Source organism: Pinus tabuliformis, chromosome J, assembly GCF_031772625.1.
Source record: "Pinus tabuliformis cultivar Carrire ecotype Pingquan chromosome J, CPIR1, whole genome shotgun sequence".
Lineage (NCBI taxonomy): Eukaryota > Viridiplantae > Streptophyta > Pinopsida > Pinales > Pinaceae > Pinus > Pinus tabuliformis.
In genome coordinates this window covers 649,502,672-649,574,760 of record NC_142295.1, presented here as the reverse complement: position 1 = coordinate 649,574,760, position 72,089 = coordinate 649,502,672, and the positions used below count along the sequence as shown (strand labels likewise).

General features: G+C 44.1%; 2 pseudogenes; both read left to right on the top strand.

Moving 5' to 3' along the window:
* The first annotated feature begins 20,206 nt into the window (after nt 1–20,206).
* LOC149228590 (nuclear pore complex protein NUP107 pseudogene) lies at nt 20,207–30,962 on the top strand (annotated as a pseudogene).
* Nucleotides 30,963–31,439: 477 nt separating this feature from the next.
* Nucleotides 31,440–56,780, top strand: LOC149228589 (protein CHROMATIN REMODELING 5-like; annotated as a pseudogene).
* The last annotated feature ends 15,309 nt before the right edge of the window (nt 56,781–72,089 follow it).

Genomic DNA, 72,089 nt, shown 5'->3' with positions numbered 1-72,089 from the left:
GGGTTTATTTACAACGTTACGGGGTCACTATCTCCAGTGAGCTCCATGCTCTAGCGAGAACTCTCTCCATTGCAGCGAGCTCTATGCTCCTCCACTCCAGCAGTAACTCTCTGTCTATCTTCAGCGAGTTATTTCTCCAACGGGTAGCTTAGCAGGTTCAGGTCAGGCTTCCATGAGGTCCTATGGTTTCTATGGATAGTTAAGTTATCTAGAACGAGGTGGTTCGGCAAGGTCTCTAGCATCTTCTCGTGATCCAGGTGATCGTAAGTAAAGCAAGTTAGACAGTAAACCAGGCATGTCTGTTCTGTTCATTAGACCTACCCTCCTCATTGTCGGCTTATAGAACCCTTCCCCCACTGGTAAACCTTCCCTTCCACATCTAGAGAGAAGATACCCTTTCAGTTCTTTTTCCACCCTTAGCCAAAAAGACTCGGCCAGCAAGAGAGATAGGTCAATCACAACTTCCTCCATATATATTACTGTTCCAATTGTCGCTACCATGGGTTTTCTACCATGCCTGAACTGTCGTATTCGTGTGCTGGAACCACATACTCTTATAGGTTTCTATCCAATGCCATATTCTCCTGTATATATCTTTACGCCGTTACCATTAGCAGAGATATTCCCTAATCAATGGAGCTGCAAAACCATTACTTACTCATAAGTCAACTCGGCGATGCCCAAAGGATCATGTACTTTTCCCCTAGTCAAGAACCTCGGTGATAAGCCACTTTTACCCTACTAATTCACTGTTCCATTCCTTGAACCTCCCTCTTGCTGTCTCATGGGCAAGTTCAGACTCAGAAAGAGAAAAAACAACCTAGCTTAATAAACCTAGCTTAAAAGGCAGTAAATCCATCGTGCACCATGACAAATTAGCCCAGCTACTATTTTCATTTCTATAACACTTGTGTACACATCTTTACCAATCATTCGTTTGGTGGACACTTATCCAAGCGAACCAGATACAATAGGATGCCCAAGGGGGTGCCCAACACTCAAGGCATGTGGCTTTCTTTATTTTTGTAGTCCCAGGAGACAATATAAAGGTTTAGGTTCCATCATTTCCTTACAAACATAAACAGACTCATTAACCTAATTACAACTCGAAGGTGCGAAGCCACTTGTTACCTTCGGGGGGCAAGGAATTTCATCATAGACTTTACCATTGCCTCATGAACCAAATTACACACCTATCTTTTCTCCTATTTTTTCTATATCAAGGTAAACCCAACTGTGCTAATAAGGTAAGGAAGTCGATTGAACCCTAGCTATAAGGTCAGGGGATTTGATTTCACTGTTCCACGAAGCTAGGGAAGGTAAGCCCAAAAGGATATTAACCAAATACTGTCTCGTAGCTATCATTTCACTAACAATTTGTATAACTAAATATTGACTAAGGTCAGGGGATTTCATTCAAGCACAAGGTCCCATTCAATATCCAATAGAAATCATATACTTTATAGCTCCATCGCATAAACCACCATCGTAAACTATAAATCCCATGATGGTTAGTCCACCTGCTCCATGAGTTTTCCCCCTCCGTTCTCCATGACTGGTTGTCCCCCTGCTCCATTGGTCTGTCTCCCTGCACATGAACAACAAAATAGAGGTTGGTCCCCATCCCAATGGTCCACCAAGAATGAAATCTCTTATTCGTATGATCTAAAGAAAAGAAAGGGTCTGGGTGTAAGTTGTTGGATATATATATGTTTCTCTAAAGACCCTTGTAGTGAGAGCTGAGTTAGACTTTCTGGTATATAAACCTATTGCATGAAAAGAAGGCGAAGGATCGAGCTCACATCATGTTTTGGAAACTACTTCAATGGCCAAAATCAAAACCTGAGTTTGAACTTCTTAGGTGTGTTATGTCCTAAAACGTGTTTACTCGAGCGACAATAACCTGCGTTTGAACACGTTCTCTGCCAATTTCTTTGTTCACTTAATACCTTGCCTAGACAAGCGACTACGTTCCTCTCCCTCTTGGTCGAGCGACTACGTTCCTCAAATCCTTAGCTCTGTGAGTTTGAAGGGTTTACCTTTCAGGACCTTGAGCATAGCAAAAAGCTCATTCAAATGGTGGGTACGGGTTATTTGTTCCAAGAGCTAGGCAGTACCATACTTACCGGACCAAATTTGTGGGGGCAAGAGTTCATGATTCTAGCTTATCCGGCCCACCTAACATCCCTTAAGCACAAATGATAAGGTCCAACAAGGGAGGGTTTTCCGGTGAACGATCCATCGATAAGATATGATAATATTGATTACCCGTGTATATCTGTTTACATCTCTTTTTCTTACTTATATGCTTCGACAAAGAGGCTATCATCGGGTCCTGGCCTTCCTGGATACGTAAAAGGTATAGGGTTGTGTGGGTGTTTCATGAAGTGGGGGACAACGTTATCTATTATTTAAGGCAGGGTTCTGGCATAATAATACCACCAATACCTATGTTAGCCTGCTGCCTCGCAATCACCTTGCGAACTTCCTCGAGGTAGGTAGGAAGGGCTGATCTGTCTCCTCTCCTCTCTACGCGTTTGTGAAAGATGAGCCCCTTATCCCCTCGTAGTGCTAAGCTCGCGGCATAATGACATATATAATTCTATATCTGTTTGTATACGATATTCTTCGAACATGTTGCGGAAGTTAGTGAAACACTAGACAACTCATCAACTACTACCCTTCTACCCTTCTACCCATACAGCCCAGCTAGCCCATCCATCAAACTCAGACTCTTGACCCTTATACTTCTTAGACTCACTCTATATACTTATAGCTATAGACCCTTCCTACATCTACCTATCTGCCTAACCCAACTAACCTATACACCTGCTACATATCTAACCTATATTACCTACCTGCCTAGCCTACCTTTCTTACATACCTATCTTACCTACACACCTAACCCACCTAACCAGATGGAAGCGGTATCTCTCTTCCGCTCCAGACCATAGGATCTTACTTGGCGGAGCTTTTTGAACTTTTAGCTCCTATTTTTCCATTTTCAGGATGCGCAAGCAGGCTCGACCGCTAGGGAGAGGAGGAGGAGGTTTTCACTTCTTTTCCAATGAATGATAGATTGAAGCTGAGCGAACCAGAGTGGAGTCGTGATAGAGGCACCATAAACAAGAACCTGGTAGAGACAGCAGGACCTACCCTTAATAAAGAAATTGCCTACCCTCTAACAAATATTGTCGGAGCTTATTCATCACATGGTCTCATGGATGGCTTTCACTCAAAGGCTTAAGGTTGTTTATAGTCCATACATAGTGCATGGGACTAAGATTTTGGTTTGTAAGAAGAAGGCTAATTTGCCATGGAACTGACTCTATGGCCTTGAATCCAATGGGATAAATAAACAAGGGGAATAAGAATCCAAATACGATACCGCATCTCTACGTTTCACCTTTTTGTCAAAAGATTATGCGAAATAGATGATAATGGCATATATAAGTTTCACTTTGCCAAAGACTAAAGCTTGTTGTTTCTAAAGGCTTCTTGCCATGGAGCAGCTTAAGGCAGTCTCTAGGGCTTGAACTACTAATGCACTAAAAAGGAGCTAATTATATAGTCGTTGTCAATACCCGGTTGGTATTGCTGAGAGTTTCCTGGCATAGTTCCCTAGTCAAAGTACCCAGTCATATTGATGATTCAATAGACATAGCCATAAGCCATAGCCATAAGCAATAGTCAGTGCCCGATACCCTGTAACCAATACCCACCTGGGAGACTGTTATAGTCAATACCTACGGTAAACTCTAATCTGCTATAATCCATAGAGGTGAAGTCTACATGACTATTTGGAGCACTGCGGGAACATACCCCTCCTTATAGAGGATACTCCGCTAATTGGGAATAATCCACCTACTCTCATTCGCTATAAATCCCCTAGGCTACTAATGTTAATACAACAATGGTAAGAGATAGGGTAAGCTATAGATGTAATTATTCTCCATATTTCCATAATAGAGATAGAATAGATATTGATTCCTTAGCTGTAGTGTAAGAACTACACTACTAGTTGTTTCCTTTGGGAAGGGAATAAGAATGGGACTAATCTCCAAGGTTGACTCCTACTAGGATACTTGCATATCTACGTTTACCTTTTCCCATATCTATATTTACCTACCTTTTTTCCATTGTAATTTGTCACTCCGAAAGTGTCCGTTAAGGCTAGTTTCCATGGAACCTACAGCTAAGATAAGACGACAAGCAAGTAGTCTAAGGCAAGAAGTGCAAGTACTTACTCTGTAGGTAGTATTCCCAGCCAAGAGTAGTAGTGTAGTATTCAATATTGATTTCCACCAATAGTAAGTGCCCAGGAGGTACCACATTGCTAGCCGATCAGCCAACTGCTATAAATCCCCTAGGTTACTAATGCTAATACAATACATTGGAAAGAGATAGAGTAAGTTATAGATGTAATTATCCTCCTCCATATTTCCACAATAGATAAGAGCAATAGATAAGAAATAGAATAGATATTTATCCCATCCCCCAGTAGTGTCAGCATCCCCTGTAGTGTAAGAAATAACTACTATATGTTTTCGTAAGCTCTACTACTTGCCTTTAAGTCCAACTACTAGCCTTATATAAAAGTTCCATGGCAGCCTTAGACTAGACTCCTATAGTCCGTGCATTAATAAGTTTTTCACTAGACTACTACTTTATTTATTACGTTAACCACACCAGAAAATATAGTTTTCTCAATGGCCTTAGGTTCCAGTCGGGGTAGGCACACAAATAAGTGTGGTTGGACAATATGCCAACTTTGTCTAATATGGGGAATCAACAGGTGGGGAATAAGAATCCAAATAATTTGATATCGCATCGGGACGTTGACCTTGTCCATTGTAACAAATAAATAATTACTTGAACCTAGAACTAGATCCACTGCCCTCGAAATCCACCTAGACCCTTGAGACCTACCCTACAGGGAACAACTCCATCACCTACCGAACAAGAAACGTTTGATTGCTAATTACCTTACTTACTATGACAGGAGGTTTGTTAGTTCTGGTTCATTCCACCATCCCAGGAAGGTAATTGCCACTCATCAATTGTAATAGCCAGTCATATAGCTGATAGCTAGTTGTAATAGCCATGCGGTAATACAATAAGGGCTAAAATGGCTCTACCCATGAACCTTTGACAGGAGGTTTAAGAGCTCATTGCCTTTAGCCGCTAGTACAACATGCCACTGGGACTAATGGGGAATAATAAACAACAAGGGGAATAATCCCAATATATGTGCGCATCTCTATTCTTAGGGATGAGTTGAGCCTATCTTTGTGCCTTGGCTTGATCTCCGTGAAAATGATGTTCTTTGTCCAGAAGTCTATGAATCGTAGAGCCTGGTTGTTGAGATGGGTGTGCGATGGAGATAGGTCTCGGGTGTGAAGTGAGCAGGTATAATTTGCTACTAGATTTCGGAACAATAGGAACAAAAGTATGGAATAAAAGAAGGCATCAAGGGACGGAGTCACTCACTATTCATATGGTGAGGGATCACCCTCCGCAGATCATCTTGGAAATATGTTAACCAAAATCCGGGGCCCAGCTTCACTAGCTTACGACATCGTATTGGTGTTGGAGATATACCATTAAGGGGGGAGTGTAAATCTTGTGATGTAATGCTTTATCTCTGTGGCCCCTGTGAAACTTAAGGGAGGGTGTAAGAATTCTGGGTGTAATCTTCACATGTGGTGACGACACACTCATACGTATAATTAATGTATTTGTAATCATGGCTAAGGCCATCCATTGATCATTTATTCTAATTTATTGTAATGCTAGGGAATGGTTAAGGTTTACTTAAGAAAACTTGTACACATAGGCTCATTAACCCCTCTTGGGGGCAGCGCCCTACTTGAGTTTTGTATAAATACATTACAACTCTCATTTTACATTATCATATTTTTATCTTCTGGATCTATCCTATAAAATGTTTTCTGCCTCAGGGCATCTACATCTTTGGCATTCTCTTGTGATTGGCATTTCTTTCTTTTATGTGCACTTGTGCATCTCTTGTGTAGCACACTTGTGGTTGGGCATTTTTGCCTCTCTCTAGCGCACTTTTTCTCCCGGGTTGGAGCTACCTAACAGGCACTACACTTTTTCTTTCTTAAACATAATTACGCATATAAATAATGACCAGCGGATATGGCGTCCGGAGAGGGTTTTCACGTTTTGTTTAGTGGTTTGGCCCCAAAATGAAAAGTTTTGAAATGCCCTTGATCTCCCTCTTACTGTACGATATATTTCAGGAATAATTCCTAAGTCATTTATCCTTTAACGGGACATAAAGAGAAGATATCAGGCGCCTTTCACGAACGAGAACGTATTTGCCCTAAAAAGAAATAAGGAGATAGAGAAGGTCCTTAATTTAGCCGTAAATCCATCCCTATATCTTGACTATTGTTTGTATAAAAGGGTCAAAGCTTATTGGGAAGAATTCAAGTGAGTGCTTCCCCTCAAGGAAATACTTATTTAGGGAAGGACCGGGCTTGAAAGAAAGGTAAAACTAACCGATAGCCCAATAGGGTGGAGAGTTCAAGTAAGTTCTATATGTAATTATTGATTCCAGAACCAGTTATGGAGCTTTCTTTTGATGGTTGTAATTACTACGGTTATGGGTAAATAGAACATATATAAAGAATATTTTATTAGCAAAAAAGAAAGTCTTTACAACTCAATTGACGGGGCTAAAAATAGCAGTATAATATAAGGATATATCTAAATGAAAAGATCACACCAAATCGACTTAGGGCGGAGTGCTCAACCAAAGCCCCACTCCAATAGATAGTCCACCCCATGGAGTGCTCGACCAACGTCACGTCACTCTTTTGTGGTAATTAGCATAAATAAGTCAGTGCATAAATAACACTGTTTCACTGCTATTTTTACCCACTCATTTCATCAAGTCAACAATGCGCTAAATTACCTATATAAAGAACCGGATGACCAGCAACATTGTCGATCTATAGCCCTTCGAAAGTCGATCAAGAACTGGGAAAGAGAGAGATAGCTCACTCACCTCACTTTGTTTGTGTCATAATAGAAAGAAAGTTCACATTTAACCGAAGAAAGAAAGCAGGTCGTGAATTTCATAACGATGGATGCGTGTTGGCTCGACTTCTTGAGTGAGTGCTTCTGATGGAAAAGACTCGCCATGCCATAAATAATGAATAAAGAAAGGGTGATTCTCTCTGTATATAATTCTACCTACATCAGCAAGGGAGTGAAAAGCGTCACACCCCTTATAAAGGGAGGATTTCATACCAAAGATCGCATGGATACCGCTATATAGGAGAACGCACTAGATCGGAGAGGAATTAGAAATTGGCTTCGGATCGACTTTCAAATGGTTATGGCCCACCTATGTGAATGGTGCAAATGGACTTTCTTTTTAGTTCATTCATGAAAACGTTTCCTAAATAAAGAAAGAAGTGAATATCACATTCAATGGAGTGCGAAGCGAGAATAAGCCCCGCTAATTACACTGAAAAGACCCTCACCATATGAATAGTGAGTGACTCCGTCCCTTGCTCTCTCTTTGGTCGAGCAAGCAGCTTCACACCTTGTCCAATGCGGACAAGTGACTTCGTACCAATATTCATTAATAAAAAAATTCATTTTAGTATCCCCGTGGAATATTGCCTTGGCCTTATAAAATAAGATATTTGAATAGGTGAAACCTGCGAATTAGAATGTGTTTTGGATTTGTTCCAACAAGACTTAGTGCCTTTTCCAAACCTGGTGGGTGGTGCTTTAGATGTTATATAAGCGTATCTATTCAATTTCGTATCTCTTCAATTAAGGTTCCCTTATAGTTGCGGTAAATATTATTACATCTGGATAATCTCCATTTTCTTTTTTACCGCATTCCTTATCGGGAATAACTCTATCTGTTGGCTATTGTTCGCTCGGTGGACCACCCCTTTTGTAGATGGCAGTTGTCCTCCGGACCACCCTGCGTAGATGTGGGCTTTGTCAATATCTCTTGTCTCTATGGATTGAATCAGTCCCATATGGATTTCACGGGATAAGGATAAAGGCGCTAGCAATCAATCATCCGAATTATCTACCTAACAAGGATCACCTCTTAAAATGGACAGGTTCAATTATATATGCGAGTCTCCCAGCATAAGCCATTCACTGAAACGATTAATTAAAGCCGTTCCATGTCAACCACTGCTCCCTACGTAAATTGAATTAAATTGCATTCTTATAAAGAATGGAGAAGGATAAAGAATAGTAGTAATCCCCCAGCTTATTCACTTATGCTCAGTGATGTAAGGTTCCCTATTTATATAAAATAATAAGGGAATGAATATATCCCCATTTTCTTATTCGCTGACGCTCTGGGGCATAGATAGCAGCTTCGTTTGCGCTCTGCTTTATAAGTGCCTCTCCATTTCTAATAATAAAAAATATGGAGTACACAGGATATGGATTGAACGTTTATTGTGTGATGTGCACCTATATAGATGCATGGGGATTTCTAGAAGATATATGAGGTTTTCTATTATTTGATAGAAAGAGAGTGAAAGCCGAAAGCCTTACGGGTTGTCTACATCCAGGACTTTGAGTTCAAGCCATAAGAAGGTAAACTAACTAGCCATAGGGACTTCTGGTATTAGAACTTTAGACACTTGCCTTGCTTAGTCACATGTACTAAGTTCCATGGAGCAAGGCCTCTTAGAGACTGCCTTAAAGTCCATACAGTAATTGGTAACGTGGATTGATGTTTCCTATCATTAAACCCTGGCTCCTTACTCCCAAGGTGCAAGTAGTATATAAAGCACTCAACTTGGACATCAACTTGTATTTCTACTCGGCGACCTCCTTATTAGCGACCAGCTCTTGTAAATCCACTTCCTGGGAATGAGATTGGGTATGGACCTCCTGGCGCAACCTCCTTACTATTGTTGACCACTGGCTCTCGGCACTGACCGGTTGGCAGGGTATCAGCAACAGGGTATCGGCAACAGGGTATCGGGACCTCCCGGTACGGATCTCCTATTGGCTGACTGGCATGGAGTACAAGCCATAGAGTCAAAGCCATTGAGTCCCAGCATTGACTCTTGAGTACCGGCATTGACTCCTGGGATCAACTCCTGGTCCTGTAATTATCTACCAGCTATCATCAATGACAACCATTATAAGCTATGACTTCTGACTATTGACTGGCTGGTTGTGACCACTCTCGGGAATGACTTGAAGGTAAGGACTATTATGATTGGCAGCACAAAAAGTTGAGATCCCGACAATTTGGTGTTGAAGTTCCGAAAAAGCCCAACTTTCTCAAAAGAATTGTGTTCTATTGCCTTTTTTGGATCACATGGGCTTATTTTATTATACCAAACTGGCATTTCCTGATGCCCTCCTCTAAAACAGATATAGCCTTGGGTGGTAGAGGTGTGGGACCCGAGTAACCAAGAGACAAGTACGCTTCCTGCTGCCGGTTCATCTTGCCACTAACAGCACCAGGCCATGTTGCATTATATAAGTGAATATGAAACAATGAGAGAAGAAACTACCAGCATGTAGTACCGGCATCTCCTCTTGGATTACACTAATTGACACGAACTAGAGCTTCATGCACTGACTAAAGCTTCCCTAACTATACTTCCTTTTCATGCACTGACAGGAGCTTCGTTGTATCTGAGCCAAGTATTCCAACCGATGATCCCAGCTGATGATCCCCCATGAGCGTAGTATTCCAGGAGCCCAGGGAAGCAAATCCCGATAGCTAAGCTGATTAGCTTGTAATAAAATAGATTTCTATGCCCCGATAAAAAAAAAAGAATATCTGACCCGATCACAAATTGTTTTTATTGGACAAACATGGCGAATAGAGTGAAAGCCTATTGAACTAGACTAGCTTCAGTGCATTAAGCTGCATGGACTGCCTATGAACTATAGAGACTGAAAGAGAGAGTGAAGGCCATACAATAAATCCTACTAGAGAGAATCTAGCTTTAGTCTTAGTAACTTGCCCTAAGGTATTAGAGAGAGACTACCTTAATTAAGGTCTTGTTTACGATAATAGCTCTACAGTACGGTAAATAGACTTAAGGTCTTGCCTCCGCTTCCGTATTAAGCTCTAAAGACTTTCAAAGGTCCACTTTAGAATGCCTTAAGCCTATGCCCAGGTCACTTAGCCCGTAGATACTTGCCAGAGACTTACCATAGCCTCCTCAGTCCCCTCTGGCCGCACCTTCCCGGCCAGCCAACTCAGAAGACTAACCAACATTGCTCAATCATTCACTATTAAGTATCAGTTCCTTGCGTAGCGTCCTACCCCTGAAGATGTTTTGTTAGTTGTGTCTATTGTAGTAGCGCCCCACATCGAAAGTGCAATCAATTTTCTCACAATCAATGCCTTTCGCGTCAACATGTCTGTTGTTTAGCCAGCTTAGAGAAATGAAATATTTCTTTATATATGTTGCGGTAGTTTGAAATGAGATGTAGAATTTCAGGATGAAATAACTAGAATTGGTAACTAGAGATATTGTAAATCAATCTCATTATATATGTAATTACGCCGACGCATCGAACGTACTCCCATAGTACTGCTACCTCCGCTGCTTGATCATTCATTGGCTCTGGATTAGAGACATGACCAATCAAATAAAATGCAACTGATGTTCAATCTCGATCAATTGGTTCCTCAGCTAAAACCACCGGAGCTCCCGGCTCTGCCACCTAAGTATATGCTTGCTTTGATGCTTAAATTCCAATGAGGTGATGCTTATGATTTGATAGCTCATATAGGTGTCATTATAAATAGTAAGGCCTTTATGGTTTCTAGTAGCGGGCAGAGTAGCCTTTCCTTGCTGCTGATTAAGAATATAGTGAATCAACTGCTTCGGGATCAACAAATGGATTTGGGACTTATGAATTTATATATGAATTTTGTGCAGTAAGGAGCCTTTGCCTTCCCTATTGCCTATGCCTTTCCCACTTATCCTGTTCCCATCTTTTTATCTACCTTTTCTTCTGGCATTGTAACAGGCTCTAGCTCTCGAATCAAAACATCTGCCTCCATCCCTGCTGCGGGTAATTACCCTTAAACTATTGGCTCTCAATCTGGCTGCCCTTAAATTATTGGCGCCTCCGTTGGCTTCTTTGCTTATTTCCCCACCACCTCCGGCCACAAGGGATCGTCTTCTAGATTTTTGGAGTTGATGTTGTTCATTCGCAGCTTCCTTATAAGGTTAGTAGAGGTTTTAGTCCTCTCCCTGGTCAGTTGAGTGACTATATATGTAGGATGTGCATCTAGCTCGGGTTCCATGGATCCAATGGAGGTTTGGTTTGTAAACCTGAGAGCTATCCTAGGAGTCCTCACTACGGGTATTTAGAGGTACGCTGAGCTATATACATTTTTTCTAGTAGGTCCGGTCCATAGTCTGACAGCATTAGGCTTTCTAGTCCAGCAGCGGGGTCTTATGCACTGGGTTTGGCTGTATTGGGTATTCTCGCTTCACTTCTGGCTGGAGCTGGGTTGGTGGAAGCTGCCTCGGTTAGACTTAATGTTTCAAGGTAAGTGGTCTTTACGTTACGTAAGTGAATCCCCCACCTAGCATTAGAAGCAAAGGAACCACCAGCATCTGAGCTAATTGACCGAATCCCAGCTTCCCCATAAGCAGTTCGAGAGCCAGAAACACTTTACTATCTTGCCCCAGCCTTAAGGGGAAGGATAAGCACTCTTCCGAAAGATAAGGGAGGGAGAATAGCTCCAAAAAGCCTTTAGGGGGCAGTGGAGTCACTATCCTTCCAAAAACCTTAAGGGAGAGAGATAATAAATCAAAGCGTAACTACATATATAATATATACACAGGCTCGCTTGGGAGGTCCCCGAGCAAGACTGAGATAGGAGGACCTTTAAGACGGTTACCCCTATCCCTTTTCCGGTATCAACAACCCCTTCCCTTTTCTATACCTTACCTTCTGTGTTTCCTAAATACCTACCCACCTTCCGACTTCCTTCGACCTTTTCTGCTTCGCTCGACTAATCCGACCCACCTTACCTGATTGGGGGGGCCAGCCAGCCAACTAACCTACCTATTTAGGAACCACCTTCCCACTTAGAACTTTCATGTAATCTTTAGTTCTTTATCATCCATTCATAGTTCTGTACCAATAATCATCAAACTACCATGCTTTCGCTAGTAACATATTAGTACATGCACTGATATGGCACAAGATGATTAGTTCTATCATTCATTATAGGATGATAAATAGAAATCAATTTCATTAGTAACCTAACATCATGATAGGCAAATCCACTAACTAACTAATATGATTATCATTCGGATTTAGTAACCTCAGTCCATAATGACAGGACCTCAATCCAATCAGTTCCATCGTGCATGATAAACAGGAAGCTCAGCTAATTAGACAGGCAGGGTTCGTTCCGTTCCATCATTACAGGCAAAGGAGAATCTATCTCATCTATGATATAGCAGAGATAAGGTTTGGGCTCAGTTTGTTAGTTCCATTTAGTCTTTTATATCAGTTAGTTCCGTTTAGTCCATCTCTATCCTCCTTTCTGCATTAACATTTCTCTATTTTGCCCGCCCATTTCTAAACACAGATTCAATTTACCTTTTTTAAGTAACATAGGCATAGGCACATTCACCCATTTCATTAGTTGATCCAGCAGCATACGCAACATAAGAAGTCAAGGTGGTGGAACCTCGCTCAATTACATACCTTACGACATCTCTTCATGTTTGAGAACCAATACCTCGCCCAGATGAAGCAGATTGAGTTCCAGTTTGAGTTAAGGAAGGGGTGTGCCTCCATCTCTCTCGCTACATGACTTGCCTAGAGCAGTCGAAGCCTAGAGCAGAACTTGCCTCATGAAAGGATGTGAGTGCGTATAACTACTTGCCTTATGAAATTCTCTTTTTTCAGGAAGGCGTAGCCCATACCATACCATTGCATATCACTCCTACATCAACATAGCACAACTTAGGGCTTGTTTCCTATCCAACCCTAGAGCAATACTATAGAACTGGATGCCATTCTATCTCTTTAACCATTAGGTGCTTAGCCCCCTGCATGGTCACTCTGGAGTCTATTTTAGGCCTTCCTATCATTTATTACCCGATGTGTATATTCAGGCATCCGGCAAATCCATGCATGAGTTACTAATTAGGTTTTTCTCTCTCTCTCTCTCTCTCTTTTTTTATTTTTATTTTATTTTTCAGGAAGGCGTAGCCCATCGCATCGCTATAACTACATAGCACTGCTAATAGCACCACTATAGGGTATGATTCCCTCACACCCTAGAGAAATGCTATAGCACTGCTCTGGCAACATCGCTTTCAATACAGTTATCTATCCCAGCGTAGCCTCTCCATAACTACTCTAGAAGTGCCCCAACCTAATAGCAGTAATTCGGGATTTACACGTACACATGAGGTCTCCACTTGCCTATTAATAAGAAAAAGGAAACCAAGTTCACCCAAAGGTCTGGATTCAGTTTGTGTTCGACTAGTGAATTTGAAAAAAGAAATCCAATCTCAATCCGCGGGTCTTAATTCGCCTAGTCTTTTCAACCCGCCATGAATTCCTCTATTTGACCAAGGATCTCTATCTAGCGTTTCTCCTAGGCTGCTTTTTCCACTACTCTACCTGGCCTGGAAAACGACCTCGATACAGTTTCTTTCTTGGATAGAAGAAAGGATAGGGTGAGGGTGAGCCTGTCGAACTCTCGACCTATGGGAGAGGTAACGTGCGAGGAGAGGCCCAGTAGGGTGAGCCTGCTTGCACATCATGACTGGAAGAAATGCATAATGACATATGCCCATAACAACATTTTTGCTAAAGTGTAATGACATATATAATGAATGTCACTATCTCTGGTCTCGAAGTCACCTCTAAGTCATGAAATATCAGGTTGGAAAAACCACAATGACATATCTAATTCATGACTGGATTCGAGAGCGTAATTACTGCTATAATATATGCATTGTCGATCGAGCTATCAAAAGACCATAATGACATATATAATAGCAGCTATAATGAATGAATGGAAGGCATGGCAGAGGTTCGCGAGATCGATCTAATTGCTTGCGAAATGACATATATCGAGTCATGAATGGCTGCATTTTCGGCATTCGAAAGGTGCGAAGCCGCTTGTTCTTCCGAGAACAAGGGCCCTTACTTCTTAGGGGTCACTCACTATTCATATGGTGAGGGTGAGGTAACGAACGCTCGACCCCCAGGCCGCCATCGTTTTAACGCTCACTCATCATATGGGTGAGGGTGCGTTAGCACACTCGACTGTCAAGGCCGCCATCGCCCCTACTTTTTCATGGGGTCACTCACTATTCATATGGTGAGGGTGAGGTAACGAACGCTCGACCCCCGGGAGAGGGCCCTTACTTCTTCATAGGGACGGAGTCACTCACTATTCATATGGTGAGGACCGGAGGGGCTCGACTGTCAAGGCCGCCATCGGTCACTCACTATTCATATGGTGAGGGTGCGTAAGCACGCTCGACTGTCCAGGAGAGGGCATTTGATGCTCAAAATAGATCATACTCAAAAACAAGAGTTTGGTCCTGGCTCAGAACGAACGATAGCGGGGTAGAGTAATTGGTCGACTCGTCAGGCCCATGACCTGAAGACTGCAGGTTCGAACCCTGCCCCCGCCTCCCCAAAAAACGATATCGAGCAGCAGGGTCAGTAGCTTACCTTGAACCAATTGATCCCATTTCATTATAACCACCAAATATGAGGGCAACAGAGCAAGCGCCAGAACCATCAGTGTCCATTGAATCTGACCAGGGAATAGAATAAGATTGAACCTGCGCCGAAAAAGGTTGAAAGGATAATGGCTCCTACGCTTGCCGATGATGTGCTTGCAACAAGTGGAGTGCCTTTTCTTTCACTTGCAGAATCTCTTTCTCGTTTTCCTAGTTAGGTTCGGGCTAACGATATCGGGGTCCGGTTCCAGGGCGAGTAGTTTCAAGGTCTTCGAAACTATGAATCAGGCTCTTCGCACGGAGGGTATGCTACTCATGGGTATGTCGGGTATACCTCTAAAGGGTGCACTTACTAAGATGCTTCCCAGGGCGCTACTAAATACTAAGTACTGACTCTACTACGGATGCTTATGGTGCTGGTGAGTATACTATATACCCTAGTTATCCATCTTACCCAACCATCTGTTACCCTTGCTTTTGCAGGATCAACCGAATCCACTGCTGCTCCTGCTACCCTTGCTCTAGCCACTTTCTATACCTACGTGGGTGGGCGCCTTTGCCCTAGCTACGGGTGGTGCTAGTGCTAATGAATCGACAGAATAAAGAGCATCTAGTTCAAGAGCCCGAAGCATCCTTGCTAGTTACAGCTTTCCTTCGTCCGGTTCTACCCCTATCACTAAATTATTCATCCCTATCACGATCTCGAAACTTTAGACCGCTGAATGTTAGGCAGTCAGAAATCCCATCTATCCTTCAATTTTGTGGTCCCCATTCCGAACTGGTATGAACTGGCCGGGCGGGCCTGAAGGTCCCCCGGCCCCACACAGGTTTTCTGGATTCAGTTGTTCACAGTCGCATTGTTTTTCATTGGACCGGATGTTGGAGTTCATATCGGCGGATCTAGATGCTGCTCATTTCCCTTGAATTCTCCCGGCCATACCCTACCCTTGTTGATACTCAGCTTTAGGATTGAACAGCCAATCAATGTATGTGGGAAACAAACACTATATAACTTCGGTTAGTAGGTTTCTCGGTGGCTATAGTAGGTTTCGTAAATGAGTACATATCTATCTCCACCCTCCTTCAACTGATGCGACGGAAGGATCCCGGGTTCGAAAGGATACAGGAAGTCAAACAAACCCTGGGAAATCGAAGATACAGGAAATCAAACAAACCCTGGGAAATCGAATATCATATAAAATAGATTCAGCCACTCATGCATATATATTTCTACATATATAAGGCCACAATGGGTCTGATGTTATCTGTACAAGTTTAGCCGCCTATCACCTGACGATAGGAAGGGGGTGGGGGAGGATCGTAGCATATATTGATTGGAGCGTAGCTTATTGACTTGACTGACTGACCTTCCCAAATATATGCCTTACTTCCTTCTTCATGTAGCTGATCACCCATATATAAATAAATATATATATCTATTTCTATTTATATCCGTATCCGGTGAGAGGTGTAGCCACATATATCCGTGTAGCCACTCACCTGATGAAGGCTCCGTAGGAGTGTGAGGGTGCTGGGTTGCTTTAGTAGACATCTGAATGGAGTGAAGGTGAGGGGTTGATTGAATATGCGAAGCGAAGTGAGACCACGTAGGGTAGCTGCTACCTTCTCTGGGGTTCCGGGGTGCTTGCACCAGCTTGCTTGGGGGCTCAGACCTAGGACCTAGCGATGGGAGGGAGGTATGCTTGCCTGCCCCCCTACTCAATAGAATAGGAGCTACTAGCCGGGGGTTGGTTTCCACTCAATAGACTAGAACAATAGAATAGGAGCTAGCGGGGGGCTGGTTTGCGGGGTCTGCCGTTTGTGCGGTTGAAATAGAATACATAGTAGCATATGAAAAAAATATTTGATTCTTGGAAATCAAGATCAATATGGAAATCAAGATGGGGATGGCCGGTGGTGCTTCCCGAGTTTCACCTACCCGATTTCAGTAAGCCTTCCTTCTTATGCACGGTTTCCAGGCCAGGGTTGGTCGTTGAACCGATGATATTTATGTATTTCGTATCTATCTATCTATTGAGGTATTTCTTACCTGTATTTGCAGTAGGGAATAGACAACTCACCCCACCCGTTATGATACTTCTGATATGAAAACATCTGATGCCTATCTACATCTACATTGTGTCATGTGATACCCGATTACTGATACCAAAACCCATTGGCCTGTTTCCGTGAGAAGGTAGAGGCCAGGTAGGTAGCTATTCCCTTTCATTCCAGTAGAGGCCAGGTAGGAGGTAGCTATTCCCTTTCCACTTTTTCCCCATTCCATCTTTTGATCAACCGACTTTTGAGGCGACTGATGCTGTAACTCTGCTGTCGATTTATCGCTCACCCGACTGTAAGGAGGGTGAGGGCCAGGACCTTACGCAGAGCAGCCTTCCCTGAGCGATATGTTAGTGAAACGGAGTTGTCTCACTGTGCACTTCAACGAGGGAAGGAGCGGGAGAACAAAAAAGAATGAGTTTTGGCGATTCAACCACTAGATATAGAGGACGGAGGGATGGAAAAACCTATAGCTCTCACTGTCCAGTTCAACCCTATGGTCACAGACCCTCCTTCTATGGCCCCTACTCTGGCACTAGAAAGGATGCGCGCTCAGGTGTCGGCTCGGATGCTTTAGGTGCTGCTTAAACTGAAATAGGTTCATCGACTATTAAGCGACCTTGAACTGATAGCTTCGCATCAACATCTGCTCCTGTAACTCGGTGAAATGGGACTGTATATGCTCCTGCCCCTAGCGGAGATGCTGCTGGTCCATATAGTGATGAAACTGCAGCTCTCTTTGTTTCCATCTCTGTCACTTTGACTAATGCAACTGCTGGATCCACTCTACCCGCGCACTCTTCCCGGTCAAAAACCAAGACTTAATATAATAATGGCAAAGTACTATTATTATGCTGTATCTTGATCTGCGGCCTTTGCCTATGACGCCTATACCCTAGTTCTTGGCTCTGTCTCTCTAGGTGCCTCCACCTTTGCTCCTGCTGGTGAGACTTTATTATACGCTGCGCTGGGTCTACTTATTGACCTAAAGAGCGCTGGGTCTTTGTCTGCATCTGATTCGGGCTCTATAATGAATGGATATAGATCTCGGTCAATGGGGTATGGAACCGAGAGGTCAACCACTTCCTCTGCTGCTGAGTCTCGATCTATAGGCTTTCAATAGTATTGGTGTAGAGTTCACAAGGTAAACTTGGCTCGGGTTCCGTTGGGTCATCAACTGAATTCGGAACTATCTCTGCAACCGGAGAATCTGAAATTGGCTACTATAGATAGGGTAGGATTCGTCGAGAGAGGATTTCGCCTATCAATTTTCAGTAATGACGTATCAAAGTGGTTTCAAAGCCAAGGGGATAAGGGAGGGAGTCTAATTGTTGAGGGCTAGTACTCTTATTGGTGGGTGAATCAATTGTGGAGTCACTATATAAGTCAGTCAGATGGATTTTCTTGCTGGCTTGCTTGCTGGTCCTGCTGTTTTTGGTTGGCCTAATCGCACGCACCTTATTATACGGTTCATACCCCCCCGGTCCTATAGCCAAAAGAGAATCGAGACCTATGCATGAGACACCCCTTATGGTAGAAGAGGCGTTAATAATAGTGAAAGCCCAAGTGATAGAAGTGAGATAGTCCTTCCCTTAAGTAGTAGTGGCCGCTACCGCCCTAGAGTTGAAAGTGAAGATAACCCCGTGATAGCAGATACCCATCCCCGTGGAGATGAAGGTAGCCGTATCCATCCAACGTAGTCATCCTAGTAGGTGTGCCAATAGCTGTATGAATGATAGCCCCCACCCCCCATTCCTTAGACCTGTAGAGTCTCCGCAATAGTCCGTGCCATCCCGGTTGCAAAAACAATCAGATCCGTCCCCGGATCAAAATCCAGAAACAAGGGTCAGGTTTCAAAGTAGTGAAAATTCCCAACCTAGTATTCTCTAGCAAATTTGCTCTTTTTACGAGACTATTACAAATCGCCTTCATTCATAAGCAAATGCATGCAAACATCTATATACGTTGAGATTATTGGCTATTGGTTCTTAGCCCGGTGTTTGCTAATTGGCTTCTCGACTAGCTTACTTTGCGCCTACCCTTCGTCTAGTAGTAGCTCTATACCCGGCGTTCTGTCCAGCCGCTCTGTCTACCTTAAGCCAAAAGCCCCAAGCCCAGCACTTCGTTCCACAAACTCTTATGTGTTTATACTACGAAGCACCATTACCCACCTCTAGGATTAGGGGCGAAGCACAGTTTATACTAGCACCAGTACCGGTTGTTTCACCAATTGCTTATAGGTCAACGGATTATACTTCTGGTGATGCCCTTGCTTTTACTGCGCCTGGAATGGCTACGGATGGCACATTGACTGATGGAAAGTAAAGAAAGTCAAAAAGCTATCGATTTGGAAGGTCTAAGTGGATATATGTAATCTACACTGATCAATCACCTACTCAAGGTCCGGAGGTCTTGCGCTTCTGAGGGCAAGGATATGTCTGAGTGTTTTGTCCCTCTGAGTTGGAGCCTTGACTGACTCTCTGACTCTGTTGACTATGACTCTTGTACCTCTGCTCTGAGTTATTCCTTTGAGTTCCTCCTGTTTCCCCTTCGGGCTTGTTTCCCAGCCTTGGCCTTCCCCTTCGGGCTTGACTGATGTGTCTGGGTCCGGGCCAATCTTATTCAAGCGTGCCTCTGGATATACATATATAAGAGAACGTTCACACCCGCCATATTACATTCAAATAGAACCCCCTCTTGCCTTGATTGAGGGGACAAAATCTTGGTTCTATTACCTTTCGCCTTCACCCAACCTTTGTTTATGGAGTGCTGCCTGCCCAGTCCCAACCTGTGCTTGTTTCATCCGGTATCTGTCCATAAAGAAATCCATGCAGTGCTAGTACCTGTGTCAGTTTGTTTTGTTCTTCCAGCTTGGACCTGTCTGTTGTCGTTGTTCCAGTTGAATATCCAGTCCTTTCGCCTAGTTCCATATCCATAGGAAAAGGTGCTTGTGGCATCGAGTCAAAGCAACAGCCAACAGCACCACTAACAACATCAGTGGTAGCCCTAGTAGTATATGATCCATCCATTGAAGCAGCACCTGGAGAGGCAGGACCAGGTCCAGATCTGCTAGTTATAACGAGAGCATCACTAGATGGAATTGGACCGTCACGAATATGAATACCTCCATGTCGTCCGATGAAACCTATTTCTTCCTATACCTTGATGACTCTCTCCTGGCTGGATTCCGATCTCCCAAGCCACCAAAAGAAGGGGGGATGAATCTCAGGACCCTCACCATATCAGGACTTATTTGACACGCCCCTCACGGACTACGGTCGAATAAGGGGTGAATAGTAGTGGAATGTAAAATAAGTGGATAGTGGCGGATAGTAAAGGTAATGAAAGGTAATGAAGGTAATGTGCATGAAAGGATAGATAGAATAGCCCGCAGAGTGATAGGGGGTACAGTAGGTGTAACAATGGTAGGTGTAACGCCTGCCAAGCTTGTAAGTCGTTCTTGCCCTGACCAGAAGCCCCGCCCAGAAGCAATTGAAGAAGCACCAGCAGCAGCCGCGATAGTCACGTTAGCCCCTGACTAGTAGGGTGTTGTTGGGCTGAGATGCTGTGTACGAACCTGAACCATCGCTAGCTTCAGTTCGTGGGCTGAGAAGCTGTGACCCAACTAATGAAAATCAACAAGGCATTGGGATTGGGATTAAGGCTTTCCTCTTCGTGGGTGAAAGAAAGTGTTCACTTGTATGACGCTGGACTGGTAGGGAGAGGGTGCCGGTATATAGGCAGCGGGCTCGCTCGCTAAAGTAGGGCGTGAAGCCCGGTGGTCTCTACCAAAGGGAGAGTATAAGGAGTGGTAGGGGGGGGGCTAGAAAGGAGCATGATTAGAGGAGGAGCATGGGAATAGCTCACCCATCTGGAGTTCCTTTCCGACCAACCAATTCTTTGTTTCTGTATACGAACTCTATCTTGCTGGAAATGAGTGAATAGCCGCCAAGGTGGTGAGTAAAAAGAAGCTTCACTAACTTCAACTTCAACGAACATCAAAAACTTCCGGTAGGGTGAGATGGTTGTGTCACCGCTAAGGTGACTAGGTTGAGATGCTTGAATCACTGCTAAAGTGAAATGCTCAAATAAGAGGTCAAAATGCAATAAGTTCCGCTAAGTAAATAGGATCAAATAGGAAGGCAAACTGAAATCACTTCCGCTGGCTAATAAAGAAATGACTGTCTATCGAAATGAAATAGACCACAGAAACGCTCAGATTCGAACTGAGCCTCCTACAAGTGGTAAACAGAACGAACAAGTGGTCAAATGAGAGATATTATATATGTCATTTTTTGGTCACTTTCAGGTCTTCCATGCCTTCCATCGACCTTCCTGCTGCCTGCTGTATTTGATGAGTTAGCGGAGTCAGATGTATGGAGATAGAGAGAGTCTAATGCCTGCTGGAATGATGGCTGGAATGCAGTCTGCTTCCTTGCCCTCAGCGGACAAGACCTCCGGACCTTGATTGACTGACTGATTGATTTCAGTCTACCTCCTGGCTTTATGGATGGATTGATGGAGCTTGTTAGAATGAGCTAGGCATATATGCTTTGATTGGTTGAGTGTCTGCAAAAAAAGATTGTATATAATATAAGTTCATTTCTAGTCCAGGCACATGAGTTTTGTAACTCACAATCTTACACACAGGAGCGAAGGTAGAATGGAGCAAGAGTAAGCGATCGGTTCATTAAGGTAATTGGTAAAGATAGATTCCTAGCTTGCTTCACAATTCAATTTACTTATTGGCCCCTCAAATAAGTAAAAAAAAAGGTCGAGCAACTAAAGTTCCTCTTCCTTCCCGTTGCACGGACCATTTGACTTGACACAGGCAGGAGAGGGCCTGAGCTCAGCGGATGATTTCCACATTATTTCCGATCAAGAAACTACTCAAGTATGGGCACATCTGCTTCTAAACAGCGGCAATGGGCCCAGAAGAAAGAGAATAAATGGGGCTTCTGGATGAAGAATGTATAGTCTATGTTCGATCAACGAAAGAACGTTTTTTGGAGGTGGTACCTAAGCTATCTTGCTCAGAGCAGTCGTGTCTTTGTTCCGCTTCCTTCAAGAGATGGATGCTTGCCCGAAGTCGTAACAAGTCCCATGCCAGCCAGCACTGAGTTCCGCTTCGAGAGTGCCCGAAGTCCCAAGCCAGCACGGAATCGGAGAGGACCCGTTCCGGTCTTCCTCTCCATGGTTCACTATCGCGTCCTTCCTCCCGTGTTCATTCATCTCTAATCCCATCATGCATGTTTTGCCATGGTCCCTGTCCTTTTTCATGGAGTAAGGGGTGGGGAAGTGAGCGATTGATTGTATTGCACCCACCCCCTATACTCTAATAGAATCCATTGGTGAAAACGTACAACTTGCTCATTCATCTAATTTCATCTCATAGCGGTGAGATTGACCGAGGTCACGAAAGGGATTTATTCTCTTTCTTCGGCCCAACCTCAATAAAGTAGGTAATATATATCCCCTGGGTATTGGTAGGAAAGGAAGCACTTGGTCGTGGCACGCACCCCCTTCCTTCTTTCGTCTACCCCTGCCTGCCTGAAGATGACTCTTCATTCACGTAAGTAAGATAGAAGGAAGCCGCTTCGGTCGATCGATCATCGTACGTATGGGGTCATCATGCCACTTCAGGGGCGTTATAGGGAGGGTACAATAACAGAAGGATCTCAGAATTGTGGAAAGACCAACCAACCAACCAATTCTTTGTTTCTGTATACGAACTCTATCTTGCTGGAAATGAGTGAATAGTTGCCAAGGTGGTGAGTAAAAAGAAGCTTCACTAACTTCAACTTCAACGAACATCAAAAACTTCCAGTAGGGTGAGATGGTTGTGTCACCGCTAAGGTGACTAGGTTGAGATGCTTGAATCATTGCTAAAGTGAAATTATCAAATAAGAGGTCAAAATGCAATAAGTTCCGCTAAGTAAATAGGATCAAATAGGAAGGCAAACTGAAATCACTTCCGCTGGCTAATAAAGAAATGACTGTCTATCGAAATGAAATAGACCACAGAAACGCTCAGATTCGAACTGAGCCTCCTACAAGTGGTAAACAGAACGAACAAGTGGTCAAATGAGAGATATTATATATGTCATTTTTTGGTCACTTTCAGGTCTTCCATGCCTTCCATCGACCTTCCTGCTGCCTGCTGTATTTGATGAGTTAGCGGAGTCAGATGTATGGAGATAGAGAGAGTCTAATGCCTGCTGGAATGATGGCTGGAATGCAGTCTGCTTCCTTGCCCTCAGCGGACAAGACCTCCGGACCTTGATTGACTGACTGATTGATTTCAGTCTACCTCCTGGCTTTATGGATGGATTGATGGAGCTTGTTAGAATGAGCTAGGCATATATGCTTTGATTGGTTGAGTGTCTGCAAAAAAAGATTGTATATAATATAAGTTCATTTCTAGTCCAGGCACATGAGTTTTGTAACTCACAATCTTACACACAGGAGCGAAGGTAGAATGGAGCAAGAGTAAGCGATCGGTTCATTAAGGTAATTGGTAAAGATAGATTCCTAGCTTGCTTCACAATTCAATTTACTTATTGGGTGGGGGGGCGGTGGTCGAGCAACTAAAGTTCCTCTTCCTTCCCGTTGCAGGGACCATTTGACTTGACACAGGCAGGAGAGGGCCTGAGCTCAGCGGATGATTTCCACATTATTTCCGATCAAGAAACTACTCAAGTATGGTCACATCTGCTTCTAAATAGGGGCAATGGGCCCAGAAGAAAGAGAATAAATGGGGCTTTTGGATGAAGAATGTATAGTCTATGTTCGATCAACGAAAGAACGTTTTTTGGAGGTGGTACCTAAGCTATCTTGCTCAGAGCAGTCGTGTCTTTGTTCCGCTTCCTTCAAGAGATGGATGCTTGCCCAAAGTCGTAACAAGTCCCATGCCAGCCAACACTGAGTTCCGCTTCGAGAGTGCCCAAAGTCCCAAGCCAGCACGGAATCAGAGAGGACCCGTTTCGGTCTTCCTCTCCATGGTTCACTATCGCGTCCTTCCTCCCGTGTTCATTCATCTCTAATCCCATCATGCATGTTTTGCCATGGTCCCTGTCCTTTTTCATGGAGTAAGGGGTGGGGAAGTGAGCGATTGATTGTATTGCACCCACCCCCTATACTCTAATAGAATCCATTGGTGAAAACGTACAACTTGCTCATTCATCTAATTTCATCTCATAGCGGTGAGATTGACCGAGGTCACGAAAGGGATTTATTCTCTTTCTTCGGCCCAACCTCAATAAAGTAGGTAATATATATCCCCTGGGTATTGGTAGGAAAGGAAGCACTTGGTCGTGGCACGCACCCCCTTCCTTCTTTCGTCTACCCCTGCCTGCCTGAAGATGACTCTTCATTCACGTAAGTAAGATAGAAGGAAGCCGCTTCGGTCGATCGATCATCGTACGTATGGGGTCATCATGCCACTTCAGGGGCGTTATAGGGAGGGTACAATAACAGAAGGATCTCAGAATTGTGGAAAGACCGCCTACTACATTAGCAAAAACCTTACAAGTGCAGAGCTGAAGTACACAGTTACAAAGAATAAGTTGATTAGGCTTTCACATCTTTTCAATCTTGATCTTTTATGCTAAGTCTGCTAAAGCGTAATGACATATATAATAGCAACATTGTCTGCTAAAGCGTAATGACATATATAAAGGACTTAAGTAGTCGTTTCTCTATGCTCATAATTACATATATAATGAATGACTGGATTCGATACCGTCATTACATATATAATGAATGAATGCGTCATTACATATATAATGATATATATCTATAGTGACTTTCCTAAGTTGGTGGGGTGGGTTATATAGGGGTTTTTGGATTAGCTTAACTCATTACCAAGGGGATCTAGTTCTGACGAATGGGAAAATACACTGTTGAAGATCCTTGACGGGCAACCTATTGGTTTGGACGGTAAGTACCAACGTACGTATTTTTGAGAATAAACGTCACGTCCCTAGTAGATTGATGGGTCATGAGATCCCTGTACAATTTTTCAGTGATGCGTTGAGAGCAATACTAAAAGCTTAATGGGAGAGGGGCCGGGCCCCGATCTTTCAACCGTATAGCTGCTACTTTCTTACTTACAATACATCCTGTTTGGGATAATCTGAAGGAGCTTGGTTAAGGCAGGCATGCTAGACTTTCCTGTTTGAAAGCCTGTTAGTGCCGCATTCTGGGAGATTCTTCTATGATAGTGGTTTATTACCTGCCCCGAAGGGCTTACTCACTTACAACCTATCCTTCTGACCCCAGCATCAACCCCCCCACCGAAGGGGGAATCATGAGGGAAGGGAGCTTGATAGGCATGGCAGTTAGGGAAGGGAAAAGGCTATCTATATAATATAGAAACCCTGACCTAATAGCTACAACCTTCCTTCACTCATGTAGGTAGATATGAGAGTCTTAGATCGGAGATAACCTTTACCTGACTTAATAGCTACAACCTTCTTGACTAGGGTTAGGTGAGGGATCCTACCTTCACTGCTACCTGCTTTACCACTGTCTGTAGATCCTGTCTGTAGAAGCGAAAGAACGAGCTACAACCCTTCTTTACATATACGACTAATCAATCTCTTTTCTTGGCCTTGGCCATGTCTTTACTCTAAACCATGTCCCTCATGTCTCCCAGGTAATGCCATGTCTTTGCCAAATAAAAGAAGTCAAAATACTACCACTGAATCGTAAGTATTTAAGGCGGGTACTTACTTGTAGGTCAGGTAGGTGAGATGGCTTGACTCAGAGCCTATTACTTCTATGGTAGGTGGGACGGGAACCAGAACCACCTATTTAAGTACGAATGTATTACGGGTTAAGGATCTATTCCCAACCTTACCTAATAGGCTCTTCTTTACTTGATAATGTCCCAGGTAAGGAGAGGTTAGGTAGGGCCCCTTCCCGTGAATCCGCCTCAGAATACCTCCTTCCTGCCTGGCGCTAGGCCAGGTAGGTGATCCTTGCATCTTAGATAAGGTAGCTTTACTGGGCTTTCCTTCTAATGGGTCTGCCCCTGTGGGGCCGCCTGGAAGTCTTAATGACTGTCTTTTACGGAGTCTACTTATTGACTTGGCCCCGCCAATGATCGAAGTCTTCCCTGACTTTAAATGCGTGCCCGACTGGCGGCTGGAACGGAATACACCTCCATCGAAGTAGTAAGAGTTAAGGCCCCACCCAATGGCGGCGCAATGCCTTAGTGTAACGGAGTATTTACCTAACGGGTGAATTGAATAGAGATGAGCAGAACGTTTTCAACTGCCTTCTTTATCTTCTCTCCTGAGCTGCCCTGCCCTTCGGCGGGTGGTTCAAAACAATAGGAGATAACTAAATGAAGGGCCTTATCTCTCTTCTTTCCTTAGCGGGAGGGCCTGAGCTTGCAGTTTCAGGTGGTGAAAATGAGAAGGAGATAAGCACCTTAGTTATCGTCTTTCCTTAGCTAATGGGAGTAGACCCGGCCCTTTAGGGGGATTCTAAGGAGATATTGACCTGATTTCACGTGATAGCAAACTACAGTTATGTCAAGTACTTCTATGGAGTATGGAGTGCTGGGGCTCTCTCTATTCTTTCCCTAGTTACCGAAATGATGACGTGAAAGACTCCGTAAAGTAAGGGCATCCTGGGTTGACTTATTAGTGGGTGATAGCAGCTAAGGGGATGGGGGGGAGGGAAAACGTGAGATTGAGACTTCGTTATAAGGACCTTTAGGTGCTCGACTGATAAGGAGAGGAGATGGAGGGTGTTCTTTGTTAATGAATCTGTTTTACCACCCAACCCAGGCCCACTTGGATATACTGAAGGATCGGCGCAGGGGAGCTATTCAGAAACAATAGGGTAGAATCACGTCCTATCACGAGTGTGGTAACGTCATACCACAAAGGAGGACTACCTCTTATGATACTAGTTCCTTATATATAAGTAGGCAGGCGGGCTCATGCCACTTGCCGGGGAGTGGAATGCAGGCAGGCAGGTTATGTATGGCCCTGATGAATGATTGTGGTTGGTTCTGTCCATAGAGGTGTAAGAGATGTCAAAGTAGACTTTCCTTGTCCCTGGGGCAAGGACCGGTAGGGGCTTGCTTGACGTTAGGAGAGCAAGGATCGATGAAGAAGGATCTTGCCTGCCTTTGTCACAATAAAAGGAAAGTAGGTGGCTCATCTCATCTCGTTCCTTGAGTCAATGGCATGCATGACTAAAACAAGTGAAACCCTGTCCCTTTCCCTTGTAGAAGAAGAAGGTCTTTGGTTCGCCTCATTCCAGGCCAGGGAGATTGAAAGTTCTTGTCCCTAAGTGAGTGAAGTGTGTGTAAAGTGCGGTTCAGTGTGTGTAGAGAGTAAGAACTAAGGAAGGAAGGTCTAAGGCTGGACAGCATTGTTTGCATACCAATATCGATGCGGGAGAAGGCCGACATAAGGAGGAGGTTTAGGGTCGGTCGATCGATAGAGCGAGTTAGAACGAGGGCCCCATATTACTTAGGGGTCACTCACTATTCATATGGTGAGGGTATCCTTCCCTCAATCAATCGCTGAGTTTCTTTCAAGTTGCATTTTGAAAAGACTTGGGTCTCGGAGCTTGTTAGAAAGGAGGCTACTGGCAGGCATAGAGTTCTTGAAGATCGTTTGATGCTCAGACTGCTCCAATGTGCTTTTCTGAATCTGCAACATGGTCACTTCTTTGGTATTTGTTTTGAAAAGGTGCTGATTACATATATCCTTGTGTCACCATCAACCTCACAACAGGAGGCATTTTCTTTTGTTATTACGGATGTCACTGCTCAATTGTGTCTTCGGATTCTCCAATTGCTTTCAGGTCTTGCATCGAAACCTATTGATTCAGACAAGCAGGAAAAAGGATGGTATCTGGTTATTACCTCCACAAGCAAGGTTTTGGCGTCAAACAGAAAGACTATTGAGGAAATCAAAGGGTTAGCAATTCCACGCTTGTTTGTCACTTGGACTTTGATGCTCTGACATGTGAACAAACTAGACTTCATCCAGAAGACCAGAAACAATAACAAGCCTTATTGGAAGATGTTTGGGTTCTTATAACATCGGAGCGGGAAGGCTAAGAGAGGCATGTGAGCTTTGTCGTTCTGCTGGCTTGGCTTGGAAGGCAGGTACTTTATATGGGCTTTGATCCTTGTCCTTCAGTAGAAGCATTACGATCCACTAAACATACAATGACAAGCCATTTCACTTTCAAGTGGGTTGAGTTACCAACTAAGGCTATGGAAATGGGCTTCATTTTGTGCTTCTGAACAAATGGCTGAACAAGAAGCTTAAGATATGAGGCAGCTCTCTTTGCTGCTCAGTGTAGCAATTTGAAACGGTTGTTGCCTATTTGGATTGGGAGTCCGCATGTTGGGCTATGGTTAAGTCATGGCTTGACATTCAAGTCGATTTGGAGCAGTATCCAGCAATCCAAATTGGATAGGAATGACCCAACCCAATAGGTGATTCCAATATGCCAGGCTTATTAATACCTGATATGTGGCCACCACAAGTCATTTACAAACAACCTCGTGATCTTAACGCACTATTTCATAAGCTTCATTCAGGGGATCTAGTTCATGAGGCAGTATGTCGAGGATGCAAAGAGAAACATCGACAAATTCAGATAGCTCTTATGTTAGGGGATCTGGCGCATCTTTTGGACCTACTATGGGCATGGATTGCTCCACCAAATGATAACATGTCTCCAGGCCTCATGGTCATCCACAAATGATCCGATTTGGGGCACATCTGCTTGGTGTTGCTAGCCCTTCTAATGACAATTTATAAGAAGATGCTAAGGATAAGATTCAGATTGTTCTTGATCTGATACTTAATATGTCTACAATATTTCTTTTCTTAGGAGGCGTGAAGAACTTGTTGGTGTGTATGCTTCACACCTTGCACCTCATCTATGTGTGCAGCTGTATGCGCACATGATGGAGTTGAAGCTAAATGACAGTGTATACGATAAGTAGAAAATATTTCAATCGGCAATGGAGCCGGGTCATCCTTCAAAAGGCTCTGTTTTATATATCCTTGAAAGGGTACTTAGTAGGTCTCGGGTGGTGAAACCTGCTGCCCGGCGTGTTAAGATGGAAGATGGTGGAGAGCATCACCGACTGGAGAGTGTTTAGAAAGCAAACACTGTGCAGTGGCTTTGTTTCACCCCACCCTCAACAATTTATGATTCTGAGCTTATCAAGGCTGAATTGCGTGCACAGGCATTGCAGCATAGCAATATGGGGGGGTGGGGAATTCGCTCTTCTATCTGTGTGGAGAGGTCCTAGAATGCCAATCGTTAGACCCCCTGCATAGCCATTATATCTTTACTTTGTAGTTTCAGACCTAGCTTGACTTAGAACCAAAGTGTCAATTCTATAGCTCCTTAGGTTGTCATCTACACAAAGGGACTCGTTGGTTTTGAGTATGTCTTTTAGGTGCAGAGGTATATTTCCATCTAACCACTTTGACATAGGTTAACCAGGTTAGCCACATTGTTAGTAGGCCTAAAAAAAGGGGCAAACCTTTACTTATGGATCTCCTAAATTGTGATCATTTCACGTTTGACCCTACAGCCTTCTAATAAAGAGTTGATCGCAGTCAAGGATCCACACCCCTTTTCATAGAGCGAAAAGTGGGTACATGTTCAGTCAAGAATAGACTCACTAATCTAATTGTGATTCTAGCTTGAGTCTAGTTTGATGCCAAGCCCCTTTTTCTCTCTACTACACTTATGATTACATGTCAGTGACCACGAGTACTTGTTGTGGATAGAAATCCAAGAAGAGAATGTCAATGGGAACTATTCTGTGACTAATCACATTAGGACCTTACACTGGACTGGAATGACTGTTCTTAATAATCCACTCATCTTCAAATATTTGACTAGGCGTGGATACATTACATGAACAGGATTCCATCCATATTCTCTTAGTGCATCAAGTTTCTATTTGATGGGTACATTTATGTGAGACTCAGAGATCCCATGCCACATGAGCATTATGCTCGCCATCCCCTAATAGTAATCTAGTGGTATCTAATCTTTAGTGGCTCCTACTGAAGATGCCACTCCACTTGTCTAGACTTCTAATCCTATCCTTCTCCTTAAGCAGCCTAGTTTACTAGTATAGACTCTAGCACCTCAATCTTAGTTAGAGATAGCCTATGTCCCCGAAAGAGGTTCTATATAAGCTTATTCTACTTTTTGAATTGACTTATCAAACGGATATATCGGCTATGATTTCGGAGATCTCAAGTAGGAGAGCAAGGAAGGAGAGCTCGCATCGATACGACGCTTGCCTCGAGACATTGCGTGTTCATGCATGGATATTTTTATTGGAAGGAGATTGAAAAGGGGGTGCTGGAAGGTCAATTGGTCACGATAAGAAAAGACCCTCAAGCAGCTGAAGACGTAATACACATTTTGAAGGAGAAGCAAGAACAGATCAGGGCCCTTTATAGTACCAGAACTGCAGCACCTCTCCCTTTGATGATGCAGCTTACAAGCGAAAAGCAGGAGGCAGAGGTTTAGTCAATATATACGTATATAACAGTTGCACTTGACCGAGTTCCAAGTCCAGTACCAGATCCACCAGCGGCAACAGTAGATTAAGTAATTGATTAAGTAGCTGACCCAGTAGCTTATCCACCACCGGTATCTAAGTCACCAGTAGCAGATCCAATAGCAAAGACAGTAGTAGAGACAGGGGCTTACTACGCTACAGTAACAGAGGGAGCATAGAAAGTCGCATATATAAAGACAGAAGCAAGGGTAGCAGGAGAGCCAGGACCAGTACCGGTCAATCCAGTACCAACACCAGCAACAGTAGATCCTACAGAGACATAGCCTACAGCCGCAACAGTCGATCCAACAGTTGAGTCAGTCGATTATGTCGATTATGCAGTTGTTTATTCTGTTTCTTAAGTTTATCCAGCCGATGAAGCAGTCGTTTCAGTGGTTGATCCTGACCCAGTCCCAAAGGAATTCTTGCCTGAGCTACTCACTCCTTGCACGGCATAGCCTCCTAGCAATAGTACTGATCCAGTTGCTTATGATCGTGGTCCAGCTCCTTATGATCGAGAGCCAGACTATGATGTTCGAGATAAAGCTTATGATTTTGATCCAGTTGAACCAGTTGAAGCGTCTGAGCCAGATTCAGATACATAAGCAGATACAAGGGTGACAGAACAAGTTGTTGATCCAGCTTATCCACCACCTCGTTTAGCAACCGTTGATCCAGCACCAGGCTATGGTATTTCATCCTTCCTTTCACTATCCAACTTTGTCATTTCATTCCTTTCACCATGCCAGGTTTGGAATTTCTTAAGAGTCTGATGCTAGTATAGAGTCTTATGTTCGTGGTCGTGATCGTGATAGAGAGCCAGATGTTCGGTATATAGATCGAGATTCTGACGTTGGTGATCCAGAGCTAGAGCCAACCAAAGCCAGCTAACCACCACGTTTGGGTAACGGACCAGCACATTTGGGGAACAAACCACTATCTATGGGGAACGAACCATCACATATGGGAGCCGCCCACCACTATGAAGGAATCCACCCCTATAGGTTCTTGGGAAGACTTGGTGAAGATTCTGTCCCCCTAATGCTCTCTAAACCTAGATACCAGCTAATAACATCACTACCATGAACCAAGCTTGGCAGGTGAGATTGGCAGGTTAGAGGGCTTGTAGGTAGGAGCGTAATTACATATATAATTAGATATCTCTTTGTATACGATATTACGCTTGCCTGGCCTGTGCAGAGAATAGTTCGGGATGAAGGAGCCCGTGTATTTGGGATCGTTGGAGCAGAAGGAGTCGGAATAGATCCGGAGAAGACTCGAGCCGTCCGGGACTGGCCAACTCCAACAACTCTGACAGAAGTAATAAGTTGACTCGGAATGACAAACTTCTTACGACGGTTCATTAAGGGCTATTCGCAAATCGCCCTTCCCTTAACAGAAATGACTAGAGGTCCCGAGACAAAACAATAAGGAGAGGCCCGGTAGGGTGAGCCTGCCGAACTCTCGACCACTATTTACCCACCCACCCCAATCCCCGGGGCCCGGTAGGACCCGTTAGGGGGCTCACTATTCATATGGTGAGGGTGAGCCTGCCGAACTCTCGACAATAGGCCGCCATCGACTCACTCATTCCGATGCCCACCACCCAATAAGCATCAAGGACCGGCAACGGGGCTCGACTGATAAGGAGAGGAACTTTAGTTGCTCTTTAGTTACTTATTTGAGAGGGGCCACCAAATAAGTAAATTGAACCGGCAACGGGGCTCGACTGATAAGGAGAGGAACTTTAGTTGCTCTTTAGTTACTTATTTGAGAGGGGCCACCAAATAAGTAAATTGAACCGGCAACGGGGCTCGACTGATAAGGAGAGGTCCGGCAGGGTGAGGTAACGAACGCTCGACTAAAAGGAGAGGGCTTGACCAACGCCCCCCCACCCAATAAGTAAATTGAAACTTTAGTTGCTCGACTAGTAAGGAGAGGACCGGTAGGGGATTGAATGTTAACCCCCCCACCCAATAAGTAAATTGAAACTTGAGTTGCTCTTTAGTTACTTATTTGAGAGGGGCCACCCAATAAGTAAATTGAACCGGCAGGGTGAGGTAACGAACTCTTGACTAAAAGGCCACCATCGGCTCGACTGTTAGCCCCCCCACCCAATAAGTAAATTGAAACTTGAGTTGCTCGACCAACGGGCTGCCATCATAGCACACTCGATTGCTAAGGCCACCATCGTGAGCCTGCCGAACTCTCGACCAATGCCATCGACTCACTCATTCATATGGGCGGGGGACATTTGATAGATGTGATGATGGGCGACACTTTGAACATCTTTCCCTAGTCATTTTGCCCCACGAGGAGGCGGAGGTTTTGGACATTCTCCCTACGAGATTTGCCATTTTCCCTTTAAGCCCCATCATTACCCAGCTAACTACCAATATGATCCCATCCAGTTTCTCCCCATTAGGATCCATCTGGTTTCTCCCCATATGGTCCATATAAACTCCCCCGGTTATAGAGAGAGCCCACTACCCTGGTTCCATATTGACTCCCCAGTAGTTTGAGAGGGCTACCCGCATACACGCCTCACTTTCTGTTCATTCCCCAGCGAACTCCCCATACGATCAATCTTTTCATAAGTTACTTGCTAAGCGTCTCACCCCCGAAGATGTGTTGTCAGTTGTGTCTGTTGTAGGGCCCCCCCTACTATGGCAGGTGCGTATTTAACAGAAAGCGAGATGCGGACAGATGCGTACAGAAAGCGGACTGGGGAAAGCGGATTGAACAGAAAGCGGTAATGCGGATTGCCTGGGTAATCTGGGTAAAGCGTACTGAATGCAGACTCTAATCGGGCCTTGAGATGTGGAGTTGATTGGGCCGTGATCTGTGAATGAAGGGGCCGTGAGACGTGGAGTTGATCGGGCCAATAGACGGGAACGATGGGGCCTAAAGCTGGGAATGATCGCTACGTGAGATGGGTATAAAGTCAGAGAGCTAATGATTCAGTGAATGATGGGTACGTGAGCTGGGGAGTGATGGGTACGTGAGCTGCTGGGTATGATGGGTACGTGAGATTGGATCATACTTGGTACGTGAGATTGGATCGTATTGGGACGACAGAGTAGCCCTCCTCGTATTGGGATTGAGAGATTGTACCTTGATGGGGCTCTCTCCGTGATAGTTCTACGCGTTGAGCTCTAAGCTAAATGGGATCCTTACAAGGGAATATGGCGATAGCTGCTACTAAGAATCGTAAGCACTTGGTCTATCTCTAAGGGAAGGGCTAGTTATTGGGTAACTAGAATGTGTGGAACATGTGGTTAGCCCACCTACCAAAGTCGTGACTGGGGTAAGGGATCAACTAATCCAATCCGGTGCTTATAATCTTAGGGATGATTCCCGACTCTCCCTAGGCGGTTAGTAAACACAGAAGCTAAGAGGTCTAAGAATAAGGGTGTTTCATGCCATCAAAGCCATCCACGCTATTCCGCCCGGTTGGTTCTCTAGCTGCTCGTACATCTCTCCTAAGAATCCTAAAGGCAAGTGTGCATTTCCTAGCAGTCATAAGCTCGTCCCCATCCAACGAGGTAGCTCTGATGGACCAACCACATAATCCCAAGCAAGCCATCTGGCAGTGAAGCGATATCTATCTACTAAAGGTCATTCAACCCTCCCGCCTGACTTGATCTGAGACTTACGGCTATATCGAGATGTCATTTTGATATACGTAACAGCGTGCATCGAGATACTGAAGGTGCTAGTGATCCATAGTGGCTCGGTTGATTGGCGTTCTAAGTTCGGTTTCACGATCGACACATCTGCATATATATATGAACAAGGCTCTTTTTTTATAATGGTTGCGTGCAATACGATCATCAGGGCACTCTTCGCTAGGATGGATCGGATTGTCCGGCTCACTTTCAAACCCTTCGCTTCGATAGGGTTGTTGATTAACCCTTACCAATATCAGTTTGTAAGAGCATTGATTTCCCACTTGTGCCCTCTGAGCTGCTCTCTAGCGAAGAAGCTATGAAGTGGTGTCCATGTAGTTCCAAAAGAAATGAGACTTCTAATGAGACACCAGACTGTGTTGTGTGTGAGTTGCCGCCTGTAGTCCCTAGTTGCCTTAGTCAAAATCGAACTTTTCGCATCGATACGTCCTTTCCATTTTCATAGGTGAGATCCTTTTCATCCCCCCCATACATACATGCATACCCTTACTAAACAACCCGTTGAATCCATATGTGTTGGTTCGGGTGGGACGACATAAAATCAACAACCAATTGAATCCATGTTGGTTGGGCCTGTTAGAGTCGGTCTAGAAGCCCCCCATCAGCGATCAAAGCTCTTTGCATTTGCATAAGTAGGTGTCTCATCAGTGTCATCTCATTTGCATTCCATTAGGCATGCCATAACCCTGATGGAGGAGCTGGTGTCTTTATTCCCCTCTTGGCACTGCTGGATCAAGTTGTTTCAGTCAATAAACTCTTTTAAGGTTGATTGTCTTGTCTTGAGGTCAAAAGTCCTAGGTCTAGGGTTTGGGTCCAATTTGTCTTTAAAAGTCAATAAATGCCCAGCAGGCCAGAGGGATGACTATCGAAGTGTTTCTTCAAAAGATTTCATCTTGTACAGCTAATTTTTACCTTGGATTTAAAAACCCTGTTTTTAAAGCCCAAGGTCATTTTCTCAAAGTTTTGTAAAAAGTTGTAAAAATTCAAAATTCTTTGAAAGTCAGCATGCAGCCCTGGTCCCCTTTGCCAAGATTCCTCAGAAGCTGTCCCTGCAAAATTTTTCAAGAAAAACATCAATTCAACCAATTTCAGGACAAAAGGAAACCATAAAGTCAGCAGCATTCAAAGTTTGAAAAAGTGTCATGATAAACATTAGAAAGAGGGTTTGAAATGAAATTAATTTAAAACAAGACTATAAAGCCCCTTTCTCCCTCCATTTAGTCTTCATTGTGCCTCAAAGCAATAGAGAGAATCGTTTTGAAGAAAATTTGGGCGAGTTTGTCTAGTCTGCCTGCGCGCGACCCATTGAGACTGGCGCGCGACCCGTTGGGCGAGCGTGACCCGTCAGGCTGCCCATTCCAGTTCAAAAATTACACAGGCGCGACCCGTTGAGGGCGCGCGACCCGTTGGGCAGTGTGCGCGACCTGTTGGGAATTCCTCTGCCAAATTTCCCCAGTAAGCTGCTAAATAACCCCGGATTGCTTCAAGGTTGCAGGTAGGCCTCTCATCATTAAAATACATTGTTTGCCAAAGCTTGAAAAGCATGAGAATGTATTTTAAAGTCATCAATTTGAAATAATGAATCCAATGCATATTTGCTCAAGAAGGTCAAAGTGTTGTTTGAGCTAGGGTTTGTCTTGTTGTTTTCAAGGTTATCCTTTTCACCCCCACTTTTTCCCTACATCCTATTTCCACCTCCCTCATCATTTTTACTCAATCTCTCTACCAAAAATACCAAAAGCCCTAAAACCCTACCCCTATTCCTAAAAAATCAAGAATCTAATCCTAAACCCTGCTTCTCATAAAAACTTTGCAAATGATAATTGTGTGATGGGATATATCATCATTCCTTCCCTTAAACTCCCTATTTCATATATTTTTCCCAATTTCCCTTAAAAGTTTCCCTTCCCTAACATTTCCCTTGTGCTATTTGTCCCCTTGAAACAACATTTCAATAATTAAACAGCAGATTTTTGAGCAGAAGCAGCAGTACATTCCAGCCTCTTTGCTCTCAAAACCATGTCAGAAACCGAGACCGAATATGAGCAAAGTGATGACCGTGAGTCAACTCCGGAGGTTGAGGTACAAAGGAGGCCTCACAGGGGTGGTAAGAGTGGTCACCATAAGAGAGAGGAGCCCACCTCTTTGACCGATTTGCAGGCTTGTCCAATTGCAGTCACATGTTTCCGCTATCTGTCATGTTATGAATTTTGTGAGAGGATCTCTCAAATCCAGCATCACAGGGAATTGGCCCGCTTGTTTGTTTTGCATTTGCATGATGGGCATGTGAACCTTGTAGGGGTGGATTTTACATTGACACCTGAGATGATTGCCCAAGCAACAGGGATACCTAATGCTGGAGAAGTGTGGAACAAGCGCAAACTGTTGGATAGATTTCAGTATGAGCCCTACATTAAACCTGCCTTTATGAGACACATGACTGGTGTAGTTCCTTTTAGATTTTTGAGGGATGAGTATGTTTCCTTGATGAGGCTTATCATGCGCTATTTCACCTGTGAGGGTAGATTTTCACGTGTGTATTCATACCATATTCGTTTGTTGATGCATTTCACACGGGTACGGATGATGAACATCCCTGTTTTCCTGTGCTAGAATATTGAGAGGATGGTGCCCTTGGTGCAGAGAAGGAGTCCAACACAGCAGCACAAGAGCATCTATCATTATGGTTTGATCCAGCTTGTGGTCATACATCAGTTGGCTCAGCAGGGTATCCCATGGGAGGATTTTATCTCTCGGGATTTTTTCACAGCATCAGCATCATCACCCCCTGAGGTTGTTCATGAGGAGGGAGGGCCTTCACAGCAGCATGATATTCCTGAGACCAGACATGTCAGCTCTCCTCCATTGGTCACATATCAGAGAGGCCACAGGGCCTTATTTGCAGCAGCTAGGCGAGTATTTTCTCCACACCAGGTGGAAGGGGTCTCGCCTTCTTCATCAGCACCACGAGTGTTATCTCCACACCAGGTGGAAGGGGCCTCGTCTCCGACAGTAGCACAGGTACCAGAGAGAGGCAAGCAGCCCAAGATTGATGAGGGGCCATCAGGTGTTCCAGGCATAGAGGTGGTTGATCTTGACATCAGTTCTCCTAGCCTAGAGTCAAAGGAGATCATTCAGCACCTAAGAGCTGAAAATGATTCATTGCAGCAAAGATTGGAAAGGGCAAATTGGACAATCACCTACTTAGAGCAGCGCAACAAGCAACTTGAGGAGGAGCACACTCTTGATGAGTTGCGGAGGATCCATGAGGACCGCAACTTGGCTCGAAAGAGACCCGACGATTTGGTACCCGTTGAGCGAGAGGCTATGCTTCTCCGGGTCAATGCTCATTTGGAGAGGTTGCTGGCCAAGGCCAACCAAGATAAGGACCTGATCAGGAACATGAAAAATCACTATTGGGCACGAATGCACGTATGCAAGGCAAAAATGAAGGTGCTCCAAAGACGGCTGGCCAAAGCACAAAAACGAAGGAAAAGGTCCGATCCCCTCCATATCTTGGCTGAGGCTTTCTTCAAGGAGCATGATGCTAAATAAATCAACTCCAGCACAAATTTCAAAAAATTTTGAGCATTTTGGGTCATTTGTGATTTTTTGGGCAAAAAACAGGTTTTCTCCACCAATGGGTCGCGCGCCGCGCGTGACCCTTTCGTTGGGCAACTCCATTTTGGGAAAACTCAGCATTTCTGGATTTGTCATGGAAAGTTACACTTGCTCAGCCATTTCCAAGAAATTTCACCAAGTTTTGGGCCTCCAGAAAGTCAAAAAACAAGCAAAAAATGACTTTCTGCCACATTTTTGACACACAGGAAGCAGTCTTGGGAGATTGCAATTTTGGAGGGGCAAATGATCACCAAATTCAGAGATTCTACTTGGGTTGGAAAGTAGACATCTAGACCTTTCCAAAAAGCCCACTTTTGCCTCATTTGGACACCTAGAAGTACCTCAAAATCAGCTCCAAAGTAGCGCGACCCGTTCAGAAAGAGGGCACGACCCGTTGGGCAGTTTTCACAAGAATTCATCTACAGCTCAGGAATTCGCCCAGCTTTGACCAGTTTTGACTTGTGATGGGATTTTTAACCCTTTTTGATGTAATTAATGTATTTTCATGATGACATGACACTTATTTACCTATTCTAGAAGATTCATTCATGTGATAGGTAAAAATTTAATGAATGAATTGGTTTCCTAGTTTGTAGAGGCAAGTTGTTTTGACTGCCTAGTTTTTAGTACTCAGTTTAGAATTGGTTGAAACAGCTCCTAGGATAGTGAGCTCGACCCCTAGAGGCAAGGAAATATGTTAGATTGCCTATATTATGTACTTTCTTGGTCATTTTCATGGTTGGACTCTTGAGGGAGAAAGCTCTATTGTATTACTCATTGTATCTCTGCAATTTTGGCAAAGGAAGAAAGACCAGGGTTTTGGAGTCCTTTTTGGGATTCCTGTGGTTACATGTATTGATGGCGTGTTTCTCTTTGTACTTGTAAGTTTGTTATGTGATTCATCTTCTCACTTTTCCTTCTGAAAATTAGGCAAATGAAGTGTTAAAGTAGAATTCATGATTGCCATGCTCTACTTTTAAGTTTGCTTAATATTTATGTTTTCATCTGTCTAAAGAGAACTCTTGAAGGTTTCTTGCTCTCTTTAGCCCCTCACCGGTCATTCCTATCCATTCACTTAATTCAAAGGCATCAATACAGTCTCCTACCTTGCCCCAAAGAACCCCCTGCAAAAACTGTGTCCAATCCCCGCACCCAAAATTGCCTTTCCCCGATTTTCCACCAAAATCTTAAAACTTCCCAATTCAAACCTTTTATCAGTTTACTAGCCTAAAATCAGTGTTTCTTTATTGGTTATCTCGCCCTTTGAAGATCTTTATCGAGATAGACCGGAGAGAGCCCTCTCCTGCCCCGTAGGGCTAGCTACGAGGCTAAGTGGTTTGATGTTGCCTTGGAGTTTACCTTTTTCAGCCTGAGGTGAAATTTCAAGCGCTAACAGGGCCAATCCCCTAAGTACACCTCTACTCGAATAGAAAAGAATCCCTCCATGAGCTCTGCCCTAGTGGTTGGTGGGATATAGCACCCTTTCCCACTTACATAGCTGATAGGAATTCCATAGCCGAGAGGAAGGAAGGATAAAATAAGTTCCCCTAGTCAACATAGTCAATATAATTCCCATAAGTCCGAGAAGTAAGTGCCCATATTTTATTTGCTCGCTGGTAAGCCACCAGTATCAACAGGCAATGGAGACTTATCACTACAGGGAGAAGGGACTAGAGCTCTTAGGGCAGCAGGAATCCCAACAGCACTACCAGCAGAGACAGCTTGCCTACCCCCTTCAAATAGTAACAACATCCCCATGAGACATAGACAGGAGGTGCTTTTTATGGGCCCATCCAAGAGAATCCTCCATTACCAGTTGGGCGTGATCCGTAGATCCACGAAGTCCCCTTGCCAACATACCCAATTTAGTATCCCATTTCCCTGTATGAAAGACACTTAGAATGGCGAGAGTAAGGAAGATAGAGCCAGGTAGAAGGGAATAGGTGTATAACCTATTTTTTCACGTAGAACCTATTTCATGCAGGTCCGCGATAGTCTAATTCATGCAGGCTGGTAAGGTTTTGCCAGCGTGAGGTGACCAATTACCCTAACAACTAGCATATCTACGTTTCACTTGGACTCGCATCTATATGTTGACCTTTACTATTGTAAGTGAATTGTAAGTAATCTGCTGAATATGCAATCTTAGGGCATTAGGAGTAGTACTACTTGGAAGCTAACTAATAGGTCTCTCTATCTCTATGGCCTTGGGGCAGGCAAGAAAGAAAGACTATATAGGATACACTTACTTTGTCCTTTCTTTGATTCTGCTAGCTGTATCGGATAGGCCAGAGGGAACAACGGAGTAGTCCCCATTGAGGTTGTAAGCACCCATCATATTGGAGCACTGCAGGAACATACCAACCACAGTTCCCAACTTCTTTGGCTAATTACCAAATGAGAAGAAAGTAGTCCACATGCATGCACTAATAGGAATAACTCTTACAGTTGAAATCCATTTTATATAGAATACTTCCCAGACAGTCCTCTTTATCATATTCTTATTGATATGTATTGTCTTACTTATGAGATTTGACTGGCTTGGGTTGACACTTACTGCTTTGGTATTCACCGGCCTACACCACCAATACTTTCTGTTTTACGACCTACTGCTACTAATATGTACTTTTTCCCTTTTACCGACTCAATTACCCTTTACTTCATTTAGAAACTACACTTTGAAGAGAGGGTTTGCTTGCTCTGGTGCTGGGATTTTGTCTGCTTACTTGAAGTTCTCACTACCGCTTGTTCAAATAGGTCCTTCCAGAAGCCTTTTGAGATTGGCCATAAGCCCCTGTGCCCGGGAGCCTTGTGATCATAGCCTTGCCCGATGCGGACAAGCGACTTCGTACCTTCCTCACCTTCTGATGTCAGGTGAGCCATCCTTCCTTCTCCTTCGTCGATTATTCAATAAAGAACGTATCAGGCGATTCAAATCCCTCTTCAAATGAAAGACAGAGAGTATCAGGTAGTTGGTTAGGTCAAGGCTGACCAAAATGAATCAATGAAAATAGATGTTAACATATATAAGATCAAGGGCCGGCCATCCTCCTATCCCTGAGCCCGGGAAATCTCTAGGGCGGTAGAGGATGCGTAAGCAGGCTCGACCATAAGGGAGAGGGCAATCTCACTGTCATCTCCCTCATTCATCAGAGTGGGATGGAATCATTACATATATAATATGATGAAGGCATATCGCTACTGGAATGTGAGCCATTTCTTCATGCATAATGACATATATAGTCGTTTTCAGGTGGTATTGAGTTATGTCGTAATGACATATGCCCATAGCAGCATTATCTGCTAAAGCGTAATTACATATATAAAGAATGAACCAATCTCTCCTCTCCTTATCAGTCGAGCCGATGGCGGCCTTATTAGTCGAGCGTGTTACGCACCCTGACGGACCTTATGGTCGAGTGAGAAATCGATGGCGACGTGTTTCACCAACCAAGGCACTTTGAATTTCCCCTCGACCCGTATCAGTTAGTCATTCTTGAGATATTGAATGATGCTCATTATATATGTCATTACGTCATTACGCTTTCACAAAAAACGGCGCTATGGCCATATTTCATTATGCATGAATGAGATATGTGTCATACTAGATTCAATCGATAGAGAGTGAATGCATATATGTCATTATGCATTCGTTATATACGTAATTACGCTTGAGCACTTAGCATGATTAGATATGACATGATGCAAATGAGAGAGATCGATTCATTTCGACCAACTCTGAGATCGATTCTCACTTCTCTTTGTATGAGATCGCTGGTAATGAATTATATATGTCATTACGGTTTAGCAGACTTTCTATGGGCATATGTCATTACGCATTTTCCCTGCCGAGCAGCCGATGCTACTTGATATTATAGCGCGTCATTACGCTTTAGCAGATAATGCATATATGGGCATATGTCATTATGCATTTATGATTATTTCATTCTTAAATTCATATATTATATATGTAATTACGTGATCTCAGAATCGATCAAATCATATCTCGGTGCATGAAATTCATATGATCTGAGTTGATTGTGTTCAATGAAGAGTTGGCCTTGCCCGATGCGGACAAGCGACTACGTTGATGGCGGCCCCTCGGGGATTGGGGTGGGTGGGTAAATAGTGGTCGAGCCTTAAAGCGCATCCTCACCATATGAATAGTGAGTCCCTCTCCTACTGTCGAGAGTTCGTCCCTGGGGATTGGGGTGGGTGGGTAAATAGTGGTCGAGAGTTCGTCCCTCACCCTCACCCTACCGGGCCTTTAGTCGAGTCCCTCACCTCTTTGGGGAGGTGAGCGAGAAATCGATGGCGGCCTTATTAGTCGAGCGTGCTTACGCACCCTACCGGGCCTAACCATATGAATGGTTAGCGTTAACACTCCTCTCCTTTTGGTCGAGCCCGATGGCGGCCTTTTAGTCGAGCCCCCTACCCGGTCCTACCGGGTCCTATCCTCACACGTCGATGGCGGCCTTTAGTCGAGAGTTCGGCAGGCTCACCCTCACCATATGAATAGTGAGCCCCTACCGGGCCTACCGGGCCTTGGGGATTGGGGTGGGTGGGTAAATAGTGGTCGAGAGTTCGGCTGGCTCACCCTCACCCTGGTTGAAAGAGCCCTGGTTACAGAAGAATAGCCCCCTTATCGCTATCGCTTGCCATATATTTGAGAGCGCTGATCGCTATCGCTTGCCTCCATGTTGGGGAATGAGCAATGGTGGAGGTGGTGCTGGTGCTGGTAGTGGTTCTGGTGGTGGTGATTGGCCTTGGAAAGGGCAGTGGCCATGGTGTTCAACGCCAGAGACAGAGCCAGATACTTCCCCCTTTATTTGGAACAGGCCCTGGATAGCTCTAACAATGAAACCACTTAATCAGGACATGCACTTCGAACCTTGACCCTTGAGGTTCTAACACTTCAACCCGCGTTAACAGGACAGACACTTCGAACCTTCCCCTTTCTTTTGATACTGCCCGGGAAGCTCTAAATGCCTTAGCCCCGTATTATCAGGACAGATGCTTCGAACCTTTAGCTTGGTTGGAAGGAAGGATCGAGCTTGCCCCATTAGCTCGCTTGGATAGCTACAACAGCTTTCCCCCTGTTTCCCCGCTACAGACAATTTACCCTGGCAATTACCCCGCTTCAACTGGACAGATGCTTCTCCCCTTGCCCTCAACACGCCACATCCACCCGGAAATAATAACGACCGCACCGGGAAAGCCCGCATAGAGATAAAAGCGACCGGAGGAGAAAGAAAAGCACTGTTGAATGAGCTTGGTTACACAAATGTGGTTTCGATACAATGATCTCGATGATGATTAGACACGGGAGATACCAGGACTAATAGAGCCCCTTGAGCAGTAGGTAACATCTATTATTTGGTAACTGGTTGAATAGCGTGGTCAGAACATCTATTATTTGGTAACTAGGTGATTCGAGAACTGAGTGCTATTGGTAAGAACTGGGTGTGATGAAAACTGTAGATTGAACGCTGCACGTAAGGCGAAAAGCAGCATCAGAATTAACCAGTTGTGATTCGAACGGGTAGAATAGAGACCCATGGGCAGTTGTTAATAAAGCAGTAACTTCGGGCAGTCTAGAACTGGGTGATTCGGGAACTGCTCTATATGGAAAACTGGTGCTTTAGCGTCCTTCATTCGTGGTGGTACATACATGCCGTGAGATTCGAGGTTAGGTATAATCAATTTTTATAGAGATAGCGCTTTCTCTCAGAAAGTTATCCTCAATCAAATTCGTTATCAGTTCCACTGTAGTCATGCCCTGAGTCCTAGTCCAATCAACAAGTACTACGGGAGGGAGAATGTCTATCCAAAGATGAAATATCAGTTAGAAAAAAGAGAACTTCTAGCTAGAATTAGTTCTTCACTTTCGCTCAGCTAAGTTCCTCTTTCTCTTTACAATTGATATGGGCTCTTGGCTGGATCGGGGCACAGCGATGCCCACTTAATATAGGTCTAACAGCAAGAAAGAACCACCGCTAAGACTTGGTTGGGAATGAATGAGAGCCAGTGAAAGAAAGACCGCTTCTGGTTGGGTCATTAGAGCGAGCGAACTAACCGCTGGACCCCTTGAGCTTGTGGTTTTATCATACTGCTTGCTTGATTGTTATCGCTACTTAATCGTTCCCCTTGCGATTACCCCTCTTTTAACTGGATAGAAGCATCTCCCCATGAGGTTGGTTGGATCGCTATCGCTTGATGGATGATACGCCCCTGCATTCCGTCCGCAGTCTCGCTTCTGGTTACGCCAAAGACAACACTGTTCGGGGGTCCCCCCTCGCCCCCCCCTCTCACACTCCCCAAGGGGAGGGGTTAGGCACTGGCACTTGAAAGCGGGGTCCTCTCTTGCTTGCTTGCTTGCCTGCGTCTGACTGCCTTCCTGGTTATACAGAGACTGGCCTTCCAAGAGTGATCCATGTCCGAGAGGATCCTACACCAGTTCCAATTTCCTGCAAGACAAGGCTTCACCCGATCCTACAATCTAAAATAGATCTACTATATATAATCAATCAACAGTAGATCTACTACTGTAAAGATACATAAATGATAATGTAGAGTAGAGAGACCCTAGTTATCTCACGGGTGATTAGAACTACCTTTCCCTAGATATTATGGAACCTGCCTATAGTTTGTAGGGTTTCAACCTCCAAGGTATGAGTGGGACTAAGCCAATGAAGATTCCCTAGGATGAATCAACAAGCCTACAAGGTTGAAGCCAATCTAGTAAAAAGAGATCTCTCTAAAGGTGATGGGCATGACAGGTACAGCACTATGATCGATAACACTTTGAATCACACCACTAAGCCTGCTGATCCAACCTGCTGCTTGCCAAAAAGGTAGGTCTCTTGCTTACTTACGATATAAAACAAAACCTAGGGACGGAGTCACTCACTATTCATATGGTGAGGGATGTGAAAACCAATAGGAAGAACACAGTCTCACCTACCTGCCCTCTCTATTGCCGCCTGCTTAAGCAAGCCTAGAGCTAACTGGACAGTCCCAGTACGCGTAAGGTAGGTAGATAGGTAGGTACCCGCCCAGTACGCAATGCTTGCTCGCTTAAAGAATAAAGAAAGGGCGAAAGATTTCTTGCTTGCTTTATACTTGACCGGGAAGGGAATAAATAAAGGAGGAGCTGGAGGATTAGGATTCAGAGCCAACCGAACCACCGATCGAACCACTTAGACCGTGGACGCTGATATCGACAAGAGCCACGATTGGCATTGATTGGATTGATTGGAAGGACCCTGGCTGACTGGGGAGCTTAGGAGCCGGCTTGTGAGCGGGCTGGATGGGGAGCTGGATGGGGAGCTGGGGAGCTTAGGAGCTGGTTAGCTTGCTGGTTGGTTAGCTTCTATTGCTTGCTGGCTAGGTGGGCTTGATGAAAGAAGGAACCCGCCCGACGAAGAAAGAAAGAAGCTTGGCACGAGGGCTGGCAGAAACAGTTAGGCGATAAGAGAACGTGTGCCGAGACAATGGCTAGACCTGATGCTAGATCCGGCTGATGGCTGCTGGCCGGAAGGAGCGACCAGGGGAGAGGAATGAAAACTAATACTTTGTATCTCTGTCTCTTCCCTTTATCTCTATTGCTTGCTCCTCAACACCTAGCTTTACTCAACCCCATAACCTAAGCTGAGGGAGAAACTCAAAACCCCACCACACTCACTCTATGTATGGCTATCTTAGCTGGCTCTAAAACCTTGGTTATATCTTGTTCTTTCCCTTGATGTTTGTTTATGTATCTCTTTATATCTATGCTATTTACTATTATGTTATATCCAATATTGACTATGCTAGATAAGCTCCTAGTACTGGATCAACTACTAGTTAGTCATTCCTTTACCTGGCGTCATAATCTTAATACCGAGAACAGGCTCTTCATCTATAGGTTGGATTCCTGCCTTTGCTTACTAGTATGAAACTGATCAGACTGGGTAAAGGCAAGCAACTGCGTCAAGCGGATAAACAGCTGAAACCACAGCATCTCACCCCTTCTTTGTTGAACCCGGAAAATAGGGCATCTTGTGCTAATACAACCTTGAGTTCCTACTGGAGATAGGGATATGGTACCTGAACCACAACAACCCGGCTTTGTCATAGTTGAGGGATAGGCATTGAACCAGTCCCAGCTGAGGAGCTAGCTTGTTTGCCAGTTTATAGTTACAGCATCCGAACCAGACCCATTTCTTAGAGTGTCATATCCATATTTCGATCCAAAGCCAGCACTTGTTGATTCATAAGTCAATATCAAGTGTCAAGGCTACCTCTAGCATGTCCCTTCCTATTCTAGATCGATATCGAGATCTGGTTGTTGATGACCTTGACTCAGTTGACCTAGATCCGGTACCATAAGAAAAGACAGATCCTGAACCTATAGTAGATCTCGCAGCAGAGACGGGAAAGGCTAAGTCTGTAGTATAAGCAGCGGCAAAGGCACCCCTGTATTCGGTGGTTTGAGAGCCACATAGCTATCAGCATCTCTTGAACAAGTAGTAGCAGATCCATATCGAGATTCAGATGCACCAGTACCAAAGTAAGCATCCGAGTAGTAACCAGCGATGGGGAATACGGCAGGAGTTGGAGTTGACCCGTAACCTGACCTCTAAACACCAACATGATGAGCAAAGGCGTGGGCAATGACGGAGGCACCGGTCGAGGAACCAGATTCATAGTCACCTTGCTACGCGTACCTTCCAGTTCGAGATCGAGATCTTGCTGTTCCACCATTTGCAATAGGAGGATGATGAAGCGATAGGGACCAACTAGCTTGATATATGGGTATATTATATATGGATATATGGTTCCACTGATAGCCAACTCGTTGAAGAAGCAGCGTATCCGGGTCGCAGAGAAAGATAGAGAGGGGGTTACAGATTGATAGCTAAAAGCAGGTTACCAAGTTCCAAGAGCAGGGTCATTAGTCTCTATAGCCGCAGTTCGAGATCTCTATAAAGAAGAAGTATATGGTCGGTGCTCCTCTTGGTTCACTAAGGTAGCAGTAGAGAAGGGAGCATCCTAGCTCTTATCTAACCGATGAACATCTTCCCACAGTAAGCTGACCTATCTTTAGTCAATTGCCCACTCAAGTTCCTATGCTTCGATCTGATCCCTGCCTTCTCACCCAGGGATCAAATGACGGTGTATCATAAATATATCCGGTTCCGCAGAGGTCATAGCCGCTCCCAAGGCATAAACAATAGTTTCTACGGGGATGGCTGACCCGAATAATGACCAGTAACTCCTCTCCTTATCAGTCGAGCCCCTCACCATATGAATAGTGAGTGACTCCGTCCCTGGGGATTGGGGTGGGTGGGTAAATAGTGGTCGAGAGTTTGCTTTCATTTTACTTATTGGGTGCCACTCTCAAATAAGTAACTAGCTGCCGGTCCTCTCCCGGGGGTCGAGCAACTAAAGTTTCAATTTACTTATTGGGTGGGGGGGCTTATGGTCAAGCCCCTCACCATTGGAATAGTGAGTGACTCCGTCCCTCTGGTCCTCTCCCGGTGGTCGAGCAACTAAAGTTTCAATTTACTTATTGGGTGGGGGCTTATGGTCGAGCCCCTCCGGTCCTCTCCTTAACAGTCGAGCCTGCTGTAGCATCCTTAGAATTTTGATCTTGACATTAGTAAGCTGCTCGGGCGAACACTGATCCATTTGTTAGCTCAGCTATTGGTTGGTCCTATTGGATACGATGCTCGGGATCAGTCAAGATGGATGGCTAGAACGACGTATATAGAGTCAAATGGTCCGATCGTGATCGATATTTAAATAGGAACGCAACAAATTACAGAGAACCATATACACAAAGATGCAGCGGAAATAATACTTCATTTCATTAATGGAAAATACTGAAATATGCTTACAATCAGAAATGGAAATAAACCAGCTAGGGCGATGGTAGCTTATCTCTGAGAAGAGATGTGATGGCGACATGCCTCTGAACTGTGTTACAATGAGGCTCGAAGGCCTATTTATTGTTGAGAAACAATGGAAAACCCTTAACATTCCAAAACCTAACCCTAGGAGATGAAACGCCAAACTGTGGGCCCCGTTTGGGGTAAATTGGTACATCAACTTCCCGAGGTCGTAACTTTGGCATATGATCTCCGTTTGACGTGTACAATAGCTCATTAGAAAGATTCCCCAAAAAACGTCGTTTAGGGCCTCAAAATGGCTCCGGAAGTTTAGGACCCGAAAAACTGCTAAAAATAGTAAGTTGTGCTACAATTAAGGAAACTGAAAATGCTGAGAAAGACAATGGTAGGGGTCCAGGTGAACTTGGCAGGTGGCCACCAATATCCACCTGGATCAGATCGTGTCAGCACTTGTGTAGCTTCCGATGGCTTGTTCATGTATCCTTTAGGTTGGCTAGACATCTATATCCTACTCTCCGTAGGCTCATCGTAGTATTGGTCGTTCTTGGTATTATCAAAGTATCTATAAGGAGCTCCGAGAGAATGAGTGACAGATCCTATTATATAATACATTGTGAGTACAGGATGTGGGATGTAGTCAAATTGGTAGCCTGCCACATGGGTCCTAATGGTGTCTCCTAGTACATGCAAAGGATCAGCTTGGATCACGCGATTGAGGTGGGAAGTAGCGGCGATAATGATATGGTGCTTCTTTCTTTCTTTCATTCGGTGGCTCGATAGGGGACCTCTCTTATACTCCTCTCAGGTAAGGTGTTTGAATGGGGTATGTTTCACGGGGTACGGTGAACGGGTCTCTCATATGATGGTGGGGGACATATCCTTTCGGCTAGTGATGTGGGCCTTCTCTCTCGCTTATGAAGGGGGGCCTTCTCTCTCGGCCAGTGATGGGGACATATTTTTCGGGTATGTTTTGATGGGCTACTTCTCTCCTGGGTAGGTCTATATGGCTATAACTGACTATGCGTGACTATTGACTATGACTGGCTCCTGCTACGACTGTATATGACTACTGGCAATTACAACTGGCTATGCTCGGCTCTCAGCTATGACAACTGTGCTACGTGATCGGCTATCGACTGACCTTGTCACAATGAACGACCTCCTGGCAATGACAACTATTGGCTCTAAGCAATGAAACCTGTCAATTCAACTGGAAAAATGAAAAATCAGGGATGGAGTCACTCACTATTCATATGGTGAGGGTTTTAATGCTCACTCATCATATGGGTGGGGGACGGAGTCACTCACTATTCATATGGTGAGGGTGAGGTGACGAACGCTCGACCCCTGGGCCGCCATCGTTTTAACACTCACTCATCATATGGGTGAGGGATGAAGTCACTCACTATTCATATGGTGAGGGATTTATCGCTCATCCATCATATGGGTGAGGGACGGAGTCACTCACTATTCATATGGTGAGGGATTTATCACTCATCCATCATATGGGTGAGGGTGAGCCTGCCGAACTCTCGACTATAAGGAGAGGGCCCAATCTATCATTCATGGGTCAGAAGAGGTCAAGGAAGTCATTACATATATAACATATATCGAGTCATGACTGGAAGAAATGCATAATTACATATATAATATATGCATTGTCGAAGGTCAGGTTCTAACTTACTTCTCCTAGCTCGAAAGATCATTACTTAATTTACCACGATGATTGGGAGTCTCAATGGCTTAAACATCGAATAAGTTGGTTATTCGAACCGCAACCTCCGTTTTATGCCAGATCCAATAAATGTAGAGCGCATATGAGGCTAAAGAATAATTACATATATAATATATAGATCTTGATTGGAAGCCTGCTTGAACTCTAAATGAGAAATGAATGAGAAAGGACCGGACGAATAGACTTTTACCTCTTTTCTATCCATTTTTTGGTATCACCCACTTGGTGGGAAAAATTAGAGAATTTATGTCCCCATGATGGCTTCCGTACCGCGCTCAATCTCCCGCTCCGTGGTTAATAGGAAACCCCTGTACGTCTTTATCGTACTTCCATTGCGCACCTTTGTTTCTCCCCGTGGGTTGCTCCAAACCATTCTAAGCTTTCGTTGGGGGCTCGAGAGCATAATCGTTTGCGAAACACGAGATCCATGCTTCTACAACCCCAAAAGTCCCACCCTCCTAACGTACATTGCGGGGCTTAAAAACTCCGTGTACCCCTATCCATTACTTAAGGAGCTAATCCCCAAAGAGTTCGCCCCTCTTTTGTACCTTTTTGTCTATTTGAGAGATATACGGTCTGCCGCTGGTAGATCAACGAGTGCTTCAACAGGTTCAACCACAATAGGTGCTAACCTTGCCTCCGCCCCTAGTGCTTTCGTTGCTGGTGCTGCTTGCGTAGTAAACTCCTCGTTCTCTTTCCGATAGCTAGGAAGCCGAGTTTCACCAGCAATCCTCAAGTCAAGCAAGAAAGCAAGTGGAACAGATTCTCAGTTCCTTTTTATTTTATGGAAGGGATCGGAGCTCAAAATCTCTGGGGCTAAGGTGGCTTGGGATGTAATCTGTAGACCAAAGAAGGAAGGAGGTTTGGCTTTAAAGCGAGTGGATCTTTGGAAGAGAACAACTATGCTCAAGAATCTTTGGGTTAGGGTCTACCTTATCAAAGGTAGGGACTTCTGGGCGTTGAAGCTCAGACCGCTTGCTCATGGCAGAATAGTTAAGGTAGCGGGCAATGGGAATTCTCCTGACACTTTTGTTTGGAAGGGGTCTCCCTCTGGCTCCTTTTCCATCAAATCTGCTTGGGATAGTCTCCACCCTTGGGCTGCTTCTGTTTTCTGGCATAAGCTTGTTTGGCACAGGAAAGCTATCCCTCGTCACACTTTTATCCTCTGGTTGGCTACCTTGGGGAGGCTCCCTACCAAGGATGTGCTTAGCAAACATGGTATTTCTGTAGATTTTACTTGTATTCTGTGTGGGAAGGAAGAGGAATATCTTAACCATATCTTATTTTCCTGTTTCTTCTCCTCCTCTATCTGGATCTCTTTGTGTGGAAAATGCAACATCCCGTCTGTTGCTATGAATTGGGAGGACACTCTGCGTTGGATGGCTCAAACTTTTAGGGGAAACTCCCTTTCCAGTTTAACTACTAGATTGATGTTCGCTACTGTAGTCTATGGTATTTGGCAGGAAAGGAAGTCTCGCTATAATTATAGTAAAGGTGAACATGATTTGGTGTCGTACTAAAGAAGGCAAAGGGTGAATTGCACACCCTTCTTCTAATGCATCCCCAAAGTCTTGCTATAATCCTGCCTTCATCTAGATCATGTATATTTGATGATATTCTCATCCTGATGTACCTTGCTCTAAAAGGTTCCTGATCTCTCATGCTAACTTGTAGTTTGTTGGCTATCATTACGATAGGCACATTTGCTTTCTTGTGAAATCCTCGTGAATCATTTGGTTCGTGGGATTCATCGAAAACCCATAGATCATAGTAATTGTGTGCCCCAGTGAGATCATCTCCTCGGGAGCTGGTAAAATAGATTCTTAAAACACGGGATAGTATATGGAAAAGGGATGTCTTCTGCATATTTGGCACTCCATAAATGAATAGCTGCTTTGTTTTTATCGGCCTGTGAAAAGATAGTTGACAAGCAATCTAATCAAGTAATAGATATTTCTCTCCTAGCTCTTCGATCCCATACTCCTCCGGTTGTCCATGTCTCTCAAAATAATCTATAAATATCTCTCCCAGAGTTGTTTACATATCTCGAACTACCTGTAGATCCTCATATAGATTCCTCATGCTCTCATAGGAATGCTGGGATAGCTTTTTTTTTTTGGATAAGTAATAAGCTTTATTTCAATAACTAATGAAATACAACAATCAATGTAACCAAAGTACCGGGCAGCATCACCTGCCCCTTAACTTATAATGAACAAGGAAAATCACAAAAGAAAAGCTCCATAATACAGCAAGGGAAACCCAGTGGATACTAGCAGCACTCTATTCATACAACAATAGTCAAATAGATACTCCCAGTGCAGCAAGCTCCATAACCTGCAGAACACCCCCAGCGCAGCAACCCATCCAACCAAGAAAACCCAGACAGATGAACAAATCCAGCAGTACAACACAAACAAACCAAGCTATGACAACAAACAAGGTTAGCTATAGATGCTGTCAGTAAGGCCCCTGGCTTCTACCAGCCTGATATTCGCAGATGACCTTGGAAAATTCCGCAGGTAAATGGTCCTAGTTCTGACATTCTCCAGAATTTCTGAGTAAATTTGAACTAACCTCCTAGTTTTACCACTTTGCATCCTCATCTTCCTCTCCTTCCATAAGGAGTAAACAAATGCCGCGAACATCAATCTAACTATCAGGGACAACAATGATTTATCACTGAAGTTTCGAGATATCCATTCCACATTTGTCTCCCATATCCGATGTGAACATGGGAGCGCACACCTATCGCACAAGAGTGACCAAATACGAGCCGTAAATGGGCAAGAGGAGAACAGATGGTCAAGAGTTTCCTCTTCTTCCTTGCATAATACACATCGGTTAATCTGAATAATACCAATACCCATGCTGACTAGTTTGTCCTGTGTGTATAGCTTCCCCCGGATAGCCATCCAAAGAATGATAGCATGACAGGGGATTAAGTTTTTGAACCACACAAGTTTATGCCAACCCACCACAGTCTCTCTATGCCTCAAATTCATGTTAATGGAGAAGGTCCCGGAGGGGCTTGCGCTTCCTAGTGCAAGGAAATGCTGCTCCTATTTGTTGTGGGTTTCCTGGTTGTTTGCTTTCCTGTTAACTGCTGCAAGGCCTCAATCATGCCTTCCTGCTCCCCAAATGACTTCTTTTCCGATTGTTAATGTATCCCTAAATCGCTCCGAGGTGGTTGAGGGATTGGCGTTCTTCTCTTATTGCTTTCTCCCCCCTTATGTCTCACCGACGTTCGGTTGCGTATCCGTTGAATCATTCGTTTGTTGTTGAAGTGCGTGCCTTGCGCAGCGTTTGTTTCCGAACCAAGGGCAGTAGCCCGTCCGCTCACTAAGCGTAATGACTGTAATGTCCCATTACCAAATGTCCAAGTATCTGCTAAGTTATCGCGTGCTTCTGAGCTCTGAGCTCGTCAGCTCTTCTCCTGATCCTATCTCCATCCTCTGTCGAGTAAGGAAGTATCCAATCAATGAAGTGATTGTTCCGAAAGCAAGTAAGTGAGTATTGAATACTAAATTCTTTCTAACAGTTATTCATCTGTTGCAGCTCACCGTAGGGCCCTGCCCCATCTATTACCTCGATTGTGTGACCAACTTTCGTAGTGCCAATCTGCGTTTTAATACCACTCATGATAGATTGCCCTTAACTCCTGGGTAAGTCTCTGTTCCTTCGAGCAATGAGCCATAAAGCCTTCGAGCGAGTGTTGTTCCTCTCCTGGGGGTCGAGTCACTTAACGTACCTCTTTTCTTCTTTCCTCCTCCATGGGGTCTTCCTCAAGGTTTTCTTAGAGTCCATGCCTTTAGGGAGGTTGTGCAGGGGTGCTCCCCCGGGACAGCGCATAATGATGAATTGAATGATACGATCCCTTCCTTCTATTCCTTCTTTCGCCCTTTGCTTCTTAAGGTCAGGACGAAGTCAGTGAAGTTGGAGCTGCCCCTTGATCTAGAGCTGTTTTAGGTCGAGTTAAGGTAGTTGCCTAAGGGAGGGCTAGCCAAGTAAGGAGTCTTCCTCACTCCGTTCTGTATCCGCTGAAGGTCTATAGCAAGTAACTCCTAACACACCCGTTCCTTCCTTCGCCCTCTTTTTTCTTCCCTCCCTAAGGCCTACCAGTGTCTTATAAGATTCAGTAAAGGGAGATGCGGCTAGGCAAGCCAGTAACGAATTAGTTGCTGAAGGTCGAAGGTTTCAGTAACCAATACAACAAGGTAGCTTGTCTCCTTCGCGACTCACTTCTCTTATTTTTGACTGAACATACTTCCACTACTCCCAAGTTGAGTTCATCGACACTCCCACTCTGCTTTTGAAGTCTCTGTTTAAAGAGGATCAGTAAGTAGGGTCTTCTTAAAGGCTCCTGGTATACCCCGTCATGTATAAGTTGTTGCCGTTTCCCTCTCCTCATCCTTCTTCGGCAGCTCAACGAGTTCCGTACGGAGGAAGTCAAGGTGACATAGTAAGTCAAGGTAGCTAGGAGTTTTGGTAGCGTCTAAGGGGCCGAAGTCTTATAGCCAGCACCTCTGGTTAGAGCAAGTCCTGAGGTAGCAGCCCAAGAGCAAGTCCTATTAGTGAATCAGTCCCGAGTCGTTAGCCGCTTGAAGGCCTTTAGCTATTCTACTAATCCAACCCCATCCATTCCACTTCTCTTCTTCCCCCCCTGTAATCCTTGGGTGCTCCCTGTGTTTCCTTATAGTTCTTGAAGTCGGTTCTTTAAGCGTGAGTAAGCCCTAAGGAAGAAGTGGCTTTTCCTTTGTCTATTCCTCTACGCCTCTTTCTTTCAGTTCCTTTCTCTGTCTTCCCGTAAGGGCTCCTTTCTTTAGTAGTTACGGTAGCTCCCTTTTTCTTTTGTTGAGTGAGTGTACCGAAGTGAGCCGGGGAGGGCGAGTGAGGGTAGCGCCTGTTATCACTTAAGAATTCTGATTTCAAAACCGCTCACAATAGTTTGATGGTAAAAATTCGGTGCTAGTCTAGGTTTGAGTTTTGTATTGAAACTGTGATTTTTGGGAACAACTCAGCAGTTTCGTAGCGCGCTACGAAACTGCTGAAGCTGCATAATTAACGATCAGTGAACCAAATTTTGAAGACTTTCCTATCAGCATTAAAAAAGTTTTTGTGTCAGCACACATGCACATGGGAAAAGCTTACAGCACATCAAAACGTGGCCTGACAAGTGCTGCGGTGATATCATCCTTGCTAGAACCGATTAAGTGACAGTTAAAGTGTTGTGAAGCGGCCTGATGAAATTTATTATAAAGACCCTTTATTAAAGCCTTATATATTTTATGATATAACTCATGAAAGAGAATCTCATAGAGGTGGCTCTGTTTCATATCAGAATATTCATGAAGCACAATTTGCCCTGCAGTTGTATGAACATCTTCAGAAATTTGTGAAGTCTGCGGGCATTAAGGTTTCTGTTGACATTATCACACCATATAAACTACAGCTGAAATGTTTGCGGTGGAAGTTCGAAAGTGTTCTTAACACTGAAGAGGGAAAAGGATTATATATTAACACTGTAGTTGCTTTCAGGGTCAAGAACGAGATGTAATCATCATGTCTTGTGTCCGAGCTTCTAGCCATGGTGTAGGTTTTGTTGCTGATATTCGTCGGATGAACGTGGCTTTGACAAGAGCTCGCAGAGGACTTTGGGTTATAAGTAATGCCGCAACACTGAAACAGTCAAATAACTGGTCAGCGTTAACCGATGATGCAAAAGAAATTTTATAGGGCATTGCTTCAAAAAGACTTGGAAGTTTCTTGTGAACAGCTAGAGGAATGCTACAAATGTTATTCTTGCGGATGAGATGGGCCTTGAAAAAACTGTGCAATCTGTGTCAATGCTCGGGTTTTTACAAAATGTGCAGCAGATACACGATCCTTTCCTTGTAGTTGTACCCTTGTCAACATTAACAAACTGGGCAAAAGAATTCCGCAAATGGCTGCCTGACATGAATGTTGTTGTTTATGTAGGCAATCGTGCAAGTAGAGAGGTTTGCCAGGAGTATGGATTTTATACCAACAAGAAGACTGGCCGACTTATTAAGTTAAACACATTATTGACCACATATGAGATTGTGTTGAAAGATAGGGCCATTCTCTCAAAGATCAAGTGGAATTATCTCATGGTTGATGAAGCACACCGATTGAAGAATAGTGAAGCCTCACTCTACACTGCTCTCTGTGAATTCAGTACCAAAAATAAGTTGTGGATTACTGGGACACCTTTGCAGAATAGTGTTGAAGAGCTGCGGGCTCTATTGCATTTTCTTGATCAGGGCAATTTCAGGAATAAGGCGATTTTGTGGAGAAATACAAGAACTTGAGCTCAATCAACAAGAATGAGCTTGCTAATCTACACAAAGAGCTTCGGCCTCATCTGCTCCGAAGAGTCATCAAAGATGTTGAGAAATCTTTGCCGCCAAAGATAGAACGCATTTTAAGAGTTGAGATGTTTCCTCTTCAGAAACAGTACTACAAATGGATTTTGGAGCGGAACTTTCATAATTTGAATAAGGGAGTGCGTGGAAACCAGGTTTCACTATTAAATGTTGTTGTTGAATTGAAGAAATGTTGTAACCATCCATTTCTATTCGAGAGTGCGGATTATGGCTATGGTGCAGATGTCAACATGAATGATAGTAGCAAAGTTCAACGTATCATTTTAAGCAGTGGCAAGCTAGTTATTCTGGACAAATTGCTTAATAGGCTGCGAGAGACAAAACATCGTGTCTTGATATTCTCACAGATGGTCAAGATCTTAGATATACTAGCAAATTACTTGTCTTTGAGGGGTTTCCAGTTTCAGAGGCTGGATGGTAGTACAAGGGCAGAGTTGCGTCATCAGGGAATGGAGCATTTTAATGCACCAGGAAGTGAAGATTTTTGTTTCCTACTTTCAACCTGTGCAGGAGGTCTAGAAATCAATCTGGCTACTGCGGATACAGTGATTATTTTTTATTCTGATTGGAATCCTCAAAATGATTTACAGGCAATAAGTAGAGCTCATCGAATCGGTCAGCAGGAGGTTGTCAATATTTATCGCTTTGTTACAAGCAGGAGTGTTGAGGAAGACATTCTAGAATGGGCTAAACAGAAGATGGTTCTTGACCATTTAGTGATTCAGAAGCTTAATGCACAAGGCAGACTGGAAAAGAAAGAAACAATAAAAAGGGAACTGCATTATTTGATAAGAATGAGCTTTCAACAATTTTGAGGTTTGGTGCCGAGGAGCTTTTCAAGGAAGATAAAAATGAAGAGGAAGCGAAAAAGAAACTTGAGAACGTGGATATTGATGAGATACTTGAAAGAGCTGAAAAGGTTGAGTCAAAGGAAACCAAAAGCATAAAAACAGGGGCAGTTTCCTGTTTCTCAGCAGAGGTAAAGGGATACGACATTGAAGAGCAACATGGAGCCTTGAACATCCACCACAGCCACCGCCAGAAGGGAGCCAAATGTCAGAGAACGAAATCATCTTAATTAAAACCATCATGCATGTAACACGGTGTTAGAATCCTACTTGATTTAGATCTCTAAAAACTCCAGTCAACAGTCAGTTGTATTTATTAGTTAGTTAAAAAGTTAATAGGTGTCATTAGAAGTAGTTTTCGAATTCCCCTCATGCTTGAGGAGGAATATCGATCAGTTAGAATAAGAACTCTATATATAGCTGAAACGACAATGTAACCAGGGTTGGAAAACTTTATAACAGAGCATAGTATTTGGCTTATGTAAAGACTCACTTTCAGTAATATAATTTTGATTTTACTTCTCAGGATTCATGAAGGATTTCTTATATTCAGAATGTGTGATGTTGTCCTTTTCTTAGCTTTGTTGACAGTGGTATGGATGTATAATCACTCAGAATTCACTGAATGTGCTCTGATTTCCTGTATGCATCTATAAACTGTATGTTTCCATATGAGTGTATGTTCTGAATATTCAAATGCTGAATGCCCTGACTTCCATGTAAGGTCAAGATCTTTGTTAGATTGAGGTGTTGTTGACTCCATAGGCCCAATGGATACTTGTTTAATGTATTTCCAGCATTCATATTTGTCACAGTTGTTCTACAAGAGTTAGCCATCTTATTTTTAATCAAAATCCTTATTACACCCAGAGAGAGCCCTCTCAGGTTGAGGAGGCTAAGCCTCAGTCTAAAGTAGGTTTGAAACAGTTAGTTAGAGTCAACCTGACCAGCGGCCTATCAGGGTCTGATTTTGAGATAACAGCGCCTTCTTCTTCTTCCTTGTGTAACCCCTGGTGGGAAGGTAGTATTCCCTGGTGGTATGTCTGCATAGCATGCCCAACTTGTATGGTGGGATCAAACCCCCTGCAAGTCTGTTTGTATCTCATCTCAGCAGTGAAAGCCTAGTGATGGTGTTTTTGCGTGATGTTATTCCCTGTGCTGTTTGTTGGTGTAGTGTTTGGATGTCCTGTTAAGGTAGGGTGGATTGTATCGGCTGTTAGGAAGGAATCAATCGCCTACTTGTCTGTCTTGATCCCCTGCTAGTTTGATAGCCTCGACTATTAGTAAGGATTTGATCCCTAGGGTGTTAGGAAGCATGGATGCGATGTTCAGTTCAATAGCATGCACTGTGAGGAAGGATAACATTATTTGCGTGTCTGGATTGTATCCTGTTGTCAGCAAGCCTAGATTCAATGGTGGGTATTGGGGTTTGACCCCCCAGAGCTGATGTAATCGGATGGTAGGTTGTATCTGATCCCTGCTTGTGGATAAGGGATTCCTGTGCTTGGTTGGGAGCATAGCATGGGCAGGCTTGGCTGGGTGCAGGTAGGTGCGGGTGCGACCCACCCCATTTATTATGGAGGGCTTGGGCCCCTCCCACGCATTTTCCAGTGGAATGTGTGGAAGGTCCGTATCGTAGTCATGTGAATGGTGGGAAAGCTCAAACGTAAAGCGTGAGAAAGCTCGTAGTTGGTAGTGTTAATTCCTGCTACTATTCATATAACATCGTAGTCCTTTCTATATGAGAATATTGAAACTACGAAAGTAGTAAAAGCTGCTGCTTCCGACTGTAGGTCCCAATATATATTCGTGTGAATGTGTCCTACTGTACTTGTTAGTATGAGAAATTCCTCTCCTTATCAGTCGAGCCCCTGTCGGTCCTCTGATGGCTGCGACCTTGTGTGTATTACTGTGAATAAGAGAGATGTAGTATGTGGGTGAAAGCGTCAATGTGGTGTATGTGTGTGTTCAACCTGCCCTGTAGTAAGGTAGTGTTTGAAGTAGTTGTCCCCTGGGCAGTGTTTCCCTCGCATCAAAACGTTGGTAAGTGTGTGGGTAAGCGCCAATGAATAGTGGATCCGTGGAAAGTTGTGTGTGGATAATATATATTCGGCGCATGCATCCCCTGGCTGTGTCAAATGAATGGAATCCGTTGGAAGGGCTGGCTGTGTCATTATATATGATAAAAGTGGGTATGTGTCTGTGGACGTGAACTAGCATGGCTGAAAGAAGGTCCCGGAGGGGCTTGCGCTTCCTAGTGCAAGGAATGTGTGTGGCTTGTCCCGTGTGAGTGTAAAGGGTGTAAGGACCTGGGCGAGGAGTGTAGGGGTGGGCTGCAAATATATATGGCGGAATACTGCATGTCTAAGTAACTGGGGTTTGTATGGCTTTTCATATTAGATATTGGGTATGGTGGGCTTCGGGCCGAGGTAATGGAATGTCCGCTAAAGTGGCTGTGTTTTTTGGGGTATATCCCTCGCAGGTAGTGTGTGTTGGGTGTGAACCGTGCTTCGTATTGCTCGTAGTTGTGTCTTTCTATACAAAATATGTTTGATTGTGGGGCCCCGGCATAAACCCTTTACCGGCGGGCATCGACCCCCATATATATAAGGGCATAAACTCCCCCGCATCAATCAGTCACCATCACCCGAACGAATGTAGATAGTGGCAGCATCACTAATATACCCACCCACCCGGCATCACAATAACGTATATATAGGTAGGCATCAGTAATGTATAGATAGGCATGACATAAGTAACGTATATTCAGCTCAGCCGGGCGCAGAACATAAGGATAGACATGGCATCAGTAACGTATATATAAGCATCAATAACAGCAACGACACGTATATATTTATATACCACTAGCAAGCACTCACAAGGGACTATCACTTGCAAGGGAGAGATAGCTGGTTGTTGGGCTCATCATCTGTTACCCAGGCCTCGTGTTGCTATTGGACTGGTTCCTAAGCTAGTTAGTCAGTGATAAGCTGTTACCGAACCCAAGCAATTGGTCTAATTCCATCTGTCGGTGCTAGTTGGTCTAATCACTGGGACCAAACCCTACCTACTAAGCTAGTCAGTCTGGTGGCCTACCTCGCTAGCTAGCTCTTGGGCTGGTCATCCCTATCGATTCTATCGCTAGCTGGGCTGGGGTTGAAGAAGGAAGGGCTTTCCATGCCATGATAGATGGGAAGAAGGATGTGGTTCCATGATAGAACGATAGAATCTAACAATTGGTTCTCCTACTTTACTGCGCCATAGTTGAAAGGAGGAGCGAGTGTAGCTTCGCCGCCGTACGATAGGACTGGGTTGGGCGGTTCCCAAGGATAGAGATATAAGGACTGCTTACATCACGATCTCACTAACGTGGTTCCCACATGAGGAAAGCTTAGGTCATGAGGGCCATATATTTGTGAAAGACGGATATCCCTGGAGGGAGGGGACCACATCTCGCTTCCCACTGTTACGCCATGCTTGCTTTGCGGTAAGGTCCGGTCAAAATAGACTCGAGTCTTTATTCCCTTTCATCCACCCATCCATCCGCTTTCCACGGGCTGCAGGTCTCAATATCGACCGTTTACCCGCCCATTGGTATGCTGCTTGCTTCCTCTACCCTCATGTGATGCGCTTTGATAAGTATACGTACTATGCTATGTATGGATAGATGCGCTTTGTACTCTATGGTAAGCCTGTCATGTTAGACCGTCCAGCATGACGTGATGCTTTATACTCTCTGGTGGTCCCTCTCCACCCTTTCCCCCACAAGAATCAGTATAGGGGAATGTATTACCTACGTTATACCGATATGACAAAAATGGTATTCCAAAGTGCTACTCTTGTAGCGAAGTCAGGATCGCTGTCATAGAGTTGGGACCACCCGGAGGTATCATGCCCACAAGAGTTGAGCACCGTGGTTAGTGCTGCAACTGTGTAACTGTCTACCACTTTCACCGTCCACTACCTGTGCTGCTACTCACTGGGAACTCTTACTGGAATTAACCTTCTGCAGTTCCCATGGGAATTCACCAAATCCGACCTCGTTTCTATATTCAAACAAGGGGAAATAAATAGAATCGCCTAGCTTTCAATACGCAATTATTAGACTCTTCTCTTCCTGGCCTTGGCTTACCTTACGCTCGTATCAAATAGTGTAGCCTCAACTTACTTGAAATCACTACGTTACGCCTCATTCAATATATGTTAGTTACACCTAGATTTCAATATACCTATGTGTAGCTTGGTTTTCAATCTGTTACGCCTTACTTATATCCAGCTTATCTCTAGCTTACTTCTTATTTCTCTTTCCTTGATCTTATTATTCATCTGGTGAAAAATAGAGTTCGGGAAGATATTGAAGTTTTAGGGGAATAAAATATTATATCCTGAATGTGCCGGCCCTATATTTATTCCCTCAAGGGCGCTAGCCAAAAAGAAGAATCAACCTTTCAGGATGCGCAAGTAGGCTCGACCATAAGCCCCCCCACCCAATAAGTAAATTGAACCTGTTCCGTAATATTTCCGCATGCATCCAGATTTGGGTTGACCAGACCCTTTATATAGCCTTTGTTCATCGATCACTAGGAACTACGGTAAGACGTGGAACACCCAATCCCCTCTATATGTGAAATTGTCTTGCGCTCCTTGATTTTATGAGGCCAGCAACTAATCTCTATACTCCACCCTAACCAAAGACAACGCATTCTTCTCACTAGGTAGAGTGGTTTAGGTATAGCAAGCAGGACTTTATTGAACCTGCAACCAAAAAGCCCAATAAAATAAGCCAACAATATGTTATATGCCAATACAACAAGCCGAGCCAACCCAACCAAGATTGATTTTCTCTATCGATCTTATTGCTTCTTACCGTCTCTACGATAGGCATCAATAGCTAGCTCACTTGATCATAGGAAGGTTCGATCATAGATAGCTAGTGGTGGTTTAGTCCGATCGATCATACTTAGGTTAGGTACAGAGTATATAGCATGAGCCTGCCTGAGCATAGGTAAGGTCAGTCCCTAGCCGCTTGCTCATAACCTGACCTCTCGCTACGGGAACCTTCCCTTCGTTATTGTGTGTATGAAGGTAGGTGTTATAGGTATCGTCTAATAGCACTTCCTGTCATGCACGGTACACCGTGTCTGATAAGTGGAACTTTTCTTTTTGGTTGGGGTGGTAGAAAAATTTTCCTTTACAGGCAGGTTATTAGGGCCGTGGTGGAATGAGTAACCTCGGTGAATTGCTTGCTAGATGGCTTGCTCACTGCTTCTATGTATGGGGTCGTGTTCGCGTTGACATGCCCCACACCACACGCTTCCTGTTTGGGTTATGGTCTCGCCTCAAGCCCTCGTTCAGCCACCACCTACCCATATCCATCCCGCCCGAACCAAAGTAACCTTACTCAAAACATCAAATCAATTTTGCCTCTTTCCAATTTCACACATCCATCACAGCATAGTAGTGGTTTCATGGTTCATCAGAAGACGCAATTTCATGGTTCATCCATCACACACATCATAGTACGTTATTTCCAGATCGAGATTGAGTGTTTCACATCAATTTATTGACGTACGCGCTTATAACTAAGAAGTCAGCCTTTAGGGAGGGTGAGGGGTGGTTAATTTATTGAGCTCATCGCATCCCCAGTCCACTTACTTGATCTTCTCTTTCATCTTTCCTCTCCCTATTGGTCGATAACGTTCCTCGATCTTATCTTTCCTTACTCGATCTATAAAGGTGGGGCCTCCCCCCGGACCTATACATACCTCCTGGCTGGGGGCAGAAATGATTTCAGTCGTAGTCACTCCCCAACAATACGTAATCGGAAACGCCATCTATCATTGATGAGGGAGGCAAGGCGAACGTGGCGGGTTTAGCCAATGATGGAGTGCCACAGGGGGGGAAAGCGCAATCCCGGCCTGCCTCACGCTCTGCTCCGGCACCTCCTAATTCATCTTCTGTAAATTATCTTTTTCTCTTTCCTTCTAGCCCCTGCGCTCAGATCGAGGCTTTTGAGTTCAGATTGAGCCGCTCAGATGCAGAAGTAATACTATACATTTCACAATTCATAAAGGTTACCTAAGCTAGTTCAGATGGAGACTTTCCACATTATTTAATATAAATAAGGTAGATGAGGCACGCTAGGAATAAGGGTTCATGGTTTAGGTAGTGGTTATTATGGATAGAGGTTGGCAGTGCTCTCCTCGTGTAGAGAGCCGACCCCTGGAGCCCGCCCCTGATGGACGGAATAGAGCTCACCGCAAAGGCTATAGTTCGTTATTATCCTTAAAGAAGAGACAGAGAAGCACTTTTTATGCAGAAGGAAGGTCTTGACTCATACATTGGTTCATGAGGCAGTGTATGCACACAAGGCAGGGAGGTTCATCAGGAGGATGAGCTGATATCTCCAGTTATAACAGTTGAAGTTCTTTTACGATAGCCCCTGCGCTCAGATCTAGGCTTTTTGAGTTTGAGTGATACAAAAGGGTAGTAAATGAAATGATAGCTACGAAATACTTTGATAGCTACTTTCACAGTTGCTTCACCCACCGCCAAGCCCCTGACGCAATGAGGTTGGACCAGGCGTTATTCTCCCTTATAGCTACGATTAGCAAAGTGACCTTATGTAAGTGAAATCTCCTTAGGCAGTGGCACAAGTTCATGGCATTGGATGCATACCAAGCAAGGGATGCATGCCATGTTATTTGCTATTCTTTATGAGGAACCTATGTCCCAACTAAAAGCACTCCTTGCACTAGGAAGCGCAAGCCCCTCCGGGACCTTCTTGTGTAGCTCAACGCTTTGAAGTGAAGCACCTTCTCTTGAGTGAGGAAGAACTCCTAGCTATACTTGTAGCTTTACTTGTAGGGAATCAACAAGCTCCAGGAGGAAACCTATTCAAAGGTATTTCAAATCCTAGCTAGGTGTAGCTAATCGACAATACAACTAGAAAAAAGAACTCCTAACTTTGTGTACTACTTATTCTGCTCTTCTGGGAAAGTTGGGATTGGATATATTACATCCAAACAACAGGAAAAGTCCCATTCTACGAGCAGATAGAGGCATATCAACAGCTATTATCACTATAGCTTGTGTTTTTCACTACCATAAGATGCTAGATGAGGAAAAGTTGCTTTTGGAAAAGGTGCTACTTTCACTTTTTGGCTCATTTTGTACACTCGCTATTTGGCTTGCTTCGTAAACTACGCTCGCTGGAGTTAGTGAAAATGCTACTCCTTGTCCTTGCTTAGTTAGCTCGTTCTTCAAGTGTACTTGTAGCTCTATCTGTTGAATTAGCTTTGTAGTTCTATATTGAGTGAGTTGCCTATGCTAGAGAGAAGATAACAGCTACTGCTACTACCTACCGCGTTTGAGATGAGGTAGCTACTTTTCAGAAGCAAGAAGTCACAAGGTAACCTTCCTCTTAAGGTGTTTATAATCGACACAAAAGCGATCCTATAAAAGACACCTCTTTCCTAAGTGAGCTACTATTTATGCTCTTCTGGGATTGGTTGCCTGTCTATCATGCAAAGAGGTCAACTCTCCATATCAGATCATTTATAGGCCTCTCATCAGCTTTTATCGATCTATCTCTTTGTCTGCTCTACATTTGTATACAACTACTAAGATGGTTAGCTCTTTCTTGAAGCACTCCTTCCTAAAGGGTTTGCTATTAAAGCACTACTTCTTTGTAGCTACCTACTTGTTCTATGGCCCTACTTGTGCTAAAGCACCCTGTGCTATGAAAGTGAGACAACTACTAGAGCTAAGCAAGCTAGGAACTACTACAACTATAAACTAATCTTAGTAAAGCTAGCAACTACTATAGCAGTGATACAACTACTAAGCTATGAACTGTTGTAGCTAAAGTAAGACCCCTGCTACAAAGAGAAGAGAAAGCAGCCTAAACACCTGCCCCGTACACCTGCTAGATAAAGAGAAGGAGACCTACTAAAGGAAGGAAGAAAGGGATAACTACTCTACAGACCTACTAGAGGACAGAGACAAACTCTACTAAGATAAGATACCTACTAGTCTAAACTAGAGTCCTAGAAAGAGTCCTACTATAAGAACTACTACTAAGAGGAAGAAGAAACCTACTATTAGATGACCTACTCGACTATTAGACATACCTGCTAGGCGTTGACCTACTATCCTACTAGGTGGGAAAGATCAACAAGCTCAAAGAGAGCCTAAAGAGCTACTCAAAGCGTTGTCTTGCTTGCTTATCAACAATCCTTACTAGGGAATCCCAACGTTGGACCTATTACTCAACTAAGGTCAGGTAAGAAACCACCTATTTCCTGCCAACGATCAAGCTTTCAAAATGTGAATTCACCAAGATAGTGACCTTGTGAAGAAGTTCGTAGTCTTAGAGATCCCTGTCTTAGTCTATATAAGTAAAAGCTGTAGGGTATAAGTGGTTTGGGATCCAATGGTGGGACCCACTTCTAACTCCATCGGCGAGAAATATTGTGATCAAAAAAATGACCTAAAACTCTTTTGGATGGATCTAACCCCGCGCCACCATGAAAAAAAGTGTTGGTTTCTTTTGTCTAAACACGTCTTCTTAACTAGGTGACTTTGTCGGAGTTGGAGCATACCCCGACGGTGAGGTTTGACACTGAACTTATTTCTCAAACCTACATCGGCATGTCGAGTGAGGCACACGCCTACGTCGAAGACAGTAGTCGGGAGGAGGTTCCAACTGAAAGTGGAACCCAACCCAACGTTTGTATGGCTGAGGCTGAAATGAACTCAGGTCAAGACCATGGCTCAGCTAGTCAAGAGAACACCACTGACCCTAACATACTATGGTCGTTGCTTAAGTTCTGAAGGCGTGAAACTGCCCTCAGCACTCAGAGCATGGAAATACCCCACCAGCTTCCACCCCTGAGCTGGAAGAGATGCGGGCTATCCGAGACCAAATAATAGGTCACACCCGGCCCAAGCAAGGGAGCCTACTTTAAGACTTAATGATGTTGTTATTATGCTCTTTAAAGCTAGTAGTAAGTAAGGCTAGCAAGAAGCAAGCTCTAACTTATAGCGAATGAAAGCAAGTAGTTCTTTTTCTTATCCTTAATTCAATCAAGCAGTATTACCTTAAATCGAGTATTAATGAAAGCTAGAATTCGAACCTTATTTCGAGTATGAATTCCATCCATTAGTCAACTCGGAAAGAGAGTATAATAAGGAATCAAAGCAAGCAAGCTCTAACTTCTCCCTATTGAATTCTAGTTGTTATTATCAAGGCAGCTCTGGAATTAGAGTTTTGATTCTCCACTATGCATTAGATGAATGAAAAAGTACTCAACGCAAGGAAGACAAGGCATGCAAAGGAGCGGATGTGACTCAACAAGCTATAATACTGTAAGCGACAGAATACTTATAGCTCATTTATGCAAGCAATAATGATAACAAGAAAGATCATATAAGAATGAGAAGAAGAGTAGCTCTGGTTTATAATAAGAGTCACTCTTGTGAGAGAAAGGACAGAGAAAGAAGCATTTCAAAAAAGCAGACAAGGAAGACCATATCTTATAGTTCTTTAAAAAGAGTCAATCCGCTCATAAGCTCTGTAAGAATCTCTTTCATTCACTTAATCCACTAAGCAAGGGAGAAAGGGAACAAATCAAGGGAGGAATAATTCAGACTTATAGCTTTGTCATGAGAGTTGTGTAAGTAGTAAGGTAAGCTAGCTCGTGGAAGGGGAGGCAGAGGATATAGATGAGGACGGACAGGTGGAAGAGGACTAGTTCGGTGCTACAATTGTGATGAGCAAGGACATGTAGCAAGAGATTGTCCCCTACCGAAGCGACCTTGGTGTTCCCACTGTCGAGTCAATGCTCACGCAACTGAAGACTGTCCAGAACTGATCGCTAGATGGGAAGAACACCTTCGTCAGTGAGGGGCTAATTTCATTAATTCAGAGCCTCGTGATGAAGAAGAAGCTCAGATATCAGCCATGAAAATTATCACACGTGATGGGGCTCGTACTGGTGTGGATGTAGATAAATTTGAGCAGTTGAGGATCCAGAAAGCTAGTCTGCCACCTAATCAATATGATTCCTTACAGCAGAAGGCTTATTTTCAAGAGGCAACTGATATTTTCAAAGATTTGGGTTCTTCTCATAACCATAGATCCGTGGAATAGGAATGGGGTCAGCCTTCACTTTCTAGAAGACCTCTCGTGGAAAAGGGGTAGTCTTCCAATTGTGATTCCAATCAGAATCTTTCACAGGCTGTCACAACCCAGCTTTTCCTTGACATTTTGGGTGATGAGCAGCTCTCTACTCAGCTACGAAAGAAGTTGAAGACAATGTGAAGAGATGAAGAACCATTTGAGCATCCTATTTCTGCAAATCTTCCTGAACGCCAGAGTAATAGAGTGAAGCGCAACAAAAGAAGATCAGGGAAGGAGTGAAGAAGGAGATAAGAGGATGCGCAAGCAGGCTCGACTAAAAGGAGAGGATGTGGCTTGACCAATGCAACCCCTCCAAATAAGTCAATGAAGGTCCGAAGGGCTTGCGCTTCTGAGGGCAAGGAATGTATATCACTTGTCTGTAATCAGACAAGGTGGGCCCGTCAAGCCGGTAGAGCCATGCCGGTAGAGATTGGTTGGATTGATAGTAGTGGAATGAGACAGTAGAGAGAAACCCATCCCATATGGGCCTGTAAGGAGAGAAGCCCAGTAGTTGGGCCAGTCAAGAAGGATGGTGCCAGTCATGAACTAGTCATGTGCATGAATCAATAAAGAAAGAAAGAAATGACACATATAACTCATTCATGCATAATGACATATATAATATATGACTTGAAGAAATGGGAGAAGGGAAAGAAATCGATCTCTCATTCATGGCATAATGACATATATAATAGCAATAAGAATGACTGCTATAATTCCTCTCCCTTAACGGTCGAGCCCTCTCCTTAACAGTTGAGCGTTTGTTACCTCACCCTGACGGGGGCATCCTCTCCTGTTAGTCGAGCCCTGCCGGGGGGAAGGTAAGGGTGGGTAGTACATATTGGATCCCTCACCATATGAATAGTGAGTGACCCCTATGAAGAAGTAAGGGCCCTCAAATGGTAGGTGAAAATCCATGCCCTGTCTCCGTCTCTCTGCATTGAATCCGTTGGCGGGAAGCATCTCATCCGATCCCAGGTGGTAAGAAATCTGATGCCTGTAAGCATAGCATCCACCTGTCTGTCCTTAGCTGTATGAAACCAAAATGGAATACCCACCCACCAGACATGGATCTTCGCCAAGCAGGTCAGGTCACCGATCAGTAGCCCCCCACCCACCCTGCATATCTCCATTGAGTCAAGCAGGGTCACCAACCTACTAGTACAGACCAGTCCCGACTAGGGACATCAAAGCACATAATTGCATCGTATATCATAGCAAGTGTATATATCCAGACTTGATGACCTTATGCTGATCGATATTGAGCCAACACCAATTGCCGATTCCCCAGTTTGATTCACCAATAGCTGTTATGCCACATGCAGATGCCAAACCACTCGATCCTGATGAGGGCCATCGTTGATTCACCCACCTGCAGCTATCCACATGCCTATGACCGAGACCAAAGCTCATGCTCGTTTATGCGATTCACTCAATCCCACTCGATCTTGATGTTGCAAACTACTAATGCAACAAAACACTCGAATCTCAATGCTTAGCCGTCCATATGCTCCGATCCACCCATCATAGCTAATGCCATTCCTTGCGCCAGTCTTCACAAAAAAGGGTATATATCCTGACCTCCCTATCCAGTCCAGATCCACTTTCTATCTTCCACGATAAACGACCAAGCAAAGGCGTAGCAATTCACTACGTACAGAAATTGATGCCCATCATGCAAGTATTACCAACCGATGCCAAAGAAGCATGCCCTCCTATCCATTCTTTATGCGAGCAATTGACTAGTCATACTAACCACTAGTCATACTAATCAAAGGGATTGGCTATATTCGTCAATTAGTCTCATCGTACTATCAATAAATGGAAAGTTTCAAAAAAGAGATTCGACTAGGACCACCTATGCTTAGACTAGTCATTCAATCAATAGATAGACCTGACACGGGGGCAGGAAACTAGAAGTCACCGTCTGCACATGCGAAACGCCCATAGTAGTCAGTTTTGCTACTACACGTCACTTGAGTCCCAATAGTATCGCCCCATATAATCTATATTGACCACTCCGTTCTGTAGGTGTTGGGTCAGCTTAAGGTCAGGATTAGCTAGTACCAGTAGCCAGGCTGTGTGTGCCCGAGAGCTCAGAGTGGTAGGTGGCGCAGGGACCGACGGCTATCCGAGCGGAGACTGTAATGAGCGAGGCATCCGTTGCACTCACCGAACTGCACCTGCTATAGTCGACCTCCAGCTAAAACCTCACAAGCCAGCCAGGTAAGCACCCGTCTTTGGAGCATCCGTCCTACCAATTGCAATAGCAATGTAACTCACCTTGTCTGAACTTGTCTTCACCGGCTACGACCTTGTCGCCTTTCCAATAACCCAAATAGCAACGCCCAGGGCATGTGTAGTAACTACTGCACCGGCTACGTGTATCCCCATATTAGAAGCTAGAAGCCTGGAACGAAAGGCTCACCATCTCACAGCAGCCGATCGATCTACAACTAACTAGATAATGGCAATGATCAGTCAACCACCACCACTACAAGGGCTCATCGAACAGCGTAAATACATATAAGATCTATTTCGCACCTTCCGAAGCCAACTCTCTTCATATACATATTTTCTCTCTGAACTATCACACGAACGAAGTGCAGTAAGCGACAACGAATTCAATACAGACAGTGTGCATCCCGATCCATCCAGACATATTAGATTAGATTATATATGATCGTGACAAGTGGTGACTTCGCCGGGAGATGCCGGTTGGATGCTTATGGTTCGAGGTGCAACATTCAATCAATGGAAGAACTAGGGTGGCCCAAAGATTGATGGGAGCTTCTGACCGGTCCGAATTACCTTTTGATGAGTGAAGAGAAAGGTCATTTCCTTAAGCCCGCATAGTGGTATTCACTGGTTCGAACAAGAAGGAAAGTAGTGTAGTTAGTATGAGTCCCTTCTTTCTTTGTTCAGTCATACTTATTATCTGCGGTGTAAGCTCTACTCTATGGTTTGGCGGTGAGTGAAACAAGTCAGCATGATGGTTCGGTCATGTTCGTTATAATAGCCCTAAACATGACGGGGTTCCCCGCACGCGAGGTTGGTTTTCTATTCTCTTTTCTAATGAAAGGGGTAACATCTGAAGTTAGGGGAAGTTTATTACGATACCTCATATATGATGGAACAAGATTATGTATGTGCTTTACATCCATCGATCCCTATCCACCTCTCTATGTTTGGACGAACCTCAATTGCAAGCGGCCGAGAACTTATATTACTTGAAGGACTATTTAGAAAGCCCGATGGTCCATCTACAAGCTACAAGATTCCCGGAAATAGACTTTAGGAACCCACTACCATAAGCAGTCTACGATCGGGCGGTGACCCAAGCTGCAATAATATAGGGCCATCCATCGTTTACCACATCACATTTGAAGTACTCAACTTTTCCTTGCCCCCCATAGGGACAAGCGGCTTCGCACCTTTATGTTGTTTAGTTAAGTCTTATATTAAGATTAGGAACTATGTAAGACTAAGCTTAACTCCTTCAAGTCACTTAGGAATCCTGAGGAACAACGACCTCAAACTACACCCCTTATAATATCTAACGAAGATAGACTATAACTTATAACTCACTACATGACAAGCTCTAGGAATAGATCACTTATCATCCCTCCCTTGCTTAGTCTGCCTAGTCAATATGCTGAGGAAATAGGATCTCCTCAGGTATGCTTAGGAAATATGATGCTTAGGAAATAGGATAGAATTAGAACTATAGGACAATTCACTATAGGGCAATCACTAACCAATACATGAATTCTATTTCAACATACATTTCTGATATATAAACACAACAGCAGGATCTTCATTCTCTTTTCACAGCAGCAGGAATCAAGAGACAACAAGTAAGTAGGAACAGATAGATATCAATTTCTTATATGAAAGCAGGAACAAGATACTTAACTTATACTCCTTCTTATGAACTCAGACTACTCCTTAGACTTAACTCATACTAGAACTAGCTTTCTCTCATACTAAACTCTACTAACTCACTGCACCCTAGATTCATTGGTTTATAACAACAGCTAAAGTAGAAGAACAAGACCGGGGCTCAGAAGCAGGTTCATTCACTAGGTTTGGCAGGTAAAGTGTAGAAAAAGGCCAGGAGCCAGAAACCATCCTTGATCTTCTTTGGTTGCTCCTATCGAACCTATCAAAATTGAGCAAAGTGGTTCATCAACCAAAACTAATGGCTACTCCCGATTACTCATGCAGGCCAACCGTAGGAAAGAGGGGGCCTACTAACCATTGCTTTTCATTACTAGCCCTTACCTATCACTTCGCTTGCCATAGACCATAGACCCCTTCCTGTAACTCACCATATAGAATGACGTCACCATGCCAAGTCAAAGAATTCCATAGAGTGGAGTGCCATCCATTGTGCTTACTCCGTACAACTAGCCAACCCCTTACCTGGTGGAGCTCCTACTTCATATCTTCACCCCCAATAGAGTATAATACTCCAGAGAGCCAGTAGCATAGAGGCAGGACATTACTAAGATAGAGCCATGAGAGTCAACATGCCACAACACCGACAACTAATACCGGGTGACAATTTCTTACTATGTATTTCCACCGGCTCCACCAACTAGACATTATTATTTAGACTCCTTATATTGCCACTAGAAAGAAAGCCCAACCCATTGACGCGGAACTCTATCTACCAGAAGAGGGAACTACACCAACTACCGGGGAACTAGAGGGGCTTGCACGATCAACTAGAAACCACCAAAGGTCGAGACAGAGGAGGGAATTAGTTAGACTGTCTATTGATCATTCTTATTGCTATATACTTGATATAATCATCATTCCTATATACATACTTCTCGGATCCTGGTCAATTGCTTACGAATAGAACCAACACTCACCTATCATATTAGATCACTAGCCTAACCCTAGCCCTAACCAATTATGGGATCACCAGGGCCAAATGATGATGAAACTAGACTGTCAGAGGAGAATATGGCCAATTTACATTCATGGATGGAGGTAAAAGAGATTATGGTTGCTTAGGCATATCCTGCCAAGGCAATGTCAGAGGATTTTCCTCCTCCCCTCCTCCTTGTCGTGGCGGAAAAAGTCGTTTGTGCAGACACAACTGACCTCCCTAGGAGTCTAAACTCTCTAGCGACAAACAAGACAAAATGGAGTGATCTTTCTCTAAATATACCTTTTAAAACATGAAAACTACAAGTGTTTAGGCTTACCTTATTCCAAAACGCGGTTGTTGTAGTCCGTCCTTGCCGATCCGGATGAGCTCCTCCTTCAAGTCAATTCCTGCAACCACAAACAATCAAACAATTACCAAGCACTTGCATTTCATATAATAAAACATATATCCAAC